Below are 72089 nucleotides of genomic sequence, written 5' to 3' on the forward strand. Positions count from 1 at the left end.
AATCACATGTGTAGCTGCATACACAAAGCTTTTATCTGCAGCAGTTATTCACTTGTTCATACTGGTTACTAATAGATCCCTTCCTGGCTCAAGATCAGTTAAGCAATGGGAATATTTCTTGCTTCCCATGTAGGGCTCTACGGTTGCACTGGCGCTCGAACGGCTGGTTGCACCGGTGTGACCTAGGATTTCTTTAGTCGCATGCCAAAATATTTTTTTATGTGAAGGTCACTTGGTGTTCACTCTCTCTGTGGTAGAGTATCACTTCCTGTTCCTGCTCAAACACAGTGGTGTTTCTGAGTAGCTTATCTGCTTAGCAATTTAATTAAAAACTTTTAAATACATTCTTTTTTCATAGTATAATCTTCACGTGCTTCATCCGAAGCACACTTTCTGAGTACTCACTACCTAATTTATAGCCAAAGTATTCACTCACTGTCTCTGTACTGTTTCGCTAGCTTAGCTTAGCTCGTAGCCGACTCGTTAGCACCATGGCTACTTCACCTGTCCCTCCTGCACTTTCTTGCTCATTGTGTCAGATGCAATGGCGTGTCCAGCGGGGTGGCCTAGGGGGGCACAGGCCACCCCCCCAACCAGACTGGCCACCCCAGGTGCCACCCCAAAGGCAAAACAATACAATTCAATCAAATATCAGATTATGTTTTCACGGTGAAGCTCAGATATCCGAGTGTAAGTGAATGCAGCATCGGCTTCTGCGCTATGTGCATCACGTTAGCAAAGGTAGGAGAGCCAAGCACGAAAGACGTCACTGCAGGAAACAATTTTTCGGTGAAAGAAAATGAGGACAGAATAAATGTCCCGGTAAGTAATATTAAGTTTGTTGAGTTTAGTAAACTTCGGTGAAATTAGAATCCCAAGGAAAAAATAACACTTAAAGAATTATTGCAGCCCTCGAATATTTCAGACAGTATGCTACTGAGGGCAGCTAACATAAGAGTTATGAGTTATAAGATGTAATCTAAGTCGTAACATTGCTGTATGGAGCTGCAGATTTGGTTGCAGGTTAACATAGCTGGACTGGCCATCGGGCATACCGGGCATATGCCCGGTGACTTATTTTTTATTTTTATTTTGTAAGGGCATGAACAATGAGAGGTGGTGGATTGGCCAGATGCAGGTCCATGTGTAAAAATAACTCAGTTGTTTGGTGGTGGCTATGGCGGGGCTTCCACAGAGGCCAGCAGGTGGATGAGGGAAGGGGAGGCAGGAGGAGAGACCCGAGGCAGCCGCCGGTCCGAGTGTCAGGTGAACTGAACTTCAGGTAAGAAGTTATGAGCTGCAGTCTATCTGGGTCAGATATAAACTAAGTTTAGGTGGAGTTTATTTTTGTTGTGCTGACTTTTTACCGTCAGTTGCAATAACTCATACTGCCCGAGCTAGCATGACGGAGTTTCTGTACAGCTGTTCAGTTGCTATGATGTTACTGATAGTGAACTTTATTTTATTCATAAGGTTAGTTAGTAGAGTTGCCAACGGCTCCTTAAAAATGGAATGGTCCCTCATTCAGAGAAAATATTACGCGTTTCGTATTGAGCTGAGAAGAGACGCAGTTTGTCCCGGACTTTAGCTAGAATGGAAAAAGACACAAAGCTGGATTTATTCTGTCTTTACGCTGCACAGCTGCCTCTTCTTCTCTCATTCTCTTCCCTCCCTCTCCTGTTGCTACTTCAATCATGAAACTGATCAATGATCAGCTTTTCTCTCTTGTTTATTTATCGCCCACTTTGTGCCAGAAAGAGGAAACCAGCAGATGTCGCGCTAAACAACAGCAGCACGTTTCAGCTTGATCAGCTGTTGTTAGAATTTATTTAATATTAATTTCCAGTATCAGCTGATGTTTGCTGGAGCCACAGCTGTAAAGCTGCTGGTCATGATGTCGGTTTGGATATGTGGTGAGAGGGAAACATGAAGATGAAACCAGGAGATGCCCTTACTGGATCATCAGAGCTGAACAGGTGATGGAGAAACAGGTTTAGGTGACATGAATGAGTTGAAGGGAAGTTATGAACTGTTTCTGAGAGACAAATAACACCAGGATCCTTTTTTACGTAGCTGACAGCTGGTAACTGTGCAGGGGTGGGTCTAGCAAAGTTATGCCAGGGGGCCAGGTAGGGAATTAACAGGGAGAGGTGGGGCACAAAGAAATACTTTTCTTTCTTATTCTCATTTAAAATATCTCGCTTTTATTAAATAATTATCTAAATCTTACAACCAAAGTTTTTATCTGATGTAAAATGTATAGAAATCATACATATACCAACAAGACAGTGTACATCACTCCACAACAAAGACTTTAACTGAACAAACACACACATCCACACATGTGCAATAACACTAAGTGCAATAATCTTTTCTGGCATCGTTGTATTTTTACTCAGTTGTATATTCGTATTCTATTTTTATCTTATTGTATATTTTTATTCTATTTTATTCTACTGTATATAGTATATTATTTTATTCTATTCTGTACAGTTGTGTACTGTATTTATTCTTATTGTATTCTAATTTTTGCGTCATAACTTTTGCACTGTCCACTTCCTGCTGTGACAAAACAAATTTCCCACGTGTGGGACTAATAAAGGTTATCTTATCTTATCTTATCTTATCTTAACAGCATTTGTTTTCATTCAAAGGCTTTATGGCTTTAATACCTGGTGGGTCGGTCTCTAGTCAAAATGCCCGATTTTCTGTCCCGGTCCAGCCCTGCAGGTTAATACTGGCAGTGTCACCATGCCAGCTGACTGTATTTCATCATCAGCCAGTGCTGTTCTTTATCAATATTACCAAAGTTTACCATAAGGCAGCATAGAAAGTATTTACTTGCTTTCAGGTTTTATTCAAATGTTAGTCTTTTCAGTTGTTTCCCCACTTTTTTCCTGTTTCAAAATCAAACACCAGTTTGTGAGAAGATTATCTTCTTTTTTTAAATAGGCAGATAAAATTTTACATTGGCATTGGCTAATTTGTCAATTGTTTGTTACAAATGTTCGTATTTTAATATTCAAAAATGTTTTTGCCCAAAACATATGTGCACTATATGTCAGTAAAAATACTATGCAAATATTGCTGTCCTTGAATGCTGAGTAAACACTGACAAAGCACTGATTGTATCTCTTGTACTTTATCAACGCAGTATCTAAAAACTTTGCACCGTAGTGGTTAAAATCTCATTCTAATAAGAGTTAAAAGCTCATTCGGTTATTAGGTTTATAGGATTATTGAATTATGGTTAATGGTTGGTAGAATTTTTTTTTAAACATTATCTGCCAATTACATCTGCCACCCTTCTCCAAATCTGTGCCCCTACCTGGCCCCCCCAACAAAAATTTTCTAGACACGCCACTGGTCAGATGTTTAGTTACTCCTCGGCTTCCTTTAGCAGTAATGATATCTCTAACAAATGTAGCATATTTGCAGCTCTGGAAGCCAGGATTACTGAATTGTAGACTCGGCTTCGCACCCTTCATTCACCCGTAGCTAGCCAGGCCCCTGTAGCTGGTGCAGCCGAAGATAGCGTAGGCCCCACTAGCTGTTCCCCGGCAGACCCCAAGCAGCTGGGGAAAGAGGGCGGCTGGGTGACGGTGAGGAGGAAGCATAGTCCTAAACAGAAGCCCCAGGTACACCACCAACCCGTTCATGTGTCTAACCGTTTTTCCCCACTCGGCGACACACCCGCCGGGGGTCAAACTCTGGTAATTGGTGATTCTGTTCTCAGACATGTGAAGCTAGAGACACCGGCAACCATAGTCAATTGTCTTCCAGGGGCCAGAGCAGGTGACATTGAAGGAAATTTAAAACTGCCGGCTAAGGGTAAACGTAAATTCAGTAAAATCATAATTCACGTCGGCAGTAATGACACCCGGTTACGCCAATCGGAGGTCACTAAAATCAATATTGAATCTGTGTGCAACTTTGCCAAAACAATGTCGGACTCTGTAGTTTTCTCTGGTCCCCTCCCCAATCAGACCAGGAGTGACATGTTTAGCCGCATGTTCTCCTTAAATTGCTGGCTGTCTGAGTGGTGTCCCAGAAACGATGTGGGCTTCATAGATAATTGGCAAACCTTCTGGAGGAAACCTGGTCTTGTTAGGAGAGACTGCATCCATCCCACTTTGGATGGAGCAGCTCTCATTTCTAGAAATATGGACAAATTTATTAAACCCCCCCCAAAATATGACTATCCAGAGTTGGGACCAGGAAGCAGAGTTGCAGTCTTACACGCCTCTCTGCAGCTTCTCTCCTCCTGCTACCCCCCAAAAACCCATCTCCATAGAGACTGTGTCAGCTCCCAAACAGAAAAAAAAAAAAAGAGTTGAAAAACTGTCTAAAGTCTTTCATCTTTAATAAAATGATCAGCGTTCTGCTCTACCAGGTGTAACAATTGAGTTTAACATCCAGGCATCCATGAAAACGGAATTTATGACATTTAACGGAGTTAGAAGTTAGCAGGGAGTTAGCTCGCTAGCTTCTATCTAAATACAATATAGCATGTCCTGACTGCGGGGTTTTGGAAACAGATTCAAACGTACAGCTCTGTTATCACTTCCAGCGTAAATGAAGACAGGAAACTAAACAGCAGTGACGTTTGTAGGGTTACTGAAGTTGGGCTAGCTGGTATATAATGATGTGCTACGTGACCGCTAGCGACACAGCTATGTTAGCATAATATAAACAAGCTAACTTTTTTCCCACTCGATAAAAGTTAACGTGAGTGTTCTCGGTGGTCAGGAACAAATGTAATCGCATGGCGGGATGCTGTAAAAGGACCAAACTTCAGCCAGGAGAACAACTGAGATAATCCATCCACAATACGAGGTTAGTCATTCATATACTGCTGCATGGGCTGGGCTGTAGTTACATCCTAAGGTTTTAAAAACTGAGCTTAAATAAATGATTAGCAGTAATAAAAGCCGAGGGAGGTCAACAGTGATCACTCACTATTTTAGGAGCTTTTTGAGATTAAATAGAAGAAAATACAAAACATTAAACATGTTAACAACACAAAAGCCATATTAAACGTAGAATACTTTAGGCCCGGAAGTAGGATTCGTCACATCATCACTTAACAATCAGATTAATCAACCAAAGACTCAGACAGACTTTTAATTCATTTGAAAGCCTGATGCTTAGCCTCATCCACCCCAGCTGTAAAACTCGGAAAATCAAACTGGCTTCTCTCAAAATGTAAAAGAACCCACCCACCACTTTAATCACACTCTAGATCTTGTTTTAACATATGGCATAGAAACTGAACATTTAACAGTGTTTCTTGAAAACCCTCTCCTATGGAAGAAATATAGTATCATCAGAATTAAAGTATTTTTAGACATTGAATTTATGACACTGAATTTTTATCCTCCAAATTTCCCTGCAAAAATATTCACCTGCAAAAATTCACCTGCAAAAAATTCACCTGCAAAAATTCACCTGAAAAAAATTCACCTGCAAAAAATTCACCTGAAAAAAATTCACCTGCAAAAAATTCACCTGAAAAAAATTCACCTGCAAAAATTCACCTGCAAAAATTCACCTGCAAAAAATTCACCTGAAAAAAATTCACCTGCAAAAATTCACCTGCAAAAATTCACCTGCAAAAGTGATGAACTTTAATGACCCAAGCCAGAGCAATCAGCACCAGATCGAGTCGAGTGGCTCTCGGCCAATTAAATTACGCTGTTTGATCACATGACACCGTTAGCCAGCAGTGTGTCTCCTAAAAGAGAGCTGTTTAGAGGTGAGTGATTAAGTTTTTCTCCTAAATAGAGATCATTACAGAACGCCTAGTCCTACTTAAAATCCCATTTATTTTTATTTTATCATCTACTCGAACTAAGGAAAACGTTTGACTAACTCAAAGACAATTTCCACGCCTCCCCTGCCTGACTGCAGAGGCAGTTTTGAATTTAGGAGCAGCAAGATGGAAGCGGCAAACCCTGGCGATTCTCCGGTAAGTATATTGTTTTTTATCTTCAAGTTTGTCTTTTGAAACGTTAATTTTATTTAAATCCGTTGCTCACGTATAAAGTACACAGACGGGGTCTTTGCTCAACTCGTCTGAGGCGTGTCTCACTAAGCGCTACATGCTAGCATCCTGCTAACCGAGCTACCCTTTACATGCTGTGCTTTAGAAAACAGGATACTCGTTAAAAAATACTCCGCAGATATTGATAGATAGACGAACACTGCAAATATAATGTTGTAAACGAAAACGGCCTTTGGTGAAGGGGTAAAATACACCATGAATAAAGCCATAGATTGAATGGCTGCCATGGTTGCAGAACGGCCTGATTTAATGACAAGAATGGGGAAGAGTGAGGCGAAGTGAACCAAAGCCACAAAACACGGTCAGACAAGGCGGCAAAAGGGCAGTGATCTGTCCGTCAGTATGAAGTTGGTGTGTGCTTTGGTGAACAAAAACTCCAGACCGGTAGCAGGAAGGTGCGAGACTCGTGTTTCACTGGAATAGTGGTGAATTAAAACATCCTTTGTTGGGGACATTTAGGTGTAAATGCATCCATACAGGTGAGACAGAGGCAGACCAGACAGTGAAGAAAACAAGGCAAACATTAGAAATATTAAAACGGAAATATAGGATTAATATAACATACAATTGGGGAAAATGTAAGGAACACAATGTAAATGATATTGTAAAGTCATTAAAACAGCATACTCTGATTAAAAGAAACAGATAATTGGGTAGGAGGATGATGATGATGATAATAATAATAATAATAATAATAATAAAATAAAAAAATGTACAAGATGGGTATGTATACTTGTAGCCAGAACTTAACAACTATAAAGTTGTAGCATGCCAGTACCTTACCCCATCCATTATATCCACACTTTCAGAAAAGGATATGGTCAATATCTTTACAAATACTATCTAAACTTAAACTGGATATCCCCTCTGCTTCTTCTGCTTCTCGTATACACCCTCAGGGTTTGTGATCAGCCAGCGGCTGATATGATCATTAATCCTGTAAAATAATATTCTTTCGGTTTATGAATCTGTTTGCATGGATTTCTTAATCTGTTTCCACTGTTAGCAGAAGTTGTGCATGCAGTTTTGGTGTGCTGCTCTCCAAGACTACAAGCTGCGTTAAAGTTGGAAGTAACTGGCCGATGTTCCACTGTTGAAGATAGCTGTGCCCATTTGTTGCACATTGTGGGTATGGAGAAGTTGAGGCCCTTGCAGGCTACCCACAATTTCCCCAAACTGAGCGATTATACATCTTCCTTCCATATTTGTATCTTGTGTCACTAAAAATAATTTTATTTAATTTTATACATTGATTAATGACCTGCAGAATCTCCTTATCATATTAAGTGATTCATAATTGTCACGTTATGCTTTCTCCATCTTGAAAGTGATGACATCCTTGCATTACATCCTTTAGGTTCATTTTCTGCAGGCAGGTTTCTGACAGAGAACAGGCAGATTTACACTATAACATGCAGCGTTCTATAGATGGACACATAAAGAAATGAAAAATTACATGTATGTGCTAACTTTCTAAACACTGTTACATTAATGATTAAGTAGATAAAACATTTATGTCAGCCTTGGCTCATAGTTCATTTAAAGACAAGAACTTTGTGTGTGTTTCAGGTCCTGCACTCTCAAAGACTGAATGAACCAGCATTGCAGCCATGGGTCACTGTGAGCATCACAGGGAAGGTTGAAGCCGCCCACTGCAGCTGTAAGGCCGGAGTCACGGAGACCTGCACCCATGTCACTGCTCTTCTGTTTAATGTAGAAGCAACAGTGATCTGTGGCACAAGGACTGTTACAGATGAACCTGCATACTGGGTTTTGCTGGGTAATATGACCAAGATACAGCCAGAGGTTGGCCATAAGATACACTTCTCCTCTTCAGCTGCCCAAAAAAAGGCTCTTGATCAGAACAAACAGACCATCTGTAGTGACAGGTAAAAGGAGCCGTCCTCAAAAAAGAAAAATCCCACCTGCTACTGTGGAGGAGTTGTCACTGCTATAATGCCATCATGTTTTATCTAGGGGTCTAGATTTATGCCTATAGTGCACTGCCGTGTAAATAATTTGCATTTACTGAATGAGTATCACTGTTCAAAAATTGAATAAAGAAACAAACTAATTTTTGCCTTCTTTTTTTTTTTATTAAAACCACTTTATAGAACATCACATCAGTTACAATGTAGAATCCATGTCACTGGAGAATTTTGATTCAATAAACAGTAAAAAGGTGAGCTGTGAAGACCAAGGACAAGTGCAGCTCACAGGTTTTCTATCCAAGGAATCCCAGAAGATTGCATGGTGTCATTGCCCAGCAGTTGTTCGCAGGACATATGGACTCAACCTCAACAATCCCTCACACTGAGCAGCATGAAGTGACAGTGCAGAGGAAAAACTCCCCTTTAACAAGAAGAAACCTCCAGCAGAACCCGGTTCAGTACCAGCAGCCATCTGGGTTTGGAGGAGAGAGAGAGACACAGAACTACCAAAAGTATTTTTTTTTTTTTATGTGATTGACTGTTGTTGTAATTCAAGCCCTGAGTGTAGAGCAGGTAAGATATAAAGTTGCATCCTAAATTCATGCAGAGTGTTTAGTTTATGACTTTTTCACCTGGTCATTTCTTGATGAACAGATGGTCTTTTAGGGTTGACCAAGCTGGTACCTTGACTCTGTTCTCTGCAAGATGTTGCAAAAAACAAAATCATATGGAGACAATATTGGACACAAAATATATAACAATTTAGTTAAATGTAGCATTAACTCATAAGTCTTGCTAAAGTAAACCTTGTATTCTGATTCATCACAGCAGCAGTTCAGTTGGATGATGTCAGTAACTGCAGCAAGTGTCTTGCTGACTGAATAATTACATCTTGCATAATCTGAAACAAACACATAAAGACAGAAACAATTTATAAATTAACGTTTGATAAAATCTAAGAATTAATCATTTATTAGATACCAATATGAATATGTCTACCATAAAACTTGTGTGGAGCGAAGTTACATTCAATCAAGATGGTCTGGCATGCTACAACTTTGTAGTTAAGTTCTGGCTACAAGTATACATACCCATCTTGTACATGTTCTTTAACATTATTATTATTATTATTATTATTATCATCAAAATCATCATCATCATCATCCTCCTACCCAATTATCTGTTTCTTTTAATCAGAGTATGCTGTTTTAATGACTTTACAATATCATTTACATTGTGTTCCTTACATTTTCCCCAATTGTATGTTATATTAATCCTATATTTCCGTTTTAATATTTCTAATGTTTGCCTTGTTTTCTTCACTGTCTGGTCTGCCTCTGTCTCACCTGTATGGATGCATTTACACCTAAATGTCCCCAACAAAGGATGTTTTAATTCACCACTATTCCAGTGAAACACGAGTCTCGCACCTTCCTGCTACCGGTTTGGAGTTTTTGTTCACCAAAGCACACACCAACTTCATACTGACGGACAGATCACTGCCCTTTTGCCGCCTTGTCTGACCGTGTTTTGTGGCTTTGGTTCACTTCGCCTCACTCTTCCCCATTCTTGTCATTAAATCAGGCCGTTCTGCAACCATGGCAGCCATTCAATCTATGGCTTTATTCATGGTGTATTTTACCCCTTCACCAAAGGCCGTTTTCGTTTACAACATTATATTTGCAGTGTTCGTCTATCTATCAATATCTGCGGAGTATTTTTTAACGAGTATCCTATTTTCTAAAGCACAGCATGTAAAGGGTAGCTCGGTTAGCAGGATGCTAGCATGTAGCGCTTAGTGAGACACGCCTCAGACGAGTTGAGCAAAGACCCCGTCTGTGTACTTTATACGTGAGCAACGGATTTAAATAAAATTAACGTTTCAAAAGACAAACTTGAAGATAAAAAACAATATACTTACCGGAGAATCGCCAGGGTTTGCCGCTTCCATCTTGCTGCTCCTAAATTCAAAACTGCCTCTGCAGTCAGGCAGGGGAGGCGTGGAAATTGTCTTTGAGTTAGTCAAACGTTTTCCTTAGTTCGAGTAGATGATAAAATAAAAATAAATGGGATTTTAAGTAGGACTAGGCGTTCTGTAATGATCTCTATTTAGGAGAAAAACTTAATCACTCACCTCTAAACAGCTCTCTTTTAGGAGACACACTGCTGGCTAACGGTGTCATGTGATCAAACAGCGTAATTTAATTGGCCGAGAGCCACTCGACTCGATCTGGTGCTGATTGCTCTGGCTTGGGTCATTAAAGTTCATCACTTTTGCAGTTGAATTTTTGCAGGTGAATATTTTTGCAGGGAAATTTGGAGGATAAAAATTCAGTGTCATAAATTCAATGTCTAAAAATACTTGAATTCTGATGATACTATATTTCTTCCATACTCTCCTGTCTGATCATTTCCTGATTACATTTACAATAATTGATTACACAGCAGTGGAGAGTAGACTTTATCACAGTAGATGTCTTTCTGAAAGCGCTGTAACTAAGTTTAAGAATATAATCCACCCGCTGTTATCATCTTCAATGCCCTGTACCAACATAGAGCAGTTTCAGTCAGGTTTCAGAGCTCATCACAGCACAGAAACAGCTTTAGTGAAGGTTACAAATGATCTTCTTATGGCCTCTGACAGTGGACTCATCTCTGTGCTTGTCCTGCTAGACCTCAGTGCAGCGTTCGATACTGTCGACCATAATATCCTATTAGAGCGATTAGAACATGCTGTAGGTATTACAGGTACTGTGCTGCAGTGGTTTGTATCATATCTATCTAATAGACTCCAGTTTGTGCATGTAAATGGAGAGTCCTCTTCACACACTGAGGTTAATTATGGAGTTCCACAGGGTTCAGTGCTAGGACCAATTCTGTTTACATTATACATGCTTCCCTTAGGCAGCATCATTAGAAGACATAGCATACATTTACACTGCTATGCTGATGACACCCAGCTCTATCTGTGCATGAAGCCAGATAACACACACCAATGAGTTAAACTGCAGGAATGTCTTAAAGACATAAAGACCTGGATGGCCGCTAACTTTCTGCTTCTTAATTCAGATCAAACTGAGGTTATTGTACTCGGCCCTGAAAATCTTAGAAATATGGTATCTAAGCAGATTCTTCCTCTGGATGGCATTACCTTGGCCTCCAGTAACGCTGTGAGGAACCTTGGAGTCATTTTTGACCAGGACATGTCCTTCAACGCACATATTAAACAAATATGTAAGACTGCTTTCTAGTGCTGTTCGATATAACAATATATATCGGATGACGATATAAAAACGTCTATCGTTTCATTTTACGCTATCGTTTGTTTCGTGGTGTTGCAAAATAAACTGTTTACGCCAATATTTTTTCATCGTTTTGATGATCATTGTAGTGGCTATATTAATTTCCTAAAGTTCTCTCTTTCTCTTATATTTCATATAACCACACTACAAGGTGGTTTGGGAAAATAAGTTAAAAGTATTTAGCTGAAGTGTATTTTTTTTATGTTAGTTTTTTTTTTAAACTTGTAGTTCTAAATTGGAAGATTATTGTGATATTGAAATATTTTTTTATTTTTTCATCGCTCAAAATAAGCGTCACGCTCGCGGAAGCCGGTGTACCCGCCGAAACGCCATGCATTTATCGAGACTTTCAACCCCAGGTAGGCCAATTATGGATCTTCGGATCCACATTATGTCAGCAGCTCCACTGTGAGCTATGTTAAAAACAAACACCGCTCACGCCTCACAGACGACAGCTTACAGTCCTGCGTAAAGATGAAAGTGACTTCGTACAGCCCCGATCTGCAGACACTGTGCGCAGAGGTTCAGGAGCAGAAGTCCCGTTGTAAACATATTACGAAAGACCCAATGGTGTTTGCATGAACACGCTTTTCAGCATCTCTTTATTGACCACTTTTCACACACGGTTGCTGTACGCATACAGCCAGCTGTAGCTTTTCAGCTCACAGCCCGACATATACCAACAACAGCATAGAGAGCACAGACGCTCAGGTGCGTCCGCCTCCCCTGCAGCGGCGCTGCAGACCACGCCCCGCCACAGACATTAACCAGGTAAAATACATATTTAGGCAGAATTTTGCAAATATCTATTTTTTTTAGCAGCATAGTGCTTTTTTTCCAATTATTTTTTAAAAGTCAGGTCAAGGCTCCAAAAGCCCAAAGGCGATATGAGGGTGGCGGCTCACAACAGTTTTTGTTTCCTGGATCCTTTTAGTTCAGCTGGGTGTCTTTCCTTTTGTTATATTTCTTTAGGAGTTCAAAATGTGTTCATTACATAAATAACATGTCATTTTCTCTGTAGCATTTCATGGATTTCATAAGCAACACACTTTAGTTGTTCACACAAAGCATACAAGTAAAAAACAATATATACAGTGCAAGGGGGTAGATTTGGTTTTGGCGTTGGTGGGGACGGACGATTCAACCATCGAACCCTGTTTCTTTTTTTCCCTTTTTGTCTTTGCTTCTTGATTTAAAAAAAAGGAGAAATATACTTGCCTACATATGCTATTCTACCTGCTTTTAAACCATTTAAAATTACAATTCATAGTTTTACATGTGAATTATATAATGTTAAATTACTATTAAACAAATGACTGACTAAGTATTTTAGGCTTTAGTTTACTTCAGCCATATTCCATATAAATCAGGTATCATACAAACATAAAAATAGCTTCAAATACAGTCATGACAATAAAAGAATATGACTTCAAGGACTTAACAACATTACTTCAGTTACACCAACATCTCTGATACATTAGCACTAAGGGGACACTGAATGCAGTACCTGCGTTTTATCCTCAGATTACAATTATTATTCTGTGCTTGATGTGCCTCACCTTTGGGCCTGGCTCTTCCCCTCTGACTGCACTGGGACATATTGCCACCTGATAAAATAACACATTGATTTGTGCCATATAAAAGTGAGACATGTCAATTCAGATTCTTTGTCAAACATACACTAATGAATCAATTTACATCAGCAGCCTAACAATTGTCATGATAATAAATACTAGTTAATCTATAGCACCAAATCATCAGCCAGTCACCTGTGAGCTCGCCTCTTCACCTCTGTCTGAGCTACAACATGGCAGAGCTGCCTCTGTCACCTGATGAATAACAGTGAGACATTCCACATACATGCAGTCACACATGTGCTTCAAATACAGTCATGAGCCAACAAGTCATCATCCAATTTCACCTGTGACCTTCTGTCACCATTGCTCTCTGAGCTTTGGGTTGGTTGAAATATTTGCATATCATGATGACATTTTATCTCAAAAATGAACCCTATGAATACGTCAGTGCGATTAGGATGAAATTATTGTGTCACCAACATTTTAACATTAAACATATAATTCTAACAGCCTCTGTAAACTAATATCCGGGCTGCTCGAGGCTGACGTTTTCTGACAGTTTCAATCAAAATGAGAAACGCTGCTCTGAGACTGAGAGAACTAATAGTGCTGCCTGTTATGCAGTTAGTTTCCCAAACACGTTATTCGTGGTTACATACAGTTTCAGACTGATGTGGGCCAAAGCCTAGCACAGCCTGTAACGTTATTGTGACACATTTTATGAGTGAACTTGGCTTTAAGTGACTTACAGGTTTCTTTGAAAAATACTTTCTTATATCCAGGTTCTTCCTCTTTGCTGCCGTCCTCCTCTCCTCCTCGCAGCGCAGGTTTGCCGCTGCTGAAACTAAACAGAGCTCCCTGAAAGGCTCAGCCAATCACATTGGCCATATTTGTCACATGATGTAGGACTCCAGTAGAGAACGTAATTTAACTCTTTCTGCACCGCTGGGTGAATGAGACGCTGACAGATCGTTTTTTTCTTGATTTTCTTTATTCGAAGAGATCAAATTATTGGTGGGGACAATTCAATAATCGCAGGATATTGGTGGGGACATGTCCCTTCCGTCCACGCCAAGTCTACGCCCTTGATACAGTGTTATCTTCATTTTAGATGTCAAAAAGTATTTGCGGCTCCCAGTGTTTACCTTTGCGTGGAAACCGGGTCCAAATGCTGACCCCTGTCCTAGAGTATTTAAAGTAGAATGGGAGGCAGAGCCTTCAGTTTTCAGGCCCCTCTTCTGTGGAACCAGCTTCCAGTTTGGATTCAGGAGACAGACACTATCTCTACTTTCAAGATCAGGCTTCAAACTTTCCTTTTTGCTAAAGCATATAGTTAGGGCTGGACCAGGTGACCCTGAATCCTCCCTTAGTTATGCTGCAATAGATGTAGGCTGCCGGGGATTCCCATGATGCATTGAGTTTTTCCTTTCCAGTCACCTTTCTCACTCACTATGTGTTAACAGACCTCTCTGCATTGAATCATATCTGTTATTAACCTCTGTCTCTCTTCCACAGCATGTCTTTATCCTGTCTTCCTTCTCTCACCCCAACCAATCACAGCAGATGGCCCCGCCCCTCCCTGAGCCTGGTTCTACCGGAGGTTTCTTCCTGTTAAAAGGGAGTTTTTCCTTCCCACTGTCACCAAAGTGCTTGCTCATAGGGGGTCATGTGATTGTTGGGTTTATGTCTGTGTGTATTATTGTAGGGTCGACCTTACAATGTAAAGCTCCTTGAGGCGACTGTTGTTGTGATTTGGCGCTGTATAAATACAATTGAATTGAATTGAATTACAGCAGTGTAACTGAGACCACAGGGCACAGAACTACTAACTCTGAAAGAAGTACAGTAAGCAGCGCACTGTGTGAAGTCATGTATGTAAACTTCAAGTTTAGCCTTTTGATGGTTGTCAGGATGAGTTTTAGAGCCTGTTAACCCAGAGTCACCCCAACTGATCCATTATGGTCAATTCTGATACCAAAAAATGACTTGAGATCAGGAGAGCAGCTGACCCTGCTGTTAGGAATTTGAGGCTCGTCTTACTTGATTTCTGGTTCTGCTGCTTCTGTGCTGAGCTCTCATTACCAATGCAGCTCAGACTGTTTCCTCTACACCGTGACAGGGAAGCAGCTGAGGTACAGACAGGCTTTATTTAACCCTTCTGTTATGTTGTGGGTCCAACTGACTGTTTTGATATTTGAAAAACATTTTAAAAAATGGTTCAAATTGCTTTTTTAACATGAAACTTATTTTGCTTTGCTAAAAAAGTGTGATCAACATATAAATGGTCCATCTGACATATCTGTAACCCTGCAGGTTCATATTACATAGATACGGTTCGAGTCAGTTTGACCTGGCAGTCAAAGTGGAGGCTAACGGGGTGAGCCATATTTCACTTCAAACACACAACTGACTTACTGACCTCATGTGTAAAGTGATGTTATGACGTTTGATGGGAACCTTTTCTGCTCTCCGGCCAGCTCCAACCACACTGAATGTACACTCAGCAGGAAATGAGCAGAGTACATAAGGACTCTGCAGCCTGTCAGTTTATTACCAAACGGGCAGCAGAAGTAAAAAGCTGAGAGCCCAGCAGGCTCTGGAGCTTTGATCACAGGGTGGGAGATTCGTCTGAGGAGGATGTGGCTGAAGAACATCTTGAAGTCTCAGGATTCAGATTATGAACCAAATGAGGAAACTGCTGTTCATATCTAGGGATGGGGATCGTTTAGGTTTTATCCGATACCGGTGCCAAACCGGTACTTTTGAAACGGTGCCGGTGCTCAAACGGTGCTCAAACCGGTGCTTAAAGAATGGAGAACACAAAATTGGTCCAAAAACCTCTCATGTTCAGCTGTTTTTGTAAAAAGATAACAACGTTAGCCTTTTCTGCAGCTATGGGGCATATATGGTATCACTCTTGGCTGGAAGCAGTGCTTAAACAATGGAAAAAACACAAACTTTGTCCAAAAACCTCTCATGTTTAACTGTTTCCCACTTTTTCTTTGGTCATTTTAGCCTTTTTAGCCAGGGTGAAGGGAGTATCTGCCATCAAACAAGAAGACAGCCGCATGTAGCTATGATGATGTTTGCTAGTTCACCTTACATGCATTAATGTAATAACGTGGTTAGCCTACTCAACGTAAATTACACACGAACAACATTAAGCTACTCACGCAGAGAAGAACGGCTGCTGCTGCATCATCATCCTCATCATTTCTGCTACACTGGCAGGGCTAGGGGCCAGGACTCTCCTCTTCGGGTTTTTGGGGGATGTTGCATAACAGGCAACCCACCCGCAGTAGATGTGCTCGGTGTGAGGTCTCGCAGCAAGCTATCAAATACGGCGCATTTCTGGGATTTAAAAAAAACCGCTATGCGTCGCCAGGTGTTTCATCAGATTTGAGGTGTTACCTCCTTTGACAGTATCACAGTATCAGCTTAAAGCACTTGTTGCTGCTGAGTTTGCATCTTTTGCTGTGAAGTACAGCCAGACTTTGACCGCTTCACCTTGGGCATTTTTAATCTGTAGCTCTGCTCTAAAAGAACGTACGTACCTGGCCCCGCCTACTATCCTCGGAAACGTAAAATGATTGGCTAGAAGTGTATCACAGCTCAGGAAAAAAAAGCACCGAAATGTGCGCTGCTTTTCGGTCTGGTTACTACTGTTTATGTCAGAACCGGTGCCATCATGGCACCCGACACCGGTACCCATCCCTATTCATATCCCTCCAAGGACAACAATATTATCAAAAAATGGTTAAATATTGTGATCTTCATCCTGAGATACACATCAGCCAAAAGTGCACGAAACACAATAACAAACGGTGCCAAGTCCCACTAGTGTGGCAGTGACTCGTGTGACAGAGCTCGGTACAGAAAGTCATTCTGAAAACAGCTAATCTGAAGAGACGGTGTATCTGAAGGAGAACTGACAGGATGCATGTTTGCGAGTCCTGGCTGGGTCTGTGAGTCAGCAGCCAGTCTGTGGGATGCAGAACACGTCTCTGGAGACTTTGTATTTTCTCTCAGTAATCTGATTTGAAAATTGAGATACGAATGTTCAACACGCTTACAGCTATTATTACTACATTTTAGAAAAGTCAATATCATGGAAAACATTCTGTTTTGTATGCAGGACTTTTCAATGTACATTAAAAATGTTTAAATACTCATTTTTTTTATGAAAAAACGAGTTATATATCAGCATTGAACCATGATCTGTGAGCTACATTGCATTAAATATTGATTGAAATGTTAGTAATGGATTAATCATGACATATAAACACTGTTTATGGGAATATTTGGGTGTCTGACACTTTTGGACGACTAACAATGACGTGTGTCAAACTGACCCACACATATCATTGTTGTACCTGAGAACAGGAGGGTCAGCAGAAGTACAGTACTTGTGTTAAAAAATCTGAAATCTTGAACAAGCGTGCAGGCTGTGAAATGTACTCACAGTCAGAAAGTGAAAAGCAGCTTTTCTGAAGATGTTTCTACTACTTTGTCCAAAGCTAACTGAGCCTTGTGCTACTAATAATAAGAACAAAATAATATATTTAGTGCATTAGTACAACATTAGTTGTAGTGAATCAATCAGTTTCTGCTGTGAGCTTCACTGTGAGCCGTCGTCCTGCTCTAACCTGCAGTGTTTTCATGCACCCTGTAAATAACACACAGTTTGTACACACTTCAGGTTCATATGACATTTTGCATCATATACTGATCCAGTATATAGTATATTAAAGGTCGCTCTCATGTAAGCTTTAGATTTCAGATCGCATTGAACAGCCCTCGCCTTCAAACCGAACCGCTCTCCCTCCCACCCCTTCCTGTATTTCTCCTTTCAAAAACACTTCTGGATTGTTCTGCCCCACTTTAACTCTTAGTACAGCGCTACAAATGATGCATAAATTAAATGTTTTTTCATCATTTTGACGGCACGCACTGATGTGAAATAAAACCTGCCTCAAACTTCTTAAAAGAAAAATAACAAGCTTGTTCTGATAATCTGACGTAGAACAGATACTGGAGTCTTTATGCTGATGTGCTGATTGATGCATCAGACCAGAACTTAAAGATCCTGTTTCCTGATCCATGTTTTATTACCGGCTGTGGAAATCGTGTATGTCACTGTTCTCTCTGCTACTGCTAAATAATGTTTTCTGTATATCCACAAACAGCACATATCCACAGACTGCACATGTCCACAGACCGCATATATCCACAGACCGCACATGTCCACAGACCTCATATATCCACAGACCGCACATGTCCACAGACTGCATATATCCACAGACCACATATATCCACAGACCGCACATGTCCACAGACAGCATATATCCACAGACCACATATATCCACAGACCGCACATGTCCACAGACCGCATATATCCACAGACCGCACATGTCCACAGACAGCATATATCCACAGACCGCACATGTCCACAGACCGCATATATCCACAGACCGCACATGTCCACAGACAGCATATATCCACAGACCGCACATGTCCACAGACCGCATATATCCACAGACCGCACATGTCCACAGACAGCATATATCCACAGACCGCACATGTCCACAGACAGCATATATCCACAGACCGCACATGTCCACAGACCACATATATCCACAGACCGCACATGTCCACAGACCGCAAATATCCACAGACCGCACATGTCCACAGACCGCATATATCCACAGACCGCACATGTCCACAGACAGCATATATCCACAGACCGCACATGTCCACAGACCGCATATATCCACAGACCGCACATGTCCACAGACAGCATATATCCACAGACCGCACATGTCCACAGACAGCATATATCCACAGACCGCACATGTCCACAGACCGCATATATCCACAGACCGCATATATCCACAGACCACATATATCCACAGACCGCACATGTCCACAGACAGCATATATCCACAGACCGCACATGTCCACAGACAGCATATATCCACAGACCGCACATGTCCACAGACCGCATATATCCACAGACCGCACATGTCCACAGACAGCACATGTCCACAGACCTCACATGTCCACAGACCGCATATATCGACAGACCTCACATGTCCACAGACAGCACATGTCCACAGACCGCACATGTCCACAGACCGCATATATCCACAGACCGCACATGTCCACAGACCGCATATATCCACAGACCGCACATGTCCACAGACAGCACATGTCCACAGACCGCATATATCCACAGACCTCACATGTCCACAGACAGCACATGTCCACAGACCGCACATGTCCACAGACCGCATATATCCACAGACCGCACATGTCCACAGATCTCATATATCCACAGACCGCACATGTCCACAGACCGCATATATCCACTGACCGCACATGTCCACAGACAGCACATGTCCACAGACCGCACATGTCCACAGACCGCATATATCCACAGACCTCACATGTCCACAGACCTCATATATCCACAGACCGCACATGTCCACAGACCGCATATATCCACAGACCGCACATGTCCACAGATCTCATATATCCACAGACCGCACATGTCCACAGACCGCATATATCCACAGACAGCACATGTCCACAGACAGCACATGTCCACAGACCGCACATGTCCACAGACAGCATATATCCACAGACCTCATATATCCACAGACCTCACATATCCACTTTCACCTGCATACACAGTTTCTTGGTAAATCGATGTCTCCTTGGCCTGGTTCCTTCTTATCTGTGTGTTTATGTGTAAAAACCACATCCAGTCTAGCCTACGCTCTCCCAACAATATACAAATGCTTGTCCCCTGAGTCAGAACACAATTAAAAAACAACAACATTTAAATATGGCTGTGTTTCTGGAATAATCCACAGAATAAACTGAAATGGTCAGAAATAGTTACAATGTGGGACTTTAGTTGTATTTATATGAGTGAGAGAAAAGCTCCTCTGGTTAGTGTGACTGCTTATAATGTCATTGTTGCATATTATTCCTGTGTCTGTGTGGAATATTGCATTTGTTATATTATTATGTATCGTATTTATGTGCTGCCCTCTTGGAAACTTTGATCTGGATAAATAAAGGACAACAATAAAAATAACAGAAGATTCTATGCACTGTTACCAAGTACTTGTATTTTGTTACTTTCGACCTCTGTTACGACACAGTTCAATTTCAATTCACAGCAAGTACAGCTGTCTCAAGGCGTTTACATACAGACACACACAAAGTCACTCTAATTTGGAACCTGGGAAAAACATCCATATTATCTGCAGTATCAGTACCAGGACCAGGTATTGCAGAGTATTTGTGTTTTTTTTCCTAGTGAAGCCCACGATGTGTCCTCTCATACATCAGTGAGACATCAGAGACATGAGACATGTAGCAGTGAAATGTGTTTGGATGGTTTCGTATACAACATGTTCATAATCATACTGTACATATTTCACATGCTCTGTTCAACTAAGTACTTGTGTGGCTCGTGAGGGTGGTAGGCTGTGAATGTTGGATGGCAGTCTCTACACTGAAAAGAAATCACATTACTTCTTAATGAGGTCATTTTAAAGCTGGAGCCAAAAGAGCTTGAAAGCAACAGTGAATGGAGCTGAGAGAGCAGAGAGAACTTTAAGGAATCACTCGGTGTGTCTGACAGACTGATGGTCGGTAAACACATCAGAGACATTCACGCTTTGTGCTTTTAAATTATAAGTTCAAGAAGAAGAAAAACAACACACACACACACACACACACGGTGCTGTTGTTGAGGTTATATAGTTTAACCTTCTGCTGACATGTATCTAGATACACTACTACTACTACTACTACTACTACTAATAATAATAATAATAATAATAATAATAATAACAATAACAATAATAATGCATTAACACCAAACTTTTTCTAAAGAAAACGTTGCTGGTCAGATTGGTTGGTTATGATTAGTTAGTATCTGAAAGTCTTCAGTAACGTGACTTATTTAGTTCACAGCTGTCCGTATAATGCGTAATAAAGTGAAGCGCTCAGACGGTCCAGAGCTGTGCAGCCAAGCGGATACTGCTGATGCTCGCTGTTTTCCAGCGTGTCCCTATTCTGTGAAAGCGACACACTCGCAAAGGCTCAGTCACTGCTGTGTTACCGTCCACGTCTCTAAACGCGTACTCAGTGCGAAGATAACGCAGAGCTACTGTACCTGCGGGCTACACCGTGTTCCTCTAAGGCTTCCACTTCCAGCTCGAACAATCCTCCGTGTTTTCAGCGGGTTTTTTCCTTTTTAAAGAGAGATGAAAGGCGCGCTTCACAGAGCGCCTGTGTGCAGGAATAAAGTGGCGCAAAGCTTCTGAAGAAAAGCGGCTCCAAACTTCAGAAGTCCCGATATCCTCTCCGGGAACACCGAGGAAAAAAAACACAGAGACAAAGTCAAACTTCAGCCTGCTGAGCCACAGTCACGGGTGGTTTGGGTTCGGGTTGAACTGTCACTCGGCCGCCCCACTCCCCACTGCACACGGAGGGTGGAGTCACGTCCAGATTTGTTGAGGTGGTTCTTTTGCGCCCAGCTCCTCCCCCCGTGGGCTCCCCAACACTACGTGTTGTGATGTGCTGTCCATCACATCGTGTGATAACTCTACAGTAGTAATAATACTATGGTCTGTCAAACTGACCTCCCAACTCTCCCAACTTGAACTTGTTACAACATGAAGCAGGAATTAGCAGATGTTAGCATGCTGCTCGGTGTTTCCACTCTGGCTGTCTCCAAGTTCAAATGGAACCAGCCGTACTGTATACGTGACTGTGCTTATTCATCCTGGTTACTATGATGCCACACACATGGACATCTCTCTAACATTGTAACCTTTGTTCTTCACCTCCTTTAGTGCACTGGTAGACCCGGGCTTTCTTCTTCTCAAACAGCACACTCTCACATATATATTCAACATACAACCATGTTAAAATCATTTACAGGACCCTACAGAGTACAGAAAAGTACAAAAAACACCTTAATGCATCCTTGGGATAAGGCGATATAGGTGGCCTGTGTTGCATCTCAAATGATGCATTTCATGTCAGTACAATTAGAAAAAAGACTTGAAATCATACGAGTTGTTGGAAGGGTTGCCAGGCGAAGCCTCTTCTGTCTAAAGTCAGTGTGCTAGCACAGCTTAGGTTTGCAAAGCTGCAAAATGAACAACAAAACACTTAGAACAATATCCTTCAGACAGACGATACCAAAGTGAAGACGTCTGGCGGCGTGCAGAGGACCACTTTTAAATATCACCACAAACTGTGAAGCACAGTGGTGGAGGCGTGGTGATCTGGGCACCTTTCAATCACTGAGTGGAGCATGAAGTGTGGACCATCTGTCAAATGTGCGTCCATCTGTCTGACAGTTAAAGCTTGGCTCTAATTGGGTCGTGCAACAGGACGATGATCCCAAGCACAGCTGAAAAAGAAAAGAGTCAAGCTGCTGCAAAGGCCCATTCCAGACCTCAGCCCCACTGAAACACTTTGGTGGGACCTTCAGAGAGAGCACAAATGTCCATAACTGAATACCCACACAGAGCACTGAACTGGGGCAATGTTATAAAGAAAGCCAAAATGTTGGGGACTGATAAAGTCATACAGTAAATGATTAGTTCAACTGAAGGTGCTTCCACCGGGCCATCAAGGTGGGTGATTGGTGTCCTCAGGTAAACACATGGCTCTGCAGCAGTCAGCCTAGATTGAGCCCCATGAGTTCTACCAGTTGTGCCCTTTCATTTCACTTAGCAGTGCCTTTCTTGTTTTATGCTTATTGATACTAAGACGTGTCTGGTGCACGTCATCATTATTTAGTAGGACCTGCTGTTCCAACATGTAGAACAATAGGTCATATATGGTGACGTATCAACCCTGCCTCTGGTTCCAAGCTCCTACTGAGTTTATTAAGGCGGCCATCTTTTTAACATGTTGCAGTGCTTTGCATTTTCCTTTTTTTGGCACAAACAAGCCCCTGAAAATAATCACTGGTCACTGTCGGACTGCATTCATCCAATCACATTTACTTTCATTATTATTAGTTACCACTATTCCTCGGTCTTCATTACACTATGTTAGCACCACCAGGTAGCACACTATGTTTCAGCTAGCCAGACTTCACTAACCCTTCAAACACTCTGTCTTTATTTATGTCTGAAGTGATAGCAGAGCTGTTTTAGTCTCTGATGTCTGAACATGGTATGTCCTCTTCAGATGGAAACTGCTTTATGAGTGTTTGCTATTAAATGTATTTGAAAAATGGGGTTAAAGACTGCAGCTGTTCATCTGGATGAAGAGTTTTCATGACTCATCCAGGTGACTCTCAGCTGACTGCAGGTTTACACAACAGTACATTTGGTTATTGACTGAAACTAGCACCACTGATGAACAATGGACTGGGAGGTCAGTACCAGGGCCACTGATATGCCACACCCACACAGATGATGTGGACAAGTGGGTGAAAAGAAGTGACAGACAACACATTCAAGAATTCACAGAGAGTTGGGGAATGGCTGCAATCACAGCATGTAAGATGGTGACAGATGTACCTTTAGGCCCCTCCTCCATTCAGAGATGGTCTTTCCCTTTTCACGTAAATGGCCTCCTTGACTCCGCCCTCAAACCAGCGTTCCTCCCTGTCCAGGATGATACATCCTCATCATTGAAAGAGTGTCCACTGGCCTGTAGGTGTGCATAGACTGCAGAGTCCTGGCCCGACGAGGTGGCTCTGCTGTGTTGTGCCGTCCTCTTAGCCAGAGGTTGTTTGGTTCCCCCGATGTATAAATCCTGGCAATCCTCCTGCACTTAACAGCGTACACTATGTTACTCTGTTTGATACTCTGGATCCTTATCGCAGCACGTTTTGGGGTTTGAAAGTCAAAGAGATGAGATTTTGTCTCAACTATTCTGATACTCCTGACACGTACTCCTGGATCGGCTGGAGCTTTTTTTAGGAGCCTTTCCAGCTTTGACAAACATCCAGCTAGGATAGCCACATTTACTCAGGGCCTTCTTGATGTTCTTCTGCCTCCCTGGCTGCTGTGTCTGTGCGGATGGTGTTTGCTCTGTGTTGTAGTGTCCTGATGACGCCCAGTTTGTGCTCCAGTGGATGGATGGATGTATAGATACACACTAACACATGAGCATACACAAATAAAACCATTTCCAGCACGTAAACCACAGCAACAACAAACTACATGCTCTTTTTTGCAGAATGTATATTGGATGTGTTTTATACGTTTCCCCACACTTCCACACAGTATGTCCTGTAAGGTAGTATAATAGAACAATAGAGAGTATATAATGACGTTTGATGTGAGTCAAACCTTAGATACTGATCCGTATGTGTAGGTTTACGGTACACGTCAGCTTTTAGATGTCCCTCATTACTGATGGAAATCTCACAGTCTAAGAAGGCTAACCTGCCCCTTTTCATATCCTCCCTGGTGAATTTGATGTGTCGGTCCACAGAGTTAATGTGGTAATGTGGTACGTCCTGAGATTTGATTTTCAGCCGGGTGTCATCCACATATCTGAACCAATGGCTTGGAGGTGTTCCAGGGTAGATTAGCAGAGCTCTCTTTTCCACTTCTTCCATGTTCAAATTGGCCACGATGGGTGAAACTGGGAGCCCACGGCACACCCATGTTTCCGTCTGTAGAACTGACCCTTGTATGTGAAACAGGTGTAATGAAGACACAGTTCAAACACACTTGGTGGATGCTGAGAGCGGTCCTGTTGCTGAGGTTGGGGTCTAATCTCTTACGGACTACCTCCAATGCTTCCGTGACTGGGATGCAAATGAAGAGAGATGTAACGTCGTACGAGACCATGGTTTCATCTGCCTCCATGATGACATCTCTCACCTTCTCAACAAAATCCAAAGTGTTCTGGATGTGGTGTTCAGAGCTGCCTATCAATGGGTCAGGATCGAAGCCAGAAACTAAGAGATGTTACAAGTGACAGAGCTGATCATACAGGCTTTAAAGGAGGTCTTAAAGGTGCACCCTGTTTATGTTTTTTTAGTTAACTATACAGACTTGGTGTAGATTCCCCTGGGTGTGACTTGTGGTCTGAGGTCTGGTCAGTAAAGTCAACTGCTTAAGACAATCTATCACCCTTTTCCTGTGACCACTACCTGGGTCTTGTTTCAAGGGTTCATATTTTAGTATTTTATAGTATTTTTGTCACTGAGCTAAATTTTCTCATGAAGGTCTGTGTGGTTTAGCAAACCAACACCTGCTGTAGACTGCTGGATGGTGCTGTTGTTGTCCTTACTAAGCGGTGTAAGTACCTTCCTCTCCTCCATGCTGATATTGGATGCTGGGGACTTTTCTTTGCTGAGACAGGCCGACATTTTCATCCACAGTTGCTCTGCTTTCACATCTGCGGTGTTGTTGTTTTGAATTTCTGACTCTGTGGCTGTGATCAGTTACACAATCTCAGCATCATAGCAAAGTTCAGCCCTTTTGCAAGGATATTTTTCTCTGCTTGAGTGAGTTGTTGACAGTTTTTCTCTCTCTTACATGTCCACATCCTCCATGTGACATATCAGTGACCTTATGGCCAATAGTTAGTCAGTGGTCCTAGTTTAGGTCATTTTACAAATGTCCTGTTTATAAGGTTGGAAACCTGCAGTCAGCTGAGACTGAAGAAGTCACCTGATGATGACGAAGCGTTTCTCCCACTGAAAACAGATGAACAGAATCAACTTTCTGGGATTTCCTTACCCGGATGATTGAGCGTGCGTGAAGGCATACCTCCATCTAAGTTTTCTTATAGATTTTTTTTCTTCAGTCCATTTTTGGTCAACTTTTGTACCCTGGGAAAGACAGGCGAACTCCCTCACAAACAGTATGAAGAATAGGTATAACAGAGCTACTCTACAGGGCAAATGGTACAATAGCGCCATTTATTGGTCTTTTTAGGGTACTGCTTCATAGGAAACTTCAACATCTGCTGATTTTAATTCCATCCATTCTCTTCAAACACTCTTCTTGTCTAAAATAGTGGCAGGGGTTTGGACCTTAACCCAGCTGTCATCAGTCCAACCTGAGACAGTTGCCAGTCAAAAGGTAAGGGTTATAATTTTATTTTATTTGTAGTTTTTAAATCCTAGCACCAGAATGAATTAAACCCAGCTATAGCCGGGCGGGTGCCAACTGACAAAAATCTCGGCAGAAGTTCTTGAGAGAAGAGGCTGAATAGTTTAGGTGGGAACAGTAGGTTATATAAGACCAGACTGTTGTTTATTTTTTATGAATGTTTGCTGATAATTCATGTCCCTCTGCATGTGGGGTGGTCACCTACTAACTGGAAGGTTGGTGGTTTGATCCTAGTCTGCTGCCAAATATCCTTGGGCAAAGACATTAACCCCATGTTGCATCTCTGATGTATCAATCAGAGTGTGGATGTTAGACAGGAAGTGTGTAGGAAAAAGTGACAACTAGTGTAGAGCGCTGTGAGTGCTCAGATAGAGCAGAAAAGTGTATCCAGTCCATTTACCATATGTGGGATTGATTTTAGCTCTGCTCTTAATTCGCCTCAGGTCCTTCTGAAAAACTGATCCAGCTGAATGTGGATCCATGTCTAATGGACCTTTAAACATGCAGTCATACATCCCTTACTTAAGAAACCTGGCCTTGATAGTTCTGTTATGTCGAATTTTAGACCTTTCTCCAAGCTTCCCTTTTTAAGCAAGATCTTGGAGAGGATTGTACATACCCAGCTGTTAGACTACTTGAATGACTCGCAGCTGTCTGAAATCTTTCAACCCGGTTTTAAGCCCTTTCACAGTACGGAGACAGCTCTTGTTAAAGCTATGAATGACATTCTTGTTGCGACTGATTGTGGTAAATATGCTGCGCTTGTCTTATTGGACATGACAGCTGCATTTGACACAGTGGACCACGACCTGCTGATCTCCCGCTTACACCACTGTGTGGGAATTTCTGATTTGGCATTGTCGTGAATAAAATCATAACTTTCCGAAAGGAGTTTTTGTGTTAAGCTGGGGTTGGCCGCGTCCTCTGTGGCCCCTCTGCTTTGGGGTGTCCCCCAGGGATCTATCCTCGGGCCCTTATTTTTCTCGCTGTATTTACTCGCTCTTGGTGCGATTTTTCGTAAACACGGAGTGTCATTTCATTTGTATGCCGATGACTGCCAGCTTTACTTACCTTTTAGTCATTTGGATACCTCCCCATGTCAATCTCTGCTTGACTGTCTTAGCGATGTCAAATCATGGATGGCAAATAACTTTCTAAATTTTAATGATCAAAAACAGAATTTTATTTGGCCCGCATCGTTCTACTGATTCTCCAGATGTTGATTTTGGTGATTTGACCTCCCATTTGAAAAGTTCAATCACTGATCTTGGTGTTAAATTTGATTCCGCACTTACCTTCGATGGTCATGTAAATGTTAAAATCAGCTTTTTATCACCTCAGACGCCTGTCGAAGGTCAAGCCTTTTCTTTTCAAAAGCAATTTGGAAACTCTTATTCATGCTTTTATCACCTCACGTCTGGACTATTGTGATTTCCTTTTAATTGGGCTTGGGTTGGGCACTTTGTCAAGCCTGCAGTTAGTGCAAAATGCAGCAGCATGATTTTTAACCGGTAGTAGAAAATTCGATCACATCACTCCGGTCCTGGCTTCTTTACATTGGCTTCCCATTTAATTTAGGGTTCGTTTTAAAGTCCTTTTATTGGTTTTTAAATCTTTAAATTGTCTGGCTCCTGTATGCTTATCTGATTTGCTGAAGTCACATGTTCCTACTCGCTCGCTCCGTTCAGCTGAGCAGCTGTTGCTGTCGGTTCCTAAGTCGCGGCTGAAATGCAGAGGAGACCGATGCTTTGGAATAACCCTCCCCTCCATATTAGACAAGTGTCATCAGTGCAGGTCTTTAAGTCCAGATTGAAAACCTACTTTTATTCCCTGGCTTTTAGGAAACTGACACCTTTCTTATTAATTTATTGTATTTTAACTTTGTTGTTTTGATTTGTGTTGTTCAGCACTTTGGTCTGCCTGGTGTGTTTTTTTTAAAGTGCTATACAAATAAACGATGATGATGAACTGGTATCGCTCTTTCATGTCAGACGGGCCACAGCAGGTGAAGATGAACTCTGTCTTCTCTGACACGGCGTTTAGCACCTTTACACTCATGACTGTACTAGCTCCCAGCCAAATCAATATGTTGTGAAACTCTCAAGAATTACTAGCAGACCATCCTCACACAGGCAGACGGCATTATAACAGATCTGCATGCTCTGCATTCTGAGTATGTTTTATTAAAGTTCGGGCAACGGTACACAGCTTTTCTATGTCAGCACGACCAGTACAAGCACTCATTCCTTCCCTGTTAGTTAAGATGATTAATGGACACAGAGCACGAGAGGAACAGGTCCAGAATAACTAATTTGGTTCTTTAATCATGTTTATCTTGTGGTTCCACTTGGGAACAAGTGTATTTTTAATGTACTTATTTGTTTTCATGAATCTGTGTATGTATTTAGATTTTGTTATTATATGGAGGAGTCCAGTGGGTCTGTCCAAGCATGAGCCTTTTAGCCAGCTGGTGTGGCGTTCAGACTAAGTTAAAGGTGGGTCGCTTGGTATCCAGCAGGACTGTGGTACCAAACCTGCTGGATGGGTTTGGTACCACAGTCTCCGCTCGGCGCCATATTAGACAGACGCTGGTGCGGAAGGTGGGGAAGGGGAGGAGGACTCCTCCTGATAAGGGTACTAACCTATACGCAAAATACTTATGGTTGACAAGTACTTGGGTGAACGTAGTCCCAGACTTGCTGCTTTCGTAGTTGTTGAGCACACTCGCCGGCAGAAATGACTTCGTTGACTCAGAGGAGTTCGGGCCTCGTGCAGAGGCGGACCGAAGCCTCGCGTAACGCCGCTGAGAAAGACCGACCGTCCGGCCAAGAAGACCACGGGCCCCGGCGAGCGGAGGATCAGGACGATGATGATACCGGAGACTCCAAAGAAACACGTCTTACACTGATGGAAGAAGTGTTGCTGTTAGGACTGAAGGACCGAGAGGTAATGGCAGATAAACTGCGCCTTAACGCTGTAGCAAATAAGCTAAATGTTATCGCTCGGCTAACGTTAGCTGTAGTCTCCAAACAGCTCTATGTAAGTTAGCATCCCTGCTTGCTACAATGCTAGCTGTAGCTAACAACAGTTGCTGTCTTCAGTCTGCAGCGAGATAGCTAATGTCTGGTGCTACACGATTATGAGAAGAAATGATATTTTCCAGTAGTTCAGCAGTAATGGTCGGAGAATAAGTGCGGCGATCCTGGCGTTGATGTTAGTAGCTCCAAGCTAACACAATGAGTAAGAAGAATAAACGGAATGGAGTCAAAGTAAAAAACTGTTTACAGGAGTGTTTGATTATAACTAATACAAAGTGCTACAGTACCAGTGAAAGGTGTGTTTAGATGTATCGATGATTTGCTGTCACTGAACTACGAACAGCAAGCAAAGTGAAATCCACCGATAAATCTAAAATCCTCGAGTACGGATTCAGTCCCGTTCACATAACATTAGGAATGCAACTAAAACGGAGTCATTCAACCTCCAAATTTAACAGGAAACTTGTGTCAGTTTAAACAAAATTACAAACCATGTTTGCTCGTTTTAACTTTGACGTCAGCAACACAAACAACTGTTTTTTCTTCTGTAGAGAGTAAATGCAGCAGCTTCAGTAGCCAAATGGCTGATGGAGAGTTTCAGGTACACAACAAGACTCCAGTTTATCACAAATTTGGCTGAGAAATGAAGACGGATGAGTTTCAGTGGGTGACCAAACATTATTCCTTCAGATCCATGTTGATAAAGTAGAGCGTGGTCCTCTCTCACCCATGCCACGGCTGTGGGACTCTGCTTTGATGACAAGTTGCTGCTGATTGGTTGTTAACAGAACTGATAATCTGATATTCAGGTCATCTAGAATTGAAATTGTCAACAATATTGAGACAAACGGTGCTGTGTTTGCCTCCTCCAGCTGACAGACAGACCAGCACTCAGTCCCTCCCTCACTGACTGAAGTAGTTTACATTCACAGCACTGAACAACTTCAGGAGGAATGTCAGAGGTCAGAAAAGCTCTGCTGCAACAACAACTGTTAAATAATGATCATAAAAGTTAGCCTGGGTGGTGCACACATTAAAATGAGCCATTTCCTCAGTTTTCAGTCGTGTGACCGACTCACAACCCTGGTGGCCAAAACATGATTCCACTGTGATGCTAACAGTGAACAACGATGACATTTGTGGTCCATATTCTGCCTCAGAAGTGTCAAAGTGTCTCCCAGAGCTCACTCAGCTTACACTGCTGTCAGTACGGACACATGCATATATGTTCTGTCAGGATCGGTGAGTAACTCTGTGGGAGGTGAGGAACAAGACATTTTTGATCGTCAAAGCAAAAGTAAGCGCACAGCTTACTCCCCTCCAGATCCAGAGCTCTTTGGAGCACGTTATCACGTCTCTGTATGTCGCTGCGTTCCTCTTTCCCTCGACTCTGATTGGTCTTCCAGTTCTTGCTGCTAGAAAGCATCTCCACAGCATGATGCTGCCACCACCATGGGCAGCACCTGTAAGGAAGTGATGAGGGACGCCTGGTTTCCTCCAGACATGACGCTTGTCTTTCAGGCCAAAGAGTTCAATCTGTGTTTCATCAGACTTTTGTTTCTCATGGTCTGAGAGTCCCTCAGGTGACAAACTGCAAGCGCCTGTCATGTGCTGCTCAGATTAGCCAGCTCTAAGAAGTGTTTCCAAACTCCTGTTTATAGATGATGTTACTGTACTCTGGGACCTTCAGTGCCAGAAGTCTTTTTTTGTACCCTTCCCCTGATCTATGCCTCGATACAGTCCTGGTTTACACACGTTCTTGGACTTGATGGCTGGGTTTGTGCTCTGACTTGTGCTGTTACCTATGGGAGCTTATGTAGACAGCTGTGTGCCTTTCCCAATCATGTACAGTCAACTGAATTTACCACAAACAGGATGCAGTTCGATTCTCCCACCTCCCTTTATGGGGAGTTTGCATGTTCTCCCGTGGTTGCGTGGGTTCTCTCCAGGCTCTCCAGCTCCGCCCTCCATCCAAAGACATGCAGTTAGTGGGGTTGAGTTAGTTGGTGCCCTTAGGTGTGGATGTGAGTGTGAATGGTTGTCTGTCTCTGTGTGTTAGCCCTGTGACACACTCATACAATTCAGTTTTATTTATATAGCGCCGAATCACAACAAAAGTCGCCTCAAGGCGCCCCAAGTACCTGCAATGATTTGGTACTGAGCTCGTCGGCTTCTGGCACTCTTTGACAACCTGGATTGTGACGATGTGTCCCATTGCACAGGGCTACACCTCATTCTGGAATGACTGCATTTCATCAGGGCTGCGAGGGTGCATGCTGATCGAGCTGGCCCTGCGAGGACGCCTTCAGCTGGAGGCCTGTGGCATGAGGAGGAAAGGTCTGCTGGCCAGGAAGGTACGACACGGTTATGTTTAAGCTTTCACTGTGTACACAAGCTGTTTCCCGTTTAGACATCGTCACCCTGCTGGTGTATTAGTGTCATGGTGTCACGGCGTGTAGTGAAGGCCTGCACAGGAACAATCATCTTTAACAGACGTGTAATATCAGCTGTTCATGTCCAAGCACACACCTAAAATCTCATGTTGTTACAGTTTTGTATCTTCTAATCAGTTTTTATTGCATTGAAGATGTTCTATGTTTTTAATTCAGTTTCATTTCAGTTCAGTTTGGATTCATTCAAAATGTTTAGTTTTTATTAGTTATTAGTCTTTTTAACCCTTTAAAGCCGGTCAGAGCAGCACGCTCCGTTTTGCGTAACTATTTTTAACCCCAGTAGAACTGCAACCACGCAAGCTAGCGCAATAATTTTTTTCATAAGAAACCGGAGGAGTTGTACTGACATCTTATGCCATCAGCTTGTCCTCGGTCACGGTTTCCTTCCACATAAAGCTTTGCAAAAATTTCATAAAAAACACTTGCAGGAACAAAAACATAATATTCCAGAAACACGCTTTGCCGATCCGATCAGCTGTTCATAGCACTTCCTACATTGGAATAGACGTCAGCACGAACTATCACATGTCCGCCATCACCTGCCCGGAACCGGAAGTGACGTCATTTTTCGCGGAAATGTCGTTTTTTTACCTTCAGGGCCTCATGAGCCTATACTGGTGTTTTTAAAAGTTATGTTTGACTTTATGACTTTCTGTGTCGTTTCTGGGATGCTTAGGACTCAGATTGCACTGCTGGAAATAGTTTATTTTGATGCATATGCCATTTTCTTTGCAAATTTGCATGATAATATTTATTTTTGGTTTTCCTGCAGTATATAAAAATTGGTGTATTTCAAAAACAAAACTATGAAGACACTCAAAATAAATTTCCTGTGGTTGGAAATAGGGCTGGGCGATATGACCCAAAATTCATATCTCGATATTTTTTTAGCTGGATGGCGATATAAGATATATATCTCGATTTATTTATTTATTAATTTTTTTAAAGCCATAAGTTAAGAACAAAAAGAGAGTTCTTAGTCACACTGTGTCCCAGATGTCACACGGGCACTTTTATTTACATACAGCGTAGATGTACATGAAGAAATTACTCAAAAATAAATTATCAGCATTTATTAAATAATCATGGTCCATAAATAAAAGAAAACAATGTTGTTTTTGTGCATAACAAAAAGCTCACAATTGTGCAGTCAAAATGTAAACTAATAGACGCTGAGCGTAATAACAAAGAGACAGATTTCACAGCTGCACCACTTCTCTGAACAGGTCCTTATACACACACAGTACGGTAATATTACGTTGAAGCACAGCACGTATCACTCCGCGAGGCTCCTCCTCGGTAGCCGTAATCCTCCGACATCAAGCGGTGCAGCTCCGTAGCTTAGCAAAGTCATATTAAAACATTTTTTGACAGATTGCTGAGCGCTGTGTATCACATAAAATCGGTTCGCGGTCAGTAAGCACAACCAGAATTCATACATAAGGCGCGCTGTCGATTTTTGAGAAAATGAAAGGATTTTAGGCCGTGCAGCCCCTACGGGCTGCATGTCGTTAGCGCAGTTAGCTCGTTAGCACGGTTAGCTCGCTAACACGTTGACGCCGCCCAGCCCCACGCACGGTAACTCGCTAACGGAGATTTTCCGCTTTCATCTTGTCATTGCCTGTAGGTGAAGCTATGGGGGAGGGGGAGTTGTGTTCAGTGAATGAGAGGCGAGGCCGAGTAACGTTGCGTAGAGACAAAAGTGGACGAAAGAGAGGCAAACCTGCGGCTCCACAAGTATAATTATAACGTAACATAGACTATATCGATATAAACGATATTGTCACATCTTATATCTCGTATGAAAATATATCGATATTTTAAAAAAAACTCGATAAATCGCCCAGCCCTAGTTGGAAATAATTTTGTGCAACTTTTTTGTATTTACGGTTAGGGCTGCTCAATTAATCGAATTTTAATCTCGATTACGATCTGGGCTTTCAACGATCATTAAAAATGACTGATTATTAGCCCCTCCCTCATGCTTTACTCTCGCGCTGCTCCGTGTGGCAAATCGAACGCACCTCTCTGCATTTCGAACACGTGTCACAACAATTGAGGACCCGAGGGAAGCACGTGGCTACTGTCGCTACCCGATCCGTACCACGCATATGCAAATCTTACGTCACTTCCTCTCTTTGCCAACATTGCGACAGTTAAGAGTGACACGGTTAGCGCCCAGTTAGCTCCTAGCATTTCTCAACAGCTCTGCCTCCTTTTTGACTGCCGGGACATTTAAACTATGGATAATCCGTTTACAAACAAATTCATGCTTTTCTCGTCCCCCGATTAAACAACAGCGCTGTAAAATAAGAAGAATGGCGCCTAATTACAGACTTACTAATACTGACTTAGTAATATGACACGTGAAGATTCAGCAGCCCGATTAAGTGTTTACTGACAATTGACAGTGATAGCGGACATAATCATCGCTGTTCCATCAATCCTCTCTACACAGACGAGCATAAACGCACTCTACTATCACTAAATCAAATTTAACACGCGTTTGTAATGACGCTAGTTCATTTTACAATGGGGTTCATTCGCTCGGTCAGCAGGTGGCGGTATCCTTGTACACTGGGGAGTAAACTGCCATTAAACGAAGAGAAGAAGAAGAAAAATCTGCACATGCGCGGTACGGATCGGGGAGTCCTGATCTGTAACTATCGTTTTATTTTTCGTTTTTGTCTACATTACATTGAAATGTTTCATTACTGCAAACAATTTAAGAGATACTTATTATTCTTAACAGATACTCTGACCCGTAACTAGCGTAAAATGCTTCAGCCGGGAGGAGACACCTTTCACACATGCGTAGTACCGATCAGGTTTCCGGTACGGATCGGGTAGTGACAGCTCTGACGTCCACTTGTTTGTTTTCCACATAAACCTTTTACGGTAAAGCTGAAGATCCTGTTGAGATTTTTCAAAATAAACTGAATCACGTGAAAGAGTACGCAGAGTGTTTACGGATGAGAAGTGAAAGAGCCGTCAGGTGCTAAAACATAAACCTTCGACTCAAACATTAGAACAGGCTTTTCCCCGCAGCACGCCGTGTAATGAATACAAAGCAAATGCGGCTGTTACAGTTTCATGCATCGGTCAAAACACTCGACTCCAGCTACTCCGGCTGAAACACTTCACACAGGTCGAGCTGCCCGAGATTCACCGAACTGACAGAAAATGTAAGCGTTTTGTGATATATGTGGTTGTCGGGACGATGAATGTCCTATTTCGGGATATAACATTTTGGTCATATGGCACAGCCCTAGGTATTACAATAAACCACAACTTAAAGTTTTACTAATAATGCGCTAATAAAAGGTTTCACCAAACTAGCAAATACTAAAACTGAGCATCGTTTTATTTTATTTTGATGTTAATTTTTGATAACAAAACATCAAGCTGAGATTTGATGTGTTTCTCAACAACGATGCTCCATCTGGTGGCTGCTTAGGACACAACCATTTATCATAATTGAGAATAAAATTTTAACAGATTAACTGACTAGTAAGTCTGGTACTGACTAGTGACAGCAGCGACGATGACTAGTCCCACACATGCCTAGTTGTTTGTATTTTCCCATATGGAAAAGATATTTATAAATCTTATAAAGTTTGTTCGGTCTTGTATGAAACTTGTATGAAAAGCATACAAGAGTGAAAACTACGGAAGCGTAGAGCTGCCACCCAGGCAAAAGAAAAATACAAGTGTATCACGTTATAACGTGAAAGGTCATTATTGTTCTAACAAGATACTTTTCACGTTTGTACAACATAATATCACGTTCGTACAATATAAATATTATATTGTACAAACAGGAAAAGTATCTTGTTAGAACAATAATAACCTTTCACGTTATAACGTGATACACTTGTATTTTTCTTTTGCCTGGGTGGCAGCTCTACGCTTCCGTAGAAAACAGATATAAGATCCCTTGAAAAATGATATAATGAAACTTGTATGTTTTGTATACTTCCTAAAAAAATTATATGAAAGTAATGAGAAAGTGGCCACTTTCATGAGTAAATCATATGTTTTTACTATTTCTTTTCCATATGGGTTAGTTCACTCGGTGCTGTTTCACGTCGTGTCAGTCTTTACTATAATAATCTGCTCCCACTTTGTTGGTAAGGACTTTTTCATGGTTCAGCAAAGCCTGGATTAACTTCAGGATTCTTTCAGGGTTAAGAACATTTCCACGCTCTGCCTGCTCTGATTCTGGATGCATTTGCAGGTGATTTGCAAGTCAGATGCTCCTACAGGTGATGTGCTCCTGGACGAAGCTCTCAAACACATCAAAGACACTCAGCCACCAGAGACTGTGCAGAGCTGGATCGAGCTGCTCAGCGGTGAGTTCAGCTGTCCTGCTGCTGTGGGCTCTCCCACTGCACTGTGTGCTTCCTCACTGTGTTTCCAAGTGACTCTTAGCAAAACACTGTGTCTGCAGGTAAAGTGTAGTTAGAGTGTGAGTGCTGTGATGTGTGCACTGTGAAGCAGGTAAATAACAGTCTTCCTGAATAGGTTGACAGGCATGTTGTTGTAACAACCAGTCCACCGACAACTTTAAAGAACCGGCATCTCCAATCACACCAAACTGTCTACAGTTTATTGAGCTAAAGGTTCATTGAGGCCTTTGCTGTACTGGCGCTGATGCGGTTTTCCTGTTGTCTGTGGTGTAGGCGTAGCTGAGCTGGTTATGCTGGCGTGTGACGGCACTAACGCTCTCTGTTCTGTTGGCTCCTTGTAGGAGAGACGTGGAACCCGTTGAAGCTTCATTACCAGCTGAGGAACGTCCGTGAACGGCTGGCCAAAAACTTGGTGGAAAAAGGTGTCCTGACTACGGAGAAGCAGAACTTTTTGCTGTTTGACATGACGACACATCCCCTGACCAACAACAACATCAAACAGCGCCTCATTAAGAAGGTGCAGGAGGCTGTGCTGGACAAGTGGGTGAATGATCCTCATCGAATGGACAAGCGGCTCCTGGCTCTCATCTTCTTAGCCCATTCCTCTGATGTTCTGGAAAATGCCTTTGCCCCCTTGTTAGATGATCAGTATGACCTCGCCATGAAGAGAGTGCGGCAGCTGCTGGAACTGGAGCCAGAAGGGGAGAGCATGAAGGCCAACACCAACGAGCTGCTATGGGCTGTGGTGGCTGCTTTCACTAAATGAGGGAACAGCAGGCAGTGGCGTTGACGTGACAGTGGGGGTGAAAATTACTCCTGACCCTGACATTTTGACTTTAGTGACTTCTGGTACCAGACGCCTGGATTTTGTGGCATGGGCTGCCCTGTTTCCTCTTTCTGTTTCTTTTCCTTCCTGATGATTCTCTTTGATGATGCTCCATGACCCTGTCTCTACCCTGCATCAGTTATGTGTTCACTTTCATAAAAACTAGCTGTGGTTAAATGCCACGTCACATGAAGTGCTTGCTGATGGTATGGGTAGGCCTGAAATCACTGATTCATATCCTGTTTTTCTTTTTTTAAGAGTGTGGTACAGATGTCACAGGTTATCAACAATGATGTACATGTGCACAGCAGCAGGAAAGTAAAAGGTTAGATGAGCTGGAGTCTAATTTATTGGGAGTAACATCTGTACTGGTCCACTCTGTGACTGTGGGCCACCATCAGATTGAGTTCCAGATGTTTGCTCAGTTGTTGGGACACTAACTCCTGTTTGGTTTGGCTCTGTTGTGCTGCTGGCATAGTTAGAAGTGAGTCACTGAAAACCGGTATAAATTTGATCGTGATGATGAAACCTCTCCTACAATACCAGTGTGGCCACCGTCGAGGCACGAGCACGGACCCGTACATGATGGAGCGAGCCTTGCATCATCAACGCACCCAGTGACGGACGATGCTGTAGCACTGAAGCTATCCTGGCTCCATGTTCTTACTAACCCACAGGGTTTTGTTTTCATTTGACACCAGTCTGTAGCTCTGTAACGTCACTGGTTTGTATGGTCGTTTACATGTTGGGAATGAAGAAGTAAAACTTGATGTATAGCTCGCTCACACTTGGACCAGGCTTTTGACTAGAGAAGTGCAATTTCAGCTCCAATTTTGAACAACTTTGAGAACCCATGATGATAATAAACCAAGTTCCTCTCTGGTTTGCAAAAACGCTGGCATCAAGTGTTGAGAAGCCAAAAGTCATTTCCCATCAGGCTGTGGCAGTTTCCAGTTCAACGCAGAACAACATCAGACACCATAAAAGCAGCTAAGTGCTGTCGGCCTGGGGCGGCGCGCCCGTGTCGTCGTTAGCGCTGTGGTGTCTCGTGGTTGGCTGAGGCCTTTTGTGTGGACTTTGCATGCTCTCCCTGTGCTGCATGGGTTTGCTCCAGCTAGTCCTCCCACAGTCAAGACATGCATGCTTGGGTAAATGGTCATTCTAAGGTGGTCATGGAGATGATGTGCATGAAGTGTACAGAATAAAGTCCTGTGTGTATGTGTGGTTGGTAAAGACTAGAGCTATACAGCTGTGAGCGGTCTCGCTGTTCGTGGAGGAGTTCCTGTGGGATTAACACGGCCGATCGTGGACCTGGGTACGCTCCTGCAGAAGGTGCTTTGGATTTGAGCTTCTGTCGTTTCTGTGCTGATCAAAGGAGAAATGTTCTCAAAAGTAGTTGAACAAAAACAGTTCTGAATTATTTGCAATGAAAACAGATTTTGGTGCAGGACTAATATCAGCCCTATAAGGAGTTTGGAAAGAGCTGATGACCTTCACAGACACACACCGGCTAATGTTAGCACGCCAGGGTTAAAGCAGCAGGTGGTGGGACAGCGCCTTTTTACTCTGTTTACTAAGGATCAAATGTTCCACTTTGATAGAGAACAAACTCAGCATCAGTGACAGCTACAGTTGGTACGTTCCCAACTACAATGACACATTTCAGTGAGACATGGTGCTGAATGCAGGCTCCTCCTCCAGAATGTGCTCACGCTGCCTGGTCTTGGGTGCATAAAATAAAAGTGTTCACTGAGTGAAACGAGCTCCGTCTGATGACTCATAATCCACCTCTTCTCCAGTACAGGGAAACTCCAGGAACCTCCAAACACAGCAAAGTCCCAAACTGACTGTTTACGTTACTCTGATGCGATGTACTGTCTGCACCACACAAGCTCAGTCTGGGAACCTGGACACTCCGTCTGGGAACCTGGACACTCCGTCTAATCGAGAACGTCATCTGAAACGTAAGCAGGTTCCTTCACCAGTAACAACCACGGCACACCAAAAACAAAAGGCCTTAAGAACTGCACAAACTGATTGCATCATGTTCATCGATGTGTATCTTTAATGCCATTATTTCTTCTTGGAAGCAGTTTTCAGTTTAAATGAGTATGAACCGTACCACTATCAGTGGAAAGAGTGTGGGTCTGTGATCTCAGTGAACCCACTCAAGATGTGCCCAGGAGTTCTGAGGTTATTTTAACTTGGTCGACTAATCCCATTGTGAAGTCAGAGGGTTAATCAGTAAAGTGTAACCTACAGTATGTAAATCAGAAGCTCTGTGTTTACATCTTTGCCCACTGTGGTTCTCAGTGGAGCCGATGTAGCCGTTGTCTCTACGTTTTAGCTGAACTCCTCAGATTGATCCGTCTGTTGGATAGCTGGGTACACGTCAGGCTGTCAGAAGAATCGAACCTCACATTCTCCTATTGATGTGTTTGAATTAGGCATAAGTTTATGGTTCACTGTCAAAATGTACAAAGCCTTTTCCCCATGAACGTGATGAAGGATGTTGCTTAATTAGGATGGCCTTCTTCTTTTCCATATCTAACAAGAGAAGAGACATCAGGAGGCTTGTGCATAAGGCATGACATGTTGCAGCAAAGTGATGTGTGCTCTCTAAATAAAGGGACCTCCAGTCTGTGTACTGTCCTGAAAACAGATCCAAGAACAGCCAGATCATAACGTGTGACTTCGATGTTTAAACCAAACTCTGTGCTTGTGTGAGCTGTGTAGCACTAATCTGTCAGGCCAGCTTCAATTCCAATGAAAATGATTGAACAGAAGTCAGACACACCCACTCATGGTTTTTGTTGTTATTTGTTTGCAACACAGTGAATTCAGTCAGAATAAATGCAACTTTTATACAAAGTCCACCAAATGATGGATGACACAGCTGGGCACAGATGTGTGGTGCAGCCTGCTGTAGCGTACTGATAAACACAGCTTCACCAAACACTAGTGAAGTCTTACAGGGACGTTTAGGTTTGAACGTAAACACCAGGTAGAGTGAGCTGTGTCACCCTGTCGGTGGGTCGACACACTGATACACTACCCTGCATTCAGCACTCTGTCACCACAAACCTGAATAGTAAATGGAACAGTTCTTTCAAAGCGCTTCACACTCATTCATACAAGCACTATTTGCTCTTTCTGTGTGTGTTAAACGTCACACACTTTGTACACTCACGGACGCTCTGGAGAGCAACGTTTTAGCTCAAAGTGTGATGTGGGCTGAATGTTACTTTAGTTTGTTTAGTGATTATTCACTTCTCACCTCGTACATCGACTCTAAACTGCTTAAGAGGAGGTTCTGTTCAAGGTTACAGGTGTGATTGAACAGGTATACAATCACAGCTCACTGACCAATCAGCCTGGAGAATAGCACCACCAGTCCTGGAGGAGCCATGCTGTGGCTGCCTGTGCTCAGAAGAGGAAATCAACATTACCTTCATTTAGCTTCATGTGGCTTATAATTTGAAAAAAAGGAAATTGGAGTTCTGGACAGTCACAAACATGCCTCCTAATCAGTGTACAAACATCTAAATACATATAATGAAAGAACAACACAAAAATCAGCATCATCCCAGCACTTTGCATGTTTGTTAGTCGACACTGAGTGAAACAACGTAGTCACTGCAGGTCCAACAACACAACTGAGTGACCCTGGGGATGTTAGCCATCCTCCTTATTAAGACCTCTGGTTAGTGTTACCAAAGTGCATTTATACAACGTAGCTGATATTTAATGGGGGGGAGTTAATGGAGAATCAACTTAAACTGGCTTCTTGTCAAAAATCACGACTCATGAAAGCACAGCGAGAGGAAACGCTTCGTGTGCCTTCAGCTGGTGATGAGCAGCGGTCAGTCTGGGACGGCTGCGTCTTTTACCTGTGACAAAGTGAACAGAAACACACGTCATAGCTCCTTACATCCACTCGTATGCACTGTTTGTGACTTTTTTTGAAATGGGACATAACTGTGTTTGACCTTTTGTGTTACTACTGTTACTTCTTTTGCAGATATTAGCTGCTTCCAACATTACAGGTTATATTAAATACAGTTTATGTTCAAAACGTCGAATCATGAAACAGGGACAAAACGTAGAAAAGGAATCGTAAGTGTTCTTTGTGCAGACACAAACCTTAAACTTACTCAATTCCTTTGACCTTCAGCTCATCTCGAACTCGGCTGAGATACTCGGGGTCGGGGTATCCGTAGCTGTAACACAGTCACAGGAAAATAAGTGCTGCCTTATATTCTTACTGTTGCACGTCATTAACTGCTGTCTACTCTTGTCCTTGATTGTGGTACGCTCGCCTCTATCCTCTCACCACCCAGCAGCAGATGGCTGCCTGGTTCTGCTGGTGTCTGAAACGTCCAGCATGTTGTTCATAAGGCTGTCTGGCTGTAAGGTGGGCTAATATGTAAGGTGTCTAACTTAAATGACATAGAAAGCACCTGGTAAACTAGCACTAACAAACCAAACTGAACTACAGCCAGTTTCACCTGTGATGAAAACTAATAATGAGCCTGAGACATTAACACAGACTGATGTAAAATAAAGGAATCGATACACGCTAGTTCTCTTTGCAAGGGAAGAACTGTTCGGAGGCAAAAACCTGCTGACATGCACTCATCAGTACATTTGTAAGGGGACGTCCACACCGCAGGTGCCGTCCAGAGACCGCAGCATGGACATGAAAGTAAGCGACTTCAAGCAACAGTGAACAAAAGAACCACCGATGTGGTAAATAAAGTGTGATCTCTGCAACCGGTGCTTGAAATGTTCACTAGCGATGCTTCCTGTGTGGACGCCCCTTAACCCTTGTATGGTGTTCGGGTCTGTGAGACCCGTGTTCAGTTTTTTTCAAAAGAAAAATTTAACAATTAATTATTTTTTCACGTGTAAATGTGTTGTGTCTTTCCACTCACTCCACTTGATTATAACTGATTTATTTATAACATTTTATATAAAAGAAAAACGAGAAGCACATTAATTCATAAATGTGATCTAACAAAGGTGAAGGAAAAAATTAACCATGTTTGCTGTTCATATGTCTTGTAATTGGGATGAAGTAAACATCTGTTGAGTAATTTAACATAAAATTGTTTGATAGTGTTAATTTGGAAAGCCAAAACTGTAGCGGGTCCACCAGACCCATGAACACTGGCTGAGTAACAAAAATACGAACACCACACAAGGGTTAAATATAGAAGAGACTGAGGGTACAATCAATCCAAAATGATCGATCAATGAGCTGCAGTGTTGCCATTGTCCTTACTGAGTCGGTCCTCCATGTGTTGAGGTTTTGTGGTGGATATCGTTCCATGTGACTGTATTGTTTCTGCCACTGGTAGTGGAGCGTCCGATGGTGAAAATGAGTCTCTGATCGAAGGCTCGCCTCAGCAGGCCCAGCACCATCCTGCCCTCCGGGGAGTCTGGAAGGTAGGCGGTCCGGGATGCTCCTTCATATGGTTGACCTGGGCTGGGATGCTCCTCCTGCAGACAGACAGAAAAGGTTTCTCTGCTTTATCTAACTTGCCTAGACTCAATGTGGATTTGGCTCTCAGGTAGCTGTAGTTTGCAGTTGCTTTCTTTATTACTCTTTATAAAAGTAAAGCTTATATGTGCTGAGAAATTCTTAAAATTATGCACACAAGACAGAAGTTGTGAGTCTCACACGAATGAACCCACCCGTGTGCTTCATGTACACTCAGCTAGGACACAGGAGTACGACCTCCAAAACACCTCTTTGAGTTTTTGTTTGATGTGACAAATATTTAATATTGCGCGCCCTTCCTAACACAGCCCTCCCAGTTCTCCAGGCTGGTGACATCAGGAGCACACTGGGTCCTGCTCTGATCAAAGAGTTCACGTTGACACGAGTCCGTGTTGGATTTTGATCTTTCACCGTGTAATTACTGAATTTAGTACAGACCACTGTTTTACTGAAAAATGTAATGTGATTCCAGTAACATGAACTTTGTGACACATTACACCCAACACTGACCGTATAACAGTGGCAATAAATCAAGCTTTGCCGCACAGACGAGGTGATAACACCTCGATAAGACCAGTATCTGAGGTGTCAACAACACAACTTCAAAAGCTGCAGAGTTTGTCACCCCTGCAGGATCAGACGGGGCCGACGCTGTGACCAATGCTGCCTGATGCTCATGGCAGCAGACATGCCTGCTGTAGGGTTTTCTTTACAGTACAATATAAAGCACCTCCAGGTGATTCTTGTAGCGATTTGGTTCTATATAAATAAAATTAAATACAACAAGTTACATTTTGTCAGTGAACTAGCCAAAGCCATAATTCACTGACACGTGAACTAGGGCAATGGAAAGCTACATGACTGACTGCTCACTACAACACAACAACACAACCAAGAGGGTCATGCAGTTGGACAAACACGCCCACTGCAAGAGTCACACAGGATCAAATCTGGTGCAGGTACTGATAAGAGTAGTAGAAGGGTCACCAGGACCAGGTGGTGACAGGAGCTAGACTCAGGCTATCTATCTATCAGGTATCTTGTTTTAGATTCAGATTGCTCCGTGAGACGATTTCAAGGTCACCTGACATTAGTACAGCAAAATAAAAACAGACGACTAAATAAAGTAAACAGAGTCACAACTCTAAAACTAATCAAGGTACCAAGAGACTAGGACCAAGTTATAATGGCGGGTATGCAGTTCTGAACAGATGAATGTTGACATGTGATTTAAAGGAGAAGTGGTGTGGTGCTCTGGTGGAAGTGCAGCCCAGAGTTTTGTGGTAGTGAGGTGAGCAGATGGAACATGATGATGATGATGTGAAACCTAGATGCTGCAGACTGGGGTCATGAAAGGGTAACAAAAACACACACACACTAAAAGTTAAGTTTTAGCCTATGCCTTAGTCTTATTTCTGTGTTTAATAATTATGAGTCTGACTGGGTCAAACATGTCTGCCTGAAACCAGGAAGCAGATCACAGAGAAAATGACCTTGTATCTGCACTCTTACCTTTTGAATGCCACGTGGAATATAATAGTGGATGACTATTGTTCCATACTGCTCATAACCAGGCAAAGGTGAAGTGTTTTTGGTGACCTCCATAGTGCCTCCATCAGGCTGTGTCCCCTTTAGAGTGCCATATAACTCCCCACAGGTGGGACAGACTGGCTTGTATACAAAAGCTTTCTCCAGACAGTCGCTGCAGAAAGAGTGCTTGCACCGCAGTGTCTTTTTCTTATTTCTGACTATTGTTTCCATACAGATGGGGCAGGATTCATCATCAGGATCTTTGTGTGCCGATGAAGACGCTGAGATTCTGTTGCTCAGACTGTCTGTTGGAGTTTTGCTGACCAGATGCTTGGTTGAACGATTTTTCCAAAGAAACTCCTTAAATTCAGCTATGTGTGGAAAAGGTCCCATGACTGTTAGTTTATTGTTGCTTGGTTCAAAGATGAGAGTTGGGAATTTTCTCTGCAGCTTGTTCTGCTCGTGTAGATCCCCAGGGACAGATATGATGTGCAGGTCAGACGCAACTCTCTGGTAAAATGTGATGAACCTCTGCCTGACAAAGGCAGCTTGGCGGAACGAGTCGCTCTGTGGTCTGAAAGTAATCCGTGCAGTGATGTCAGACTGTGGTACAGGGACCAGTGAACAGTTTCCAAGAATTTTTCCAAGTTTTTCGTCACATTTTTTATTAATGTAGTCCATAACAACCCGAGACACTTCCACAGATTTGACACGAGTGGAAGCGTGATGACTGTGCTGACCTGTCCGTCCATGTGTAGCAGTACTGTGATGATCGGTCGCTCTTTGGCATCTTCTTACAAGTTTGTGCAGCTGTTCAAAGGTTCCTTTCACTCTGTAACAGGAACCCTTCTTCTCATAGGAGTAACAATCCTTCCTGCTTTCAACAATGTTCTTTAATGTTCCCTTATCTTTAAAAGGAGTTTCATCAATGCTGAGAATGATGTCTGTGAAAAACTGCAACGAGACAGGACAGCTTTAGTTATTTGATCATCAATGCCATTAAAATGCACTACATTATAATAAAGCTCAGAATATTGAGTCAAGAACTGTGTCCATACCAGAGCTGCCACGTTAGACAAACAAATAGAAACACAATAGAATAGAATAGCCTGTTATTGTCACAAAATTCTTGGTGCTCCACACCAGCTGTGCACGACATATAGGACAACAGGAATAACCATAACCACCCTTAACCCACACATGCACTGATAACACAGTCCCAGCCCCCATTCTCCTCTATGAATGTCCATCCATCCATCCATCTTCATCCGCTTTATCCGAGGCCGGGTCGCGGGGGCAGCAGCCTAAGCAAAGAGGCCCAGACCTCCCTCTCCCCAGCCACCTCCTCCAGCTTATCCGGGGGAATACCAAGGCGTTCCCAGGCCAGCCGAGAGATATAATGATAGTATGAATGTGCAATACTAAATTCTATGTGCAACAACCTGAACTGTATATACAAACATTATTTATTTACATATTTACTTTTTTTTTTTTTTTACACCGGATTGTATATTTGTACATTTTATATATATTTTTAATACTGCTGCAGAACTGTGCACCCCGCCCCCATGTTTGCACTGAGTAGGAGATGCTCTGTATCTCATTGTACAACTGTATAGTGACAATAAAGGCATTCTATTCTATTCTATTCTATTCTATTCTATTCTAATCTACTCTACTTTATTCTATTCTACATAACAAACAAGAGGAATATTCCACTGCGTTAGGGTCAGGAAGATCTCTAAGTATTATCATTAATGATGATGATGATGATGATTCATGTTATGAAGAATAGTGCCATCAAAAAGAACATCATGTTCAGTATTGTACCATTGTGATGGCCAATGTGATGATTTTGTGGATAATTAAAGTCAGTCATATATCCACAAACACAACAAGCTGAAAGTCAGTGATGCTGCTCGGTTTGCAGTCCTGAATATCACGGCACAAGGATGTTATGTGTTTGTAGACTTTCTGCCCAGTTTGACCCATTTAGCAGAAGTCAGCCTGTTTAAGGCTCTGATATCTATTCTGTATGACTTAAAGCAGTTATGACATGGTCTGATTTTCTCACCCAATAAAGGAATATTTCATATATCAGTCTACTCTTCATTCTATCAGACACAGTTATCACAGCTCGTACATTTGCTTTTTACACATATATGTAAACATTGAGCCAAATTTAGTAATGACAACATACTGAAGGAACAACATTTGTCTCTTATATATAATACATCTGTATATACACTGTCAAAAATACTTGAGTGTCTTTGAGTGAAGATTTAAGGTGATAGGACATATAAATAGCTGCAACTCGAATCTTTACTGAAGCTCAGTGTTTGACACAGAGTTCACTCACATGTGCTGCACCAGTGTACCTGCATATGTGATGTGCAGGTACAATAGAAATGATTTGATTTGAGAGTTCAAACTCACTGCTGTAATAACTAATAATGATTAGTATAATAACTATAATATTGGCCATATCACATTTACACTGACTTTAGTCTCATGAACAACATTAACTAATTGTTATTTACTAGCTAATCTTTGTTCAGTACAGATATGAAGCCCAACAATCATGTTTTACAGTCCTGTGGTCTCAGCCTCAGATACTTATTAAATCACACAAAGCTCATGTAGAAACAAACAAACAAACGAACAAAACATTTTCTCCTTCTTTTCTGTCAACCACAGGTTTCCAGCTATCATGGTTGCTAGGCAACCTGGGCAGCGCGACGGAGGCTAGACCGTCCCACTTCACAAGCCTCACACTTCCGGCCTTAGCGGTCTTTGAGTACGCGGCCCTTGAGGACCGTTGAGGCTGCATACTTTAAGGCTGCAGACCCTGAATGGGGATTCAGCCGAAGTCTCCTTAAGTTCAGGGAAATGTAGGACGCATTTGACGGCCGCATTTCGAGCAACCTTCGTCGCGTCGCTGTGACGTAATCGGCCTTAAAATGCGGCCTTTAAGGCTGCAGACCCTGAACTGGGATACAGCCAAAGTACCGTAGCACGAGTGGAAGAGCTCAGAGCAGAAATGTGCTCGTATTAATCAGAGATTCACAGCTTGATAGGTAGGGTGTTTTGTCAGAACACCGGAAGTCGTATTAAACAGCGGTGTGAGCGCCGTATCGCAGTTAACTCTGTTAACGCTGTTTTGTATAAGCTGCTTTTGCGATGAACTAAAGAAGAGAAAGCAGCGCACTCTAACCCTACGTGCTGCCAGAGCAACTGCGCAGATACGGTGCAGGCTACACTGCGCAAACCGGACCGCCGTAAAAACGTTGTTGTGCTTCCTTAGCTGTACATGAGAACAGAAGCACCTACCTCTGCTCTGCTGATCGCGGACATTGCAGCTGTCTGTGGACTCGGCGCAGACCCGACCCTCGCCTGCTTTCACTTTCAGCCTTTGTTCATCACGTGATCAAACTGGAAACAACTTTTTTTAACCTTGAATTTTTTTTTCAAAACTTTATTTGAAACTGTAACGTGAACAGTCAGTCATTCCAGTTCAGTTTGTACAGTCGAGATACAGGACAAATCAGCGCAACAATAAGCAGTACACTGAAAATAAGAAGGGTAAATAAATAAATACAGGGAAAAAAGAGGGACGTGACAGACTTCATAATAGCTTTGTACTTGAAAATTGTATCTGTGACAGCTCATTTGTTGAAAATTTCGGAATGAATTTCAATCAATTTATTTGAAGTTGATTTAAGAGAGTTTAAGTAATATTCCATTTCAATCAAAAACAAATGGGTTGAGTTTTGAAATTAAACAAATGAGTTACACTTTCAGGTTTAGTTTTACAAAAGGTAAATTTTCTATCAGTGTCACAGAATCTTGAAATGTTGTTTGTTTATTTGTTTATTTATAAGGAACCCCATTAGCTTCCACAACAGTGGCTGCTAGTATTCCTGGGGCCCAAGCCATCAAATATCTCCAAATAAAATGTTACAACAATTAGATCTACAGTAAAGTTTTACAATACTGAAATGTAAACATGTGAATATTAAAAATTATATAAAAGCAGAAAACCAAAACAAAACACTCAAACAAAATACACAATTTCCATTACAAGTGATATTACCCTCTACAATTTTTACAAATACATTAAAAACTGCCTAAATAGGCTTTTAGGTGATTTTTAAAATTATGAATTGAAGCCAATTCTCTTATTGCCTCAGGCAACTTATTCCACTGAAACGATGCTCTGAATATAACAGAGTTTTTCAAAAAGTTACTTTTAACACGAGGAATTACTAAATTGTGGTTGGTTGAGAATCGTGTGGCATGATTATGAATTTCATCTGGATACTGCAACTGAGCACAAAAAAAATGTTGTGTATATGTTATGTTTTAAAATGTTATGTAGTATTTTCCTGTTGTAAATGTAATTCTCTTATTTTGTTTGTGATACAAAATCTAAAAGGAATAAGCCTTGCCTTATCCCAGTTGATATTTTCAAAAATAGCATTCCAAAAAAACTTCCTTCTTGGAGTTATTTTCTTCGCATTATACAAACATTCTCTAATATGTTTATTGGTGCATTTCTTGCTTAAGAGATCAATACCATTTATATAAAGAGTGTTAACGGATGCATGTGGTGTGTTCTGTTTTTTGTAGCCTTTCATTAAATCAATCAGTCCACTAGGAACGGACTTTATTACTGAACTAAAATCTTTAAATTTGATAGGGAATGTTTTTTTCAGTAATAAAGTCATTATAACTAAGTAGTTGGCCTTCAACGTCAAATAAGTCTTTTAAATAGATTATCTTTTTATCAATCCAATTCTGCAAATAAAGTGATTTGTTCCTTTTAGTGATACATTCATTATTCCAGATAATAGATCTATGTGGAGAAAAGTTATGTGAACAACATCGTTTCCAAGCTGTTTTTAACTGGTAACTTTGATATACTGTAATTACAAGACAATAAGAACTGTAGACCTCCAACATTCCTAAAAATGTTATGTGGCATGAAATGCCATAATGATCCAGGAGATTTTAAGCATTCTTTTAGCCATTTCACCTTAAATGTATAGTTCAGGTCCATGAAGTCCAGAAGGCCAAAACCACCTTTATTTTTAGTTCCACAAAGCAATGATTTTTCAGATGATGGTGCTTATTCTTCCATACAAAGTTAACAAAATATTTTTACACATGGAATCATACACATTAACGGAAAGGGCTGGATACACAAATCTGGAAACACCTCCAGTCAAAAGGATTCTACCAAAAATTGATAGGTCTCTTTGGAGCCATAAGTTCAACATAGTTTTAGTTTTTTCCATCCTGGGAGAGAAATTGAGTTGTTGACGCTCCGTGTCATTCTTACAGACATGAATACCAAGGTATCTAACACAGTCTTTGACAGGAATATCGTATAAAGATTTGACATTTGATTGGTACAAAAATAAAATTTCACATTTAGACTTATTTTTAATCCAGAGGCAGTTGAGAATTTGTCTATTAATGAAATAGCCTTTTCAATCTGATCTTTGTTTTTTAAGAATAAAACAGTGTCATCTGCTAGTTGAGTCAGTCTGATTTCTTTACCCATAACAGATAAACCTAATTACTGGGCTATTCAAAATGTGTAATGAAAGTAGTTCAGCCACAATCAAAAATAAAAAGGGTGAAATTGGGCAACCCTGGCGAACAGATCTCATGACTGGAAATCTTAGTAGTATTTGGATATAGTATAACACAACTGTCAATATTTTTATAAAACATTTTGATAGTTGACACAAAGTGTGGACCAAAACCAAAAGTTTTCAGTGCTTTAAATAAGAAATAATGTTCTACCGTATCGAAAGCTTTATAAAAATCAAGAAACACAATAAGGGAACCATTATTTATATTGTCAGGGTAGTGTAATAGGTCAAAAATAAGCCTTATGTTTGAACTGATATGGCGGTTGGTCATAAATCCGGTTTGCGTTTCAGCTATGATCTCATCAAGATTTTTTTTTTTAATCTTTTGGCATAGACCAATGAGATGATCTTAAAATCTATGTTCAAAAGTGTGATACGCCTCCAATTTTCTATAGAAGATCTTTATCAGGTTTAGGAATTAAAGTTATAATACCCTGTTTCATGCTTGTGGACATTTCTTTTCTATCACGGCATTCCTTAAATAATTCTAATAAAGGATCAACAATGATATCCGAGAAATGTAAATAAAATTCCACTGATAAACCATCTTTGCCTGGAGATTTGCCCTTTTTCATTGATCGAAGTGCCTCTGAAATTTCTGATTTTGTTATGGGACGTTCACAATTAGTTTTAAAGTTTTCTGAGATTGTTGGTGCAAAATTTTTAACTGACTCGATAAATCTATCACAATCATTGATATTACAATTTGATTTGTATATATCATTGTAGAATGAACCAACATGTTTTGAGATATCTAAATGATTAGTGGTTATGTTATTATCAATCTTAAGGGCAGATATATTGTTTCTTCTTTGGTTTCGTTTCTCAAGAGCACAAAAGTAACAAGAATTTCTTTCACCTTGTTCTAGCCATTTTGCTTTGGACTTTATAAAAGCCCCTTTAGCCACACTGTTACAAAAAACATCTTAAAAAAACGGTAATATTCCGGCAGCTATTTTACTACCATAAAATAACAGAAAATAACTTCCTCATAAAAATACGGTTATTTCCAGTAATGACAATACAGTTTGTTGCGCTAATTTTACATGGGATCTTGCCTTTTCAAGTAATCTTAAACATTAAATTAGGAACATGTTAATGTGATTAGACAATGAAATTATCTATAAATAGGAAAAAAAACAAATCCTAAAAAAACAGTAATATTCCAGCAGCTGAGGCGCCAAAATACTACCGTAAAATAACAGAAAATAACTTTCTCATGAAAATACAGTTAGTTTCAGTAATGAAAATAGAGTTTGTTGCGCTAATTTTACATGGGATTAGACCTTTTCAACGTGCGTTTAGACATCAAATTCGGAAACATTTTAACGTGATCAAACAATGAAATTACCTATAAACAAGGTCAATGAATGTGGCAATATGAATCATAATACGTAAATGTACAGAAATATACAGTTGGTTTAAATGATAATGGATTGCATGCCCTGGGACAGACTGACAGAGGCGAGGCTGCCATATGGCACCATTGGCCCCTCTGGCCATCACCAGTAGGTGGTGAAGAGTGTTGACCACGGACACAATACCAAGAGTGCCCGAGCCGGGGCTCGAACCGGCAACCTTCTAATCACAAGGCAAACTACCAACTCTTGAGCCACGATCGCCCTAAATAGCAATGATAATAATACTTATGTGATGTAACACACGCTTATAGGAATCATGTTATATACTTTTCCATAGCATTACATTTGAATTCAACAGTTCAATCTTTCAAATAACGGACAGATATTTGTGAAATCATGATACATTTGTGAATGTATTTTAACAACTGTTACGGATTCAAATATTGGGGATGGACACAAGAGGAAAAACCACAATAACAACACTGGTCCGGCCGGGTTGAGTCAAACGATGATTTTAATGATCACACGCGTGGGAGATGGACACCGTACGCAGACAGCCTCAGATCTCAAAATGGTGGAGCATTGATCAAACTCTTATAGCCTCTAGTGGCCCCCACCTAATCATAAAAGCCTAAACATTCACATGCTTTCTCTCACACGGCGCCTAAGCTACGACCTTGGCTCCCTGTTTATCTGCTCCTGCTGAGATGGGGCAGAAAACTCCAGCATGTTCTGTTCTCTTCTAATCAGACAAATAAGACAATAACTCTCTGCGAACAGTATTTCTTATAACTCAGCAGTATAATGCATCATAAAACAATATCATTCATTCACAATAAATCAGCAGTCTAATGTAATGCAAATCAGTTTAACAAATGTAATAGTTATCACCTTCTTCTAATTCAGGAGAATAATGCAAACTAAAACTACATAATAATTCACAATCTTTAATTAGGGGTCTAACGTGGCATAAAATAATATTATAATCTCACACAATCTAAATATGCATATGTACAGACAGATACATTTAATAATCATGAAAATTATGTTTTATTGCATTACAGTGATTTAACGTTAATTTACATTTGAAATGTGAAATCAGTCTATTTACGTAACTTTAATGATATTCTAGAAGAACAGAACAAAACTGTAAAATGCACAGTACAATACTTTTATATTAGGATGTTTTCCTACAGTGCTGCCATACCCGCGACCTTGTGGTTGTTAGTTCACATTCATTGGCCGATGCTTAGCGTCATGTTATTATGTGTCCCAACATCCAATGGCATGTCACATTGTTTTCATGGCCACACCCTCACCCCAGGTGCAGAGGCCTATTTCTTTTCAGGAATGTTGTGAATACTTTGAGATTTATATTAATTGCAATTCCTACCTCTACATTTATTTTTTAAAATATATAATTAGCACAGCGTGGCCGTGCAATGTTTTATATGTTTTTTATGTTTTTATTCCTATTAATTATATTTTCACTTGTTACCTCTGAATTATTGAATCAGACCTGGATGACATGAAATTTTCAGCAAAATTATAATTCAAATACTCCTTTAATTATTGATTATTCTCATTAATTTTTGATCATTTTATATATTTTTCCATAGTATTACATTTGAATTTAACAGATCATTCTCTCACATAACAGACAAATATTTGTGAAATTATGATACATTTCTGAATGTATTTTTACAATCTAAATATGCACATGTACAAAACAATATATTTAAAAAACAAGTAAATTGTGTTTTACTATATTTACAGTGATGTTATGTTATTTTACCTTTGACATGTAAAATCACATTCTACTTATGTAAATTTAATGATATTCTAGAAAGACAGTACAAAACTGTAAAATATACAGTAAGATACTTTGACATTACTATTTTTTGGAACAGTGCATGTTTTTCTTTTCTTTTCTTTTTTTTTCTTAAGAAGAAAAAGTAATTTTTTAGACTATTAGTTTAACTAGCTTCAAACATTGAACCTCTAGCTAACTTATAGCTAACTGTTTGGCTAACTGTTTAGCTAGTGCTAAATAAGATGTCCCAGTAAATATAAGTCGTAAACAGACTGTTACTTGGCATCAGCGCTGCTAATACCGCATAATTCAGGTTTTAGAGCAACATCTGCTTCCATTCTGACAACGTTTTCATGGAACTCTGATCTTTTCAGTAAAACAATGCCAACCATACTAAGCAAAACTGGCCTTGCTACAGAACTTTGTTTTTCCTTTCTTTCTTTTTTTTTTTTAAATAATGAGATCATATTTTTTGCACAGTTTGAAATGAAATGATAAATATTAGAATGACATCATTTATTAAAGTTATTAATTTAAACTCTTCCATACTGCTATGCTACTGTCTGCAGGGTATAGCTGTAGCCATTTTCTTTCATGCTCACAAATGGACCCACAAACACACAGCTCATATTTCTAATCACTGGACGTAATCTAAACTCGTACCTCACGCAATTAGGTCAGCACCATTACCTCCAGTGTGAGCTTCACATTTCCTTTTTTTTTTTTTTTTGCCTGTCCCGTTTGGCTCTTTTGCATCAGAATTGTTGTCTAAAGGCAAAGAAAGATGCCCAACGGATTTACTTTACCAAATTGACCATCCCAGCCTTTTATTCACCTTTTATTGTTTATTTTATTTTCACTTGTTGAATACGGGACAGACTTGACTGGAGGAAAGAAGGGGAGAAAGAAAGAGGGAAAGAGAAACAGCTGAGAAGAGGGACGGGGGAGAAGGGCAAAAACCAAAAACCAACAGAACGGGCAGAGAAAAAAAAATAAAAAAAAATGCATATATCAATCACCTGGATCACCTGCTGAGAAAGAAAAAAGAAAACAAGCAGAAGAGAACAAGAGTAATAGAATAAACAACATCACAATGATATATGGGAATATGACAGTAAATACTAAATATTAAACATTATTGTGCAGCACATAAGATCAACAGAACACAGTGTGCTTTGAGGTAGGAGCCAAAAAGGGTGTAGTTTGTGGGTGTGATCACCCGTGTGTACACCTGTGAGCATGGACGCGCTTGTTTTTAAAAGGTTCCTTCATGTAATGATCTGCTAGAGGGTGTGGGGGGGGCCACAGCCCCGTCCTCCAGGGCATGAAGCAGGTATGGAGGAGATCAAAACTCCAGACATCCAGAGGCCCCCAGAACACAAGAGACCAAGGAAGACCAACAGAGGGGCAGGAGAGTCCCAGATGAGGGCTCACTCAGCAGCCGCGGAGCAGAAGCCAGGGGGGGTTGCAGTGACGCGCCCGTGAGCTCCGCTGGCAGCCAGCCGTGCCTGAGTGACCGAGCCCCAGGCAGAGAGGCCGGGGGCACCCCACCTCCGAAGTGGCCCGAGCGAGCCCCAGGCTCCAGGCCCCGATAAGCGGCCGCCAAGGAGTGAGCCGGTGTGTACCTGGACGCCATCCCCAGACACAAAGAACCACCAACGCACCGATGTCTGAGGGAGTCCGCCACTGGCAGGGGAAGTGGTGGTGGGGGGAGATAGGCCTCCAAACCTTGGAGGGCCTGAGATGTCCCCAGAGAGGTGGCGTCTGATACCCAACCTGACATATAGACTAGAGATGGCACAATACCACTTTTTTATGTCCGATACCGATATCATAAATTTGGATATCTGCCGATACCGATATGAATCCGATATAGTGTTTTTTAATCAACAAAACTGTTTTTTTTTAAATATCTTGCTGCATTTTGTATAAGTTCATACTCAAGTTTAAAACAACAACTACACTAAAGCTATTCTGTTATACCTGTATGCAAAAAAATTTTTCATAGTTCAGCAATACTGATCAATCTAATAAACTTAGACCTGCACCATCCTCCCTATTCTGGTATTTTAAAGAGTACTTAGCGTAAATATTAAGCAACCTAACTAATAGGGTTCCAACTCCCAGCAACAACAAAAATAAATAAATAAAAAATAGGGAACCACCCCTTACGCTCCACCTCATGATGCTTAATCGACGTAATCAACCTTAATTTGATTTAGTGTGAAAAAAGAAAATGCACAGAAATCAATTATTTTTCAAGAAATATTAAATAGATTCAACATCTTTCTTCAACAAAATTGCAGACTGCACAGATGGTACCTTCCCAAAGGAAAAAGTACTATAGCTTACTAGGGTATATATTAGACTTAATAGTTACTATATACAGTAATTGACTTCTATTCATTTTACATCAGATTAAAACTTTGGGTGTCAGATAATTATTTATTAAAAGCTCGACATTTTAAATGAAAATAAGAAAGAAAAGTATGTCTTTGTGCCCCCTTTTCCCTGTTAATGCCCTATCGGCCCCCCTGGCTAAACTTTGCTAGATCCGCCCCTGCACAGTTACGTCAGCTACGTAGAAAAAGATCCTCGAGTAGAAAGTAATAATAAATAAATTCTAACAACAGCTGATCAAGGTTAAACGTGCTGCTGTTGTTCAGCCGCTGGTTTCCTCTTTCTGGTGCAAAGTGGGCCAAAAACAAACAAGAGACGATCAGCTGATCATTAAGCAGTTTCATGATTGAAGTAGCAGCAAGAAGAGGCAGTCGCTCCATATATCGCTTGTTAAGCTTAACGCAGGAATGCTTTACAAACATTCAGAGATGGACTTACACACTTGCTTTACTTCTCTCGGGGATAACTTTGTCGGAGATGAAATGCCGGGTTGCTAGCGAAGCTCCACATGCTATCCAGACCACCGACAGGTCCCGCATGCCACAGCTGCTCTATCACGTGATGCATACTGCTCCGAGTGCTAACGTTCTGAGGTGAGTTACGGCGTGTAGCAAGTTTTGTGAGGTGCTTTCGTGATATTTAATGGATCGGATTACATTTTTTATTTTTCTCCGATATCCGATCCAGTAATTTAGGTCAGTATCGGACCGATACCGATACGTAATATCAGATCGGTCCATCTCTAATATAGACACAGACATACAGGCACACACAGACACAAACATCCATTCCCACCCTCATGCTCTCATATGCACTTACTCCACACTCAACCAACGTGGAGACAGACATAAAGAGACGCTGTACACACGATCACACTCCCCAAGCGTACTCTACAAACCGGGTCTAGGTACCCTTGCCCCTGGAGGGGGGAACTGCACCCAGACCCAGGTGGTGTTACTCTTTTCCCTGCAGTGGGGGGAGGCAGACCGCCCCGACTCCGCAGCAGCAGGGAGGCCCCACCCTCCAGACCGCAGTCGGATGGCCAACTCCTCCTCCTAGCCCCCCCGCTCCAGCAGGTCGCAGAGAACGGGGGTGAGAGTTCATGTGCATGTTAATATATGCATTATCTATTTCTTCCTTTAGTCTTTTCAATTTAATTTCTTAATAATCTGAAAGAGCATCTTTCTTCATGAATATGTTTAATTCATTCATAATACTGATTTCTTTAGAGTCATTTGTTTGTTTGTTTTATTTCTTTGCTGCGCCTTACTGCTGCTTCTCTTACCTTGATTTGAAAAATACCCATTTTAGTGTGTGATTCATATTGGTATCCCCAAATATTCTGCAGTTTTTTCCACTATATTACAAAATGTATCATCACTCAATAAATAATTATTTAGCTTCCAAAAACCACGTAGATTACTTTGACTTTGTTTATTGCCAACTACGTGAATTGTGATCAGTTTATGGAGCAAAATCATGAGAAGATTCTGAAACAGAATGCAAACATGAAGAAGATATTAACCACAAGTCAGTTCTGGATTGTAGAGATCTATTTGCATTGCTCCAGGTAAAATCTTCTGTATCAGAGAATCTCCATACGTCTATATCTGCAAGTTGTTCACAGAAAAACGCAGTGCTTTTAAATTGTGAGTGTTGAGATGTTCTTATTGGTACTCTATCTATAAGATCGTCTGGAGCATCATTATAATCTCCTCTAAGAATCATGTGGGCTCCCTTGTATTTTGATTTTAAGAATCAAGTTTCTCAGATAATTGTATGCACATAGATTTGGCCTGATTTGTGTTTTTATGACTGTATAAATTACAGATTATAAAGAAGGTGTTGTCCAATTTGAAAACCAGAATAATGCATCTTCATTCATCTGAAGACAATGACTCAATAATGTTACCTTTAAAGTTGTTAAGCAGAATGGCTACTGTTGGGTCTGTGCTTCCACAGGCCCCGCTGGTTTAGACACTTATTCCCCTTAATGACAAGGAAGCAAGACGAACAGCGATTTTACTTGCGCAAGGGAGGATCTCAGAGCAGCCCTTCTGCCCTCCGTCTTAGACCACTTCGAAGAACTGGCCTCCGCTTGCCGCCTTTTATTGAAAACAGTTAGAGTACACACAAGCACCACCCATTGTAAACCCCCCTATGGTTATAAAAGATAAGGTACCGTGTGTATGTGTGTGCACGTGTAAGCACGTGTGTGTTTGTGTGACCTCCTGCTCACCAAAAGGATCATAAAAGCAGGAAACTTACTAAGCAAGAAAACAGAACCCTCACATAGGATGTGCCTATAATAAACACTACAGCCTCCCCCACCAACAGGCTGGGGAGGGCAATAGAAACAAAGGAATGTCTTTGATCATGCTGTTTGAACTAAGACTTAAAAATTTAAGTAACACAATGATAACATTTAACAATTTAAACCTAACAGCTACGCCTGCCGAATGTTGAGAGGCATAGCACAAATAACAGTGATCACCCCACCCTGCTTTCCAAAATTTTACATCATTATCACACGAATGAGTTTCTTGTAGAAAATCAAATCAGAATTTTTCTGTCTACAGAAAATGAAAATGGACTTTCTTTTGGTACTGTCATGAATACCTTGAGCTTTAAGGGATAGCATTTTTAAGCCTGCCATAAGGGAAGAAGGGAACGAATAAAGTGAACTGGATGTCTATTAAATTAACTAGAAACTTATAAGGTGCTAAGGTATAAACACCTAAAGAAGATACTCTCAAAAGGGAACACTAAGTTTTGAGTACCTACGTAAAATTCTTCAGACTTTTTTTCTTTGTTTTTTTTCCAATGAAGTGACCCAAACGCTGAAGCAAATTAACATTTATACTCCTATAAAAGTTTGTGTTTAACTACTCACAACGTAAAATGCAAACAAGTCCAAACATTACCATAATAATGTTTGTCAAATATTCGTACGACTAACTTGGAGGTATGAAAAGTTTTATAGAAAATATAAAGAGGTTATTGTTGGTTGTAAACATATTACCGAATGAACCTGAGGTATTTCAAATAAAAAAAGAATCATAATGTACATGTGTCACAAAATTATTAAACACTGAACAGTAACATTGTGAGCCTGAGGTAGTTGAAATACCTGTTAATGTTAGGGAACTTACAAAGGGAACTTAAGGTACATCTTGCGATTCTTGTAGTAATCTCTTCTTTATGCCGTGTGTCTTACACCATCAATGATGGCCATTCCACACTTTGTGTGGGAAGGTGCGCATGGTGCACTGTATGATGATGGGGCGTGAGCTGTTTTCATCTGTTGTTCGACCAACTTTGTGAACAGTCTCTATCATGGACTCGAATTTGTTTTTTTCCTCTGGGATGATCAGGGCGATTATATCCATCACCTCTTTTCTTACATCCTCGTTACTATGCTGTGGGAGATTCAGCAAACACAGGTTCCACAGCTGACTATATCTATGCGTATAGTCAGGAACTCGTCCCTGACCCAGAGTGGGCTCTCCACCCTTTTCCGGCTGAGGACCATAGTGTCAGATTTGGAGGTGCTGATTCTCATTTCTGCTGCTTCACACTCGGCTGCAAACTGCTCCGGTTCTAGATTGTGGCTGGGTGGCTGTGGCTACAATGTAGCTTACCATCACCAGTGTGTGAATGTGTGTGTGAATGGGTGGATGACTGGATATGTAAAGCGCTTTGGGGTCCTTAGGGACTAGAAAAGCGCTATATAAATACAGGCCATTTACCATTTAGATTTCCTCTTAATACTTGGAGTACATAACATAGTGAAATATATTTTTTAAGTAAAACATAGATTCTTGAGGATTTAATCTTCACTTAATTACCTTAGAACAGATCAACTGATGATCTCAAACAGAAGGCAGAATTTCCTCAGTGAACATTTTTCTTCTTCACATCTTTATTCATGAGGTTTGAAGAATTCTGGGGGGAATTAAAATCCTGCTCTTTTCTTTTGTTTTAATGGAAACTCTCTGGACTCGAGATTTTTGTTGATGCCCCCCTACTGCTGCTCTCTGAGGTGCAGTTTCTCTCAAACAATCATATTGACTTACATGCATTATCATAGTGAGCTTAAACATTGTGCAGTGTTATTGATTGCTATGCATTAGCTAAGCAGCCTCAGTGTTCTCCAGGGCTGTGGGTTAAAATGTGTCAGACTTTTCTTTCTTCTATAAGCTGCTCTCTTTATAACTTCAAAGGGTTTTAATAAAATTTCGATTGAGTTCACATAAATATAATAAAGAGAATATTATTAAGTAAAACACATGGATAAGTGCATATCATTGTAGCAAGTACATAAGCTAAAATAATTTAAGTTGGTTATGAGTAGTTGGGCTAATTCAGAAGATATCAGATTCGGCTCTAGGAGGTGAGTGAAGTACAATAAACATACAACCACAGATATTGTGATTACAGTTATTATTTATAGTGAAAATAAAGTGCAATTACCAAATACCAATATTTACAAATTCTGCAGACAGGAAAAGATAAAACATAATTCAAGCTTGTAAAATATCCGCTGCACAGCGGTGCAGCAACCTCGTCCAACCTCTGGCAAACAATGTCCATAAAGTTTATTTCATGATTGATATAAGTCCAACGCGTATGACAGTCTAGACAGGTTGAAATTGGAAGTATGATGATCAGCACTAAGATTCCAAGACTGAAATCTTGGAAGTGAGATTTAGGGGACTGAAAACCAAGAGGGGAGAGTGTAGGCCGCAGCAGCCTCCTACCAGACCGCAGGAAGTTGTAGCTGGGGTTCTGGCTCGTTGGGCCTAGCTCGCCATCCAAAGTAGTGGTGTCGCTGTGGTCTCTCCAGGGCACCACTAGCCTGCACATTCACTACGTGCGATGTCACATACGAACCCCACGCATCTACCCGCGGCGGTATCAAAATATTGTTACTTCCATGGCCTGTATTGGTAAATGGCCTGTATTTATATAGCGCTTTACTAGTCCCTAAGGACCCCAAAGTGCTTTACATATCCAGTCATCCACCCATTCACACACACATTCACACACTGGTGATGGCAGCTACATTGTAGCCACAGCCACCCTGGGGCGCACTGACAGAGGCGAGGCTGCCGGACACTGGCGCCACCGGGCCCTCTGACCACCACCAGTAGGCAACGGGTGAAGTGTCTTGCCCAAGGACACACGACCGAGACTGTCTAAGCCGGGGCTCGAACCGGCAACCTTCCGATTACAAGGCGAACTCCCAACTCTTGAGCCATGATCGCCCCATATCGCCCCTTCCATCCGCTAACGCCTCTCCCCCGCGTCGTTTCGAGGCGACAACCCGGAAGGCATATAATAGTGCCTCGCGAATAGGATTGGTCACAACAGGCACGTGCAGCCTCGCGGCGTGGCGTGCGTCATGACGCGTCACGATGCCTTCACGGACACGCTCCGGTTGGAATTTAAGATTCCGATTTAGTTATACATGCAGTTCTTTTTATTTTTATGTGGGTTACATCCTCCCCGCCTTAACCATGCACGTCCCGTCGCATGTTAAACGCTAGACAATGTGAACAGACGAAGGACGGCTAGCATCATGGCCCAATGCATTGGAAAGACTATGCAACATCGTTTGGACAACGGAAATCAGAGGATTGCCACGAGTGAAATAGTGGAGTCGGTCAGGTGGTGCTCTTTGTCGTTGTGAACGTCTTAGCCGTCACCTATGTCAGTGTCTTGCTCAATAACACTAGACTCTTCAGGAGAATCTTCAACAGCAACGACAGGAATGTCGACAAGTATGTCTCCATTTCCAGGTAAGTTTTCAGGTAAGCTATTTCTGTTTTCAGGGTGACTTTCAACAAGTTCAAGTAGGATGTCTTCCACATCAGAGTCAGATTGCTCACCACCAGACTCCACTGCTGGAGGAAGAACACTGGACACAGAGGCTGGTTCTCCTTGCACTTCCACTTCAACTGAAGGATCCAAAATCAATGGTCCTAGGCTCCCACCGTCAGATGAATCTGGAAAATGATTCTGTTTTTCCACAGTGAAGTGCAACGTTGGAGGATTAACATACAATGAAACCAAGCTTCCTGTGTCCTCATCCTCAACCAGAGGTTCTGTGAAGGAATTTAAATCCGGGTTCTGCTGCCGAGTTCTTGGTCTGTGAGGAAGTGATTGCTCTGGTGATTCCAAGTTAACCTCACTGTCCGTGAGGAAGCCGCATGGAAGGAGGAGGTCGCGGTGAAGGGTCCGCATAGGTCCATCGCTGTTCTCAGGTTTTACCTTATAGACCGGGAGGTCCCCAGCCCGATGGACAACCACATAAACTTCTTCCTCCCATTTATCTGAAAGTTTATGCTTCCCTCGAAGGCGGATGTTCCTCACAAGCACACGATCACCTGGTTCCAGTGCGGATGGTATCACACGGTTGTCAAAGCGTGCTTTATTTCGGTCGGCAGCCTTTGTAGCGTTACTGGAGGCAATGCTGAAACTTTCCTCCAATCTTGATTTGAGTGATTTAATGTACTGTGAGTGACTCTTTTGCTTAGATTCCCGCAGTGGCAGATTGAACACCAGGTCCACAGGTAAACGAGGTGTTCTACCGAACATGAGTTCGTAAGGAGTAAATCCTGTAACCTCGTTCCTGGTGCAATTATAGGCGTGAACCAGCGGTTTCACATGCTCTTTCCACCTTGTTTTTTGTTTTGTTTCCAAAGTCCCCAACATTGCCAGCAACGTCCTATTAAATCGCTCCACTGGATTTCCCCTTGGATGGTAAGGGGTTTTACGGCTCTTCCGAATGCCTGCAAACTCACACAATTCTTTTATTAGTCTCGACTCAAAATCTTGCCCTTGGTCGGTATGAATTCGCTCAGGAATGCCATAGTAAGTGATATAATTCTCCCATAGACACTTCGCCACAGTTCTTGCCTTTTGATTGGGTGTTGGGATGGCAACAGCGAATTTAGTGAAATGGTCAGTCAGGACTAAGATATCACGAGTGCCACTAGTGTCAGGTTCAAGAGCAAGGAAATCCATACACAAGAGCTCAAGTGGTCGCGATGTTTTTATGCTGACAAGTGGAGCAGCTTTTTCTGGCAAGGCTTTTCGGCGCACACAGCGGCCACAAGTCTTGATCTTCTGCTCAACATCCTTTGCCATTTTGGGCCAGTAGAATCTCGTACGGACAAGGTCGAGTGTACGTTCAATCCCCATATGGCCCATGTCCTCATGGAGACTTTTCAGGACTGATGGGCGCAGCTCCTCTGGAAGGACAAGCTGGTATAAAAGGTCTTCATTGTCCTGTCTCCTCCTGTACAGAACTCCATCTACCAGCTCCAACCTGGACCACTCTCTGAGCAGGAACGGAAGTTCAGGGAGCTCAGCTCTGGCTGTTGGTGGAATCCTCTCTCCCGTCTCAAGCTGGTGAATAAGCTCTCGAATACAGGGATCTGAGTGTTGTTTCTCTTTGATGTTAAGAGTAGAAACGACAGGCAGCTGGTGAAGGTCCTCGGAACAGTAACTGTCAGAGATGGTATCCACTTGAACTGACAAAGACTCGACAAGTGTGAGGCCAACCTCACTGCAGTCACCCGGCCGTGTGGCTCTGACCAGATGACTTTGGCAGATTGCCTTCACAATCTCTTCTGGGAGGACATCAGACTCAGCTGTGTGTTGAGAAATGAACTGACGGATGAGTTCATGGTCATTAGAAACTTCATCATTGGAGCAGGGGTAAGGTCGCCGCGAAAGCGCATCAGCGTCGCAATTTTGTTTGCCAGCTCTGTACAGGAGTTTAAAGGAGTATGTTGACAATGCAGCCAACCAACGGTGTCCAGTAGCGTCCAGTTTAGCTGTTGTCAAAACGTAGGTCAGTGGATTACTGTCCGTAACCACTGTAAAATCTGCTCCGTACAGGTAATCTTGGAATTTCTCGGTCACACTCCATTTAAGGGCGAGGAATTCCAACTTATGGGCTGGATAACGGCTCTCACTCTGCGACAATCCGCGACTAGCATAGGCTATGACCCGGAGTTTCTCCTCTTGCTCCTGATACAACACAGCTCCAAGTCCGGTCACACTCGCATCGGTGTGCAGAATGTATGGGCGAGACGGGTCTGCAAACCCAAGGACCGGGGCAGTTGTAAGATTCTCAATCAGGGTCTCAAATGCAACTTGACAGTTGGTATTCCACCTCTCACCAAAGGGTTGATTTGGCCCGTAGGTGGATGTCTTGCGAGCTTTCAGGGTCTTTGATCTTTGAACCGGAGGATATCCACGAGTCAGGTCATTGAGTGGTTTGGCAATGAAGGAATAGTCTTTTATAAACCGGCGGTAATAACCAGCGAAACCCAGAAAAGATCTTAATTGTTTCAGAGTTTGTGGAACTGGCCATGTCTTGATGGTCTCTATCTTCTCTGGATCTGTTTGAACTCCTTCCTCAGAGACAATATGACCCAAGTATTTAACAGATTTTTGGAAGAATCGACATTTCTCCGGTGCCAGTTTCAGCCCATATTCCTTCAACCAGTTCAGGACTCTCAGCAGCCTTCGTTTGTGTTCCTCAAGAGTGTCCGAATAGATGATTAAGTCATCCAGGAAAACGAGCACTTCCTTTAGGTGAAGGTCCCCCATGCATCGCTCCATCAAGCGCTGAAAGGTGCTTGGGGCGTTGGTAACACCTTGAGGCATTTGGTTAAACTCCCAGAACCCAAGAGGAGTCACAAAAGCAGTCTTTGCCTTGTCTTCCTCCTCCATCTGGATCTGGTAGTAACCGGACTTCAGGTCGAGTACTGAAAACCACTTAGAACCAGTGAGTACTGAAAAGGATTCCTCCAAATTAGGTAAGGGGTATGCATCCTTGATGGTTTGAAGGTTCAGTTTCCGGTAGTCTATGCACAGCCGGACCTCACCTTTCTTCTTCCTGACCACCACGATAGGCGAAGCAAAAGGAGACGATGATTCCCTTATAATGCCGGCTTCCAGAAGCTCACGCAGGTGACGGCGGACAGCTTCGAAATCTTGTGGATGGATTGGCCGGGCACGTTGCTTGAATGGTGTATTGTCATGGAGTGGAATATGATGTTTGACAGCTGATGTACATCCAAAATCCAAGTCATGATGCGAAAAGACCTCTGAGATGTCATTCAGCTTGCCTATGACTCGCGTCCTCCATTCAGGTGACAGTGGGGAATTACCAAAATCAAAATTCAGGCTGGTGATAGTGTTCCTGACTGGAAGATGGGTCACGCGATGTTCAGACAAGATGCAGTGGTAGGTTTCCAAATCCGCAATGACACTGTGAGGTGGAATGAAGGTATCTTGCTCCGACTCATTTGTAATAACCACGGGAACCTTGTATGGAGAAAGAGCTGGGAAGTTGATGAGACAACTGCTGACACACAAACCACCAGGTAAGGTGGAAGCAGGATGCTGTAGGAGAACACTCTGGCTAAACAATGGGGTGGAAACTTTGGCAGAGCCCTGGATGACAATAGTACGGCCGGCCGGAACACACACTGGAGCTTTGCTTAGTAGCCTCACAATTCCAATGTTGCCATTCTCCTTCTGCTTGTGTGACAGCTGTAGTGTTTTCAACACCGCTCTGTACCCGTGAGTGCTAGGGTGATAGCTTGGATGCTGGTTAAGATACTGTTCATACAGTGGTTCCAGGGTATTCATCCCAATTAGCACAATAGCGGGGACGTCAGGGTGTGCGTCTGGAACAACTAGAGCCAATGTTGTTACTTCATATTCTTTACCAACAAAATCTCTGGGGAACTTGACGGAAATCTCAATGTATCCAAGATATGGAATGGTTTGACCCGCAGCACCTTCCACTTGGAGAAGATCATGGAGTGGTTGAATTTGTTGTTCATGAAGATGATTGTTGTAAAAGGATACAGGTATTGTGGTTACCTGTGATCCTGTATCAAGCAGGCATTGCTGTGGATGGCCTGCTAGGTTCACCTCTGTTGTGCACCTTGACCCAACCAACCCATGAGGTAACATTGTGGTTGCCTTCGGACGAGTGTGTAGGTCTACACAGTGAACAATTTCCTCCTTGTTCCTTTCCTTCTTTGCGAGACAATGTGGGTCCTGCACAGTTCCTGTACGTCCCATTACAGAAACTGTATCTAGTTTAAATGTCCAGTTGATGAATTCCGCTTCTGCCATTTTGGTTTCCTTTCACTGAACTGTTTGCGTTTTGCATTGACCAATGCGGGATTGGGTCTGTTCTCACACTGTGGTCTAATGTGTCCATCTTCCCCACACCTGAAACAGAAACCAGGCTTGGGGTTAGGTGATACATTCCCCTGTGTATCCGTTCTTTGCTTCGGGTGCTGCTTTGGAACAGGAGTACAGGACTGGTGAGACTGGGAGGCAGTTAAGGCTTGCCGCCTTAACTGCCTCCCAGTTGTATCTCCGCCATCTCCTGGCTGGTTCGCCACTAATTTGTCTTATGTAGCAAGTACATAAGCTAAAATAATTTAAGTTGGTTATGAGTAGTTGGGCTAATTCAGAAGATATCAGATTCGGCTCTAGGAGGTGAGTGAAGTACAATAAACATACAACCACAGATATTGTGATTACAGTTATTATTTATAGTGAAAATAAAGTGCAATTACCAAATACCAATATTTACAAATTCTGCAGACAGGAAAAGATAAAACATAATTCAAGCTTGTAAAATATCCGCTGCACAGCGGTGCACTAACCTCGTCCAACCTCTGGCAAACAATGTCCATAAAGTTTATTTCATGATTGATATAAGTCCAACGCGTATGACAGTCTAGACAGGTTGAAATTGGAAGTATGATGATCAGCACTAAGATTCCAAGACTGAAATCTTGGAAGTGAGATTTAGGGGACTGAAAACCAAGAGGGGAGAGTGTAGGCCGCAGCAGCCTCCTACCAGACCGCAGGAAGTTGTAGCTGGGGTTCTGGCTCGTTGGGCCTAGCTCGCCATCCAAAGTAGTGGTGTCGCTGTGGTCTCTCCAGGGCACCACTAGCCTGCACATTCACTACGTGCGATGTCACATACGAACCCCACGCATCTACCCGCGGCGGTATCAAAATACTGTTGCTTCCATCCGCTAACGCCTCTCCCCCGCGTCGTTTCGAGGCGACAACCCGGAAGGCATATAATAGTGCCTCGCGAATAGGATTGGTCACAACAGGCACGTGCAGCCTCGCGGCGTGGCGTGCGTCATGATGCGTCACGATGCCTTCACGGACACGCTCCGGTTGGAATTTAAGATTCCGATTTAGTTATAGATGCAGTTCTTTTTGTTTTTATGTGGGTTACATCATGCAACAGGAGGACATTCTGTTGTGTTGTATGACACAAGTGAACCGTGGATATCAGAAGCAGAGGCATACAAGAGTGCACGCAGCAGAATAATATATACAGTGTAGAAAGATCTGAAAAAAGGAAACCAACATTTAACAATATGCAGGCCAGTGCAGACAAAACAAGCTCAAAACAAATATGTCCATAAGATTAGACAGAAGATGAGTGTCAGAGCCACAGTCCAGGAGGAAACGCCAACGCCCACAAACACATCAGGCTCCTGAGATGCCTCATATATGCACACAGTCAGTCTTTGTTTTCCTTCAAGCTTGGCTGAAATGTCCTGCCAAACACTTTCTGGAGAAGTTTTATGGCCAGGTGAGACAAAGGCTGTTTGACCACAATAACTACAGGTGTGTAAAGGTGAGGCTTTCTAAGAGCACTGTACGAACCAATGGCTGTGTCCCAATTAAGAGACCGCACGCTTGGAGTACGTGCAGTACGCGTATTACGGACGGTGCGTACTATAAGTGCGGGAAGTGCGGAAGTGCGAGGCCTGTGAAATGGGACGGTCTACCCGTCGTTGCGCTGTTCAGGTTGCCTAGCAACCATGACACTAACCGCGAGAAACGTTTCATACGGCTTTGTGTGACAGAAATGAAGGAGAAAAATGTTTTTTTGGTCATTCATTTTTTTCATGACATCGCTTTGATTAGTTGAGTATCTGAGGCTGAGACCACGGGACTGTAAAACATGACTGTTGGGCTTCATTTCTGCACTGAACAGTCATTTCAACATTAGCTAGTGTGGCGAGACGAGGTTGGGATATAAAGTAAATACTCTTCAGTTTTAAAGAACGACAACGCCACCCTGGGAATTTCACCCAGAGAATACTGGAAATGACACTAAATCACCAAAAAGGCACTTAGGTTCGCTATACTCAATCCAGAGACGAGGTTCAATAATAAACAAATTGACAATTTATTGGTAATTATTTAAAACACCGAATAAAAACATAATCATAAATATTCAAATACAAATATGCTTAAAAAGGTATTCAGAGCTGAGGCTTACCAGTGGAGGGGCAGGGATGCCACACACAACTAAAGAAAGAAAACACACCAAAACACAAGTGCAACACACTATCACACACTCACACTAATAAACTAGACAAGGCAGGTGTGTACACTCAAGGGACCCCACCACCAAGGCACCCTAGTCTCCTCCACGTCGGCACTCCGCATCTGAATAAAAGAAACAAAGAAAATGTTAATATATTACAACAAACTAATGTGTAGCACCGGGGGATAACCCAACTGCAGGACCACACTGGTGATCTACAGCTAGAAAAAGGGCCTCCCACCAGTGGTGTAACAGAAAATCCAAACTACAAATCAAAAAGCAATAAAACAACATACAATCTGAATAAAACTCTAAAATCTGGAGCAAACGGAATCGCCGTACTGCTCCAACTTGCCGTCCACACGACGATAAGTTAACAGTCAATCAATATGCACGCCAGCTGACTCCGATAACCGGCATGCATATGGCCGTTGTCCACGCCGACGTCCACTGTAAAAGCTGACAGCAGCAGGGAAAGAAATCTCACAACGGGAACAGACGGTAAAAGCACAGCAAGGCAAAACAGCAGCACTTCAGTTCGCGTAGCTTGGCGCAAAACTAAGGCCCACACTTCCTGCGAAACATAATAAATAATTACTATAAAAGAACAATAGAAGGCAGAGAGCGTAACAAAAGTTGATTACGTACCAAGTAAGCGGGGTCACAGAACGTAAGCAGAATAGCTCAGAGGAGGCTTCTATAGCTACGACCAGCCGCGATGGAGGCTTCAGAAGAATAACCCGCAAATGATCTCCACCACACCGAGGGGAAGTCAGGTGACCAAAAAGGAGATCACAGGCAAGCGACGCAGAGACACTCAAATGGCCACTATTTATACCAGCGCCCCCTAATGGGCCAGGCTGAAAGTGGGTTGGACCGAAGGATAACATTCATCCTGCCACATTCGTAAATAACAATTAGTTAATGTTGTTCATGAGACTAAAATCATCTCTCTGTGGTAATGTAAATATAATATGGCCAATATTATATGTGTTGTCAGATTATAATGATATATATATATATATTACAGGATATATTACAGCAGCGGTCTCCAACCTTTTTGCACCACGGACCGGTTTATGCCCAACAATATTTTCACGGACCGGCCTTTAAGGTGTCGCGGATAAATACAACAAAATAAAACTAGTACCGGTACCGAAAAAAAGAAGATTTATTCATAACCAGTGTTGGGAAGGTTACTTTTAAAATGTATTCCATTACAGATTACAGAATACATGCCCCAATATGTATTCTGTAACGTATTCCGTTACGTTACTCGATGAGAGTAACGTAACGGAATACTTTGGATTACTTAATATGTTATCATGCTTTTTACAACTACAGTACTTGAATGTACTATTGCTGTGATTTATTACTGTAAGTGAAGGTCCGCGACTCCGAACTGTAGTAAAGGGACCTCTGACTAATACGGCGGGGTCCCTGTCGGCTCGTAGCCGAAAAATAGCTTTACTTTGTTGTGTGGGTCAACTTTTCTTGCGAGAGACAGAGAGAGGCGTTGAAAGACTGCTCCAATGGAACTTATTGTTTTCGGAGGAAAACAGGAACACGGTGTACAGTCGAGTCTTAATAGCTTACTTACAACTGGGCTCGTCAGGCTCTCTTCTTGGCTGCAGTGGTTATTATTATATTTACATGCTTCCAGCTCCCGTTTTTCCTCGATGACAACTCGTACCTTTCCACTCCCCTTTTTCTCCCTCCTCGCGCTCACAGACCCATAACGTGTATGGCAGTCCATTCTCCCTGCAGCACGGACTACACTGCCCATGATGCTACATTCTTTAGAGCTATGCTTGTAGCATTCTGCCTGTTAGCTTAGCACAACAACAACAACAACAACGAAAAGGCCTCTCTCACCCAGGAAACACACAGTCGCAGAGAGAGAGAGAGGGCGTCGCCCTGTAACCATGGCAACCGTAACGCTGCCGCCTGGAACAGCAGCACATAGCTGTCAAACAAAACCCAAACAGTCCTGACCCGCGACAATATGAAACAGGAAAGTACCACAGTGTAATCCATTTATTTCAACAAAGTAACTGTATTCTAAATACCACCTTTTTAAACGGTAACTGTAACGGAATACAGTTACTCATATTTTGTATTTTAAATACGTAACGGCGGTACATGTATTCCTTTACTCTAACTCTAACCCTAACCCTAACCCTTCATAACACACGTGAAAAGACCCAGAAAAACCCGGTAAACGATAAAAACGATAACAAAATAACGCTGAAAACCGATAAAAACCCTGAAAACTATACATTTCACACATGAGCCTCAACTCTCGCGGCCCGGTACCAAACAACTCACGGACCGGTACCGGTCCGAGGCCCGGGGGTTGGGGACCACTGTATTACAGGATATATTGCAGCAGTGAGCTTGAACTCTGTGTCAAAGATTCAAGTTGCATTTATTTATATTTCCTATCACTTTAAATCTTCACTCAAAGACGAGTATCTTTGACAGTGCATATATAGATGTATTATACATAAGAGACAAATATTGTTCGTTTAACATGTTGTCATTACTAAATTTGGCTCAATGCTTACATACATGTGTAAAAAGAAAATGTACGAGCTGTGATAGCTGTGTCTGATAGAATGAAGAGTAGACTGATATATGAAATATTCCTTTATTGGGTGAGAAAATCATACCATGTCATAACTGCTTTAAGTCATACAGAATAGATATCAGAGCCTTAAACAGGCTGACGTCTGCTAAATGGGTCAAACTGGGCAGAAAGTACACAAACACATAACATCCTTATAGAATATGATGTGACACTATAGATCAACTTAGCTCAGAATATATAAAGCATATAAACAGTTACAGCAATATGATGCAACAAACACAGCAGCTACTGATCCAAAATACTCAAAGCTTCATAGAACTGAAACCAACATTTATTTTAGCTCCATTCTGCTGCTGATACAGACTTTAGGTTTCTGAACATTAAACTTGTTGCTGCCTTTCATAGTGTGTAACTTGAAGGCCCTGAGTACTTTCTCCCACACTGACACACTGGGATGATCACATTATTTGAACATTACCTAATAAGACTGATTCAGCACAGACAGTTATGTTAAACTTTCCTAGCAGTCCTTCACAAACAGGGAACAGTCTGTCTATTCTCTCCATCTGTCAGCTGCTGCTGGCTCTTCCTCCTCCTCTTCCTCACACACTGCTGAGTTTGTCCTGGTGGATCATCAGGGCTGCAAAGCCTCACAGATGATGTGCAGCAGTGGGTCCCTCAGTCTGTCCTCACTCTGGACACTTGCAGTCGTCACACATGGAAATCAAATGTGTGATAAGCTGCAGGATTCAAACACAAGTGTAACTTATAAACACATGTTCATACTTTTATTCCACAATCAGAGAGAAAGAAACAGAGAGAGAGTGCAGGACAGACAGACAGGTGGCAGTCTCAGGTGTACACACTGCTACACAACAGCACCAGAGAAGCAGGATTTAGTGTTTGTGTTATTACGAGTGTAAACAAGAAGAGTTCCAGATGGTGCAGTGGACACATGTGTGACTGCTGTGATTAAAGCATCTTTTTTTCAGCTTAACGAGTGAACCGTCAGCTCGTTCAAACACACGTTAAAGTCCGTTTGGCTCGACACCACTGAACAGAGGCAGCAATATAACACAGCTAAAAAAAAGCCAAACACCATTACAAAAAGAAGGTAGAAGAACACTTCTCCAACTCCAACCCCCGACGCATGTGGCAAGGACTCCAGACCATTACAGACTACAGGACCACCAAACCCTCCCCCGCATCCTCTGATGTCTCCTTCCTCAACGAGCTCAACAACTTTTATGCTCGTTTTGAGCGAGGGAACCCCACAACTACAACCAAAGCAGACATGACGCCAGACCACCAACCTATGACTCTCTCCCCCACCGATGTAGGAGCGGTGCTGAGCAGGATCAATGTCCACAAGGCTGCAGGTCCTGATGGCATCCCCGGGCGTGTTCTCAGAGCGTGTTCTGGGGAGCTTTCAGGAGTGCTCACAGACATATTCAACCTGTCCTTGGCCCACGCTGTGGTACCGGCCTGCTTCAAATCCACCTCCATCGTCCCGATACCCAAAAACTCCAACCCATCTTGCCTCAATGACTACCGCCCAGTAGCACTCACCCCCATCATCACTAAGTGCTTAGAGCAGCTGGTCCTAGCACACTTCAAATCCTGTCTCCCCCCCACCCTGGACCCCCACCAATTCGCATACCGTCAGAACAGGAGCACAGAGGATGCAGTCTCCATCGCACTCTGTCCTCTCACACCTGGACAACAACAACACCTACGCCAGAATGCTGTTTATAGACTTCAGTTCAGCGTTCAATACAACCTGCTGCTTAACACCGAGAAGACCAAGGAGCTCATCGTGGACTACAGGAGGAATGCTGACCCACATCCACCCATCCACATTAAGGGGACGGCTGTGGAGCATGTGAGCAGCTTCAAGTTCCTGGGAGTCCACATCTCCGAGGATCTCACCTGGACGACCAACTGCTCCAAGCTGGTCAAGAAGGCTCACCAGCGCCTCTTCTTCTTGAGGACTCTGAGGAAGAACCACCTGTCCTCAGACATCCTGTTGAACTTCTATCGTTGCACCATCGAGAGCATCCTGACCAACTGTATAACAGTCTGGTACGGGAACTGCTCTGCCTCGGAC

The 72089-nt window shown here is 42.1% G+C and overlaps 3 protein-coding genes across 4 annotated transcripts in view; 1 reads left to right on the plus strand and 2 right to left on the minus strand.

Moving 5' to 3' along the window:
* The window catches only part of pdzd2 (PDZ domain containing 2), an 89408-nt gene extending 68051 nt beyond the window's left edge, over window positions 1-21357 (minus strand). The window contains exon 1 of the mRNA XM_085474292.1: window positions 21067-21357. The gene's annotated coding sequence lies outside the window, so the exon portion shown is untranslated. The remainder of the gene's footprint in view (window positions 1-21066) is intronic.
* Window positions 21358-28543: 7186 nt separating this feature from the next.
* On the plus strand, window positions 28544-37054 carry golph3a (golgi phosphoprotein 3a). The gene is made up of 4 exons (XM_085474295.1): window positions 28544-28939; window positions 31254-31385; window positions 35722-35836; window positions 36235-37054. Exons 1-4 carry the CDS (start codon window positions 28730-28732, stop codon window positions 36657-36659), a joined length of 882 nt encoding a protein of 293 aa, XP_085330421.1. The 5' UTR covers window positions 28544-28729; the 3' UTR covers window positions 36660-37054.
* Window positions 37055-39218: 2164 nt separating this feature from the next.
* LOC146696217 (E3 ubiquitin-protein ligase DTX3L) lies at window positions 39219-47189 on the minus strand. Of its 2 annotated transcripts, none has more exons than XM_085474294.1 (5): window positions 47083-47189; window positions 43735-44706; window positions 42004-42221; window positions 40874-40939; window positions 39219-40609 (listed from the first exon to the last, which is right to left on the minus strand). In XM_085474294.1, the coding sequence occupies exons 1-5, from the start codon at window positions 47104-47106 to the stop codon at window positions 40606-40608; spliced, it is 1284 nt and encodes a 427-aa protein (XP_085330420.1). In that variant the 5' UTR covers window positions 47107-47189; the 3' UTR covers window positions 39219-40605. The 2 variants fall into 2 exon arrangements, with proteins under 2 accessions (XP_085330420.1, XP_085330419.1); XM_085474293.1 differs by having other exon boundaries at window positions 40863-40939.
* Window positions 47190-72089: the final 24900 nt, after the last annotated feature.

This window comes from Copadichromis virginalis, linkage group LG12, assembly GCF_057382275.1.
Source record: "Copadichromis virginalis isolate Kocher_CV1m ecotype Utaka linkage group LG12, C_Virginalis_male_GT1.1, whole genome shotgun sequence".
In the NCBI taxonomy this organism is placed as follows: Eukaryota; Metazoa; Chordata; class Actinopteri; order Cichliformes; family Cichlidae; genus Copadichromis; species Copadichromis virginalis.

What these genes read in the sequence shown, in the direction of transcription:
- LOC146696217 (XM_085474294.1), bottom strand. Translation starts at nt 47,106, where the DNA reads ATGTCCGCGATCAGCAGAGCAGAG. An exon ending in CCGCGATCAGCAGAGCAGAG is followed by an intron (nt 44,707 to 47,082) that starts GTAGGTGCTTCT and finishes GTCTCGTTGCAG; the next exon opens with TTTTTCACAGACATCATTCT. An exon ending in ACACATGGAGGACCGACTCA is followed by an intron (nt 40,940 to 42,003) that starts GTAAGGACAATG and finishes ACTGTGTTACAG; the next exon opens with CTACGGATACCCCGACCCCG.
- golph3a (XM_085474295.1), top strand. Translation starts at nt 28,730, where the DNA reads ATGACTTCGTTGACTCAGAGGAGTTCGGGCCTCGTGCAGAGGCGGACC. An exon ending in TAGGACTGAAGGACCGAGAG is followed by an intron (nt 28,940 to 31,253) that starts GTAATGGCAGAT and finishes CCCATTGCACAG; the next exon opens with GGCTACACCTCATTCTGGAA. An exon ending in AAGGTCTGCTGGCCAGGAAG is followed by an intron (nt 31,386 to 35,721) that starts GTACGACACGGT and finishes ATGCATTTGCAG; the next exon opens with GTGATTTGCAAGTCAGATGC.